The 71350-nt window shown below is 45.3% G+C and overlaps 2 protein-coding genes and 1 pseudogene across 5 annotated transcripts; 1 reads left to right on the top strand and 2 right to left on the bottom strand.

Moving 5' to 3' along the window:
• Positions 1 to 3063: 3063 nt before the first annotated feature.
• LOC120605763 (N-acetyllactosaminide alpha-1,3-galactosyltransferase-like) lies at positions 3064 to 6434 on the bottom strand. Of its 2 annotated transcripts, none has more exons than XM_039866720.1 (2): positions 6291 to 6434; positions 3064 to 4009 (listed from the first exon to the last, which is right to left on the bottom strand). In XM_039866720.1, exons 1-2 carry the CDS (start codon positions 6413 to 6415, stop codon positions 3295 to 3297), a joined length of 840 nt encoding a protein of 279 aa, XP_039722654.1. In that variant the 5' UTR covers positions 6416 to 6434; the 3' UTR covers positions 3064 to 3294. The 2 variants fall into 2 exon arrangements, 1 of the variants encoding a protein (XP_039722654.1); XR_005653697.1 differs by having other exon boundaries at positions 3925 to 4009; positions 6287 to 6317.
• Positions 6435 to 20999: 14565 nt separating this feature from the next.
• Positions 21000 to 66666, bottom strand: GGTA1 (glycoprotein alpha-galactosyltransferase 1 (inactive)). 3 transcript variants are annotated; one of them, XM_039866716.1, is made up of 8 exons: positions 66471 to 66663; positions 43458 to 43571; positions 35468 to 35556; positions 32591 to 32626; positions 30729 to 30794; positions 30094 to 30195; positions 23795 to 23932; positions 21000 to 22020 (listed from the first exon to the last, which is right to left on the bottom strand). In XM_039866716.1, exons 3-8 carry the CDS (start codon positions 35545 to 35547, stop codon positions 21327 to 21329), a joined length of 1116 nt encoding a protein of 371 aa, XP_039722650.1. In that variant the 5' UTR covers positions 35548 to 35556; positions 43458 to 43571; positions 66471 to 66663; the 3' UTR covers positions 21000 to 21326. The 3 variants fall into 3 exon arrangements, with proteins under 3 accessions (XP_039722650.1, XP_039722651.1, XP_039722652.1); XM_039866717.1 differs by lacking the exon at positions 66471 to 66663 and adding an exon at positions 65421 to 66449; XM_039866718.1 differs by lacking the exon at positions 43458 to 43571 and having other exon boundaries at positions 66471 to 66666.
• LOC120605841 (uncharacterized) lies at positions 31277 to 31395 on the top strand (annotated as a pseudogene).
• Positions 66667 to 71350: the final 4684 nt, after the last annotated feature.

The raw sequence follows: 71350 nt of genomic DNA, 5'->3' as shown, positions 1-71350 counted from the left end.
CTGTGTTCCAGGGAGGAGGGAAAAGGAGGGGCTAGGAGGACATTTTCTTTCACTAAGTCATTGAGAAATAAATCAGGGGAGATACTGACACAGACGCAATGTCACTGAAAATTATGGAGTTTACGTTACTGGAAAAAACTCTAGGCCTGGGGAGCAAAAAATTGACTTGAGCTATCCCAATAAGTTACATTGTCTCACCATATTCCCACACCTAAGCCAGTTAGTCCCTTGATTGAAGGGGCATCTATGTCACCTTGAGGCAGGATGTGTGATCATTTACTAGGATAACTATGTCCGTGGGGACAAATGCAGAAAGAACACTAACTCTGAGTTGACAGTAATTTCTAGAGGCTAGAAATGGCATTGTGATCTACTGAACAGAGTGAAGGCTTATGGAGACTAGGGGATAAATTAAATTCTACCCTGAGTTTATCTCACAGTGGTTCCAGCATATAAAAGAGCCACTCTGCAGCTTTTGAAGTCCTGAATTCATGGTCGAACTATTTATATTTAGCAATATTTACATCAGAATATTTACATCAATCTCTAACCCATCGCATAAGGGCTCATGGGAAAGAAGGGCTAAATGGAAGCCAATGGAAAAGACTTTCCTACTAAAACAGTAAATCAAAAGTAATAACACCTCCCTGTGGAGATTGTGAAGATTAGTGCTACCATCAAGGACTTGAACATTGGAGGCTGTTGATTCCTATCACTTCCTTGTTTAACTTGCTTGTTTGGCCAGTATAAATGCTAAATGAATTTAGAGAATGCCTGTGAATTATTTTATGTTAAGAGATGATTCCAATTACAGCTACTTTTCCAGATGTTGTATCTTTACTGGAGCAAATGAATATAGTCCTGGTATTGCATCTGTAGCTAACAGATGTTTTACCTCATATCGCTTAGTATGGATGATCAAAAGCAGTTTGCGCTCACCTGGCAAAGATAAGAGTAAACCTCAGAGCTACGTGAACTCTCCTGCACTGTCATAATATAATCCACAGAGTCCTTCATCATCTGGACATCTCACAGGCTACCACCGTTAGCATAATTTTGAGCAGAAAATAACAAGAATCCCAGACATCATGCTAATACAAATGCATACCAGGAAGTGGAGGAAAACCCCCATAAAATTCGGAGGCCTGACACATCAGTGACATTTCTGAGGAACATGCAGGGTTATCTGCCCTAGACAAGTTCCTAAACCTTGTACCACTTGCCACCAAATCAGAGGCATAAAGCTCAGTGGAACTCTTTGGATGTCGGAGACAATATCCAATATCCAATATTATATTTGAGTGTGCCACTCTGACTTATTTATTGGGAAACTGGTAACCCTGCCTATTTTGAGTGGGGCCCAGGGCAAGAGGAGGTTCTGTATAAGGTACAGTCTACAGAACAAGGTTCTGTGCCCCTTAGCAGGTCCAAGTGGCAAACATAGATACCGAATGGAGCATTTTGCATAGCTCAGATAGAGAATGAATGCTGTACGCATGGAATTCTAAATTTGTTAGAGCTGTGGCCTCTCCTACCCACCAATAACTTAATGTTACCTGATCCATCAAACCGTAGGCTTGGATACATGCGGCTGCGATCCATTATCAGATGGAAGTCATTCTATGAGATTGGACTTGGGAAGATTGGAAAATTGGTGACAAGAAAGTCTGAGGTCCTTTATGGGCTTCTGAAATAGGCACAGAGGACTGCAGCAGGCATGCATATTTTTATTATAAATATAAACATAAATGTAAATCTATATTATTACATATAGGTATCTATCTTTATATGTAAAACAGTGATTTTTCCTTTTTCCTTCCCCTGCTATTTTTTAATGAGGAGTGTTAGTTTTTTTCTTTTCAAATTAGATCAGAGTTCACCAAACTGAAGAGCCGTATATAGTCCTGAGGGAGAGGACCTCATATCATCTGGGTCTTGGACATGGTGACAGAACCTTTGTGTTTCACTTTCTCGAATAAAGCGATTATGTGTACGAAAGTTAGCTGAATTCTGTAAGGTGGACACATGAAGTCATTTTATGAGTTAGGTATGGGTAGAAGTGTGAGAATGGGAGCTTCGTGACAAACGGGTGGACTGTGGCAGCCATTTGTTGACTCTCTATTCTCTCTCATTTTTCCCACTCTCTGCTTAGTGTGGCAGAGACCCACATTTCCCAGACTCCCTTGCATCTGACTGTTGTATAGCACCAGACAGTGAAAAGCACAGCAGAAGAGAGGACAGAAGAAGAAAAGCACCTCCCCCCTTCTCCCTTCCTCCCGAGTGGCATCTCTAGCAGTGACTAAAACTTCCCTCTGTTGTCCCAGCTCATGTCAGGCAACTCATGCCAGGTCGTAGCTCTTTTTGGACACCTTACAATTTATCCGTCAGGAGTGCTATTGCCTTCACTTTAAAAAAAAGCATATAATATAAAGTTGTACAAAATTCTGTGTTGCTTCACTCTCCCCTGTGTGTCCCTCAGCTCTTTTATCACTTATATGTCCTATTCCCTATGTTAAATTTCCACTGTTTGAAATACATAGAATAGTAGTTTCTGTTTTCCTAACTGGACACTGACTACTGATAAATGTGTATGCATGCATGTATGTGTGCATGTGTGTGATAAATCAGTTTGTAGAAAATATTATATAAGCACACACATGTGCCTATGTGTATGTGTGTAGGCATGTGGTAGGCATATAAATGCATATAAAAGGAATATTGAGGGAAAGGTTTTCAAAGGGAGAATAAAGGAAGGCTTTCGATTTTCTCTGTGTATTATTTTATTTTTTTATTAGTTTTTACAACAAGCAATTTTGCAGTTTTAAAACATAGTTCTTTTTGAATGCCACCATTTGCCAATCTGGCGGCAGCTTTAATGTTCTCAAAGTTTTACACAGAGAGTATATTAGTATAGTTGCAGTGACTGTCCCTTATCCACACCCTAGACAATCACTTTCCTTAAGCAATATGAGAAAAGTATATCTACTCGGATCAATGAACATATTTTAGGTTTCATTTTCTTGTGACAGATCCTATTTTGTTCGATGCGATCCAACGAATAATATATCTTCAACATTCACAGAGGATATGAAGTCACTACATCATCATATTGTTAATATATCCATTCTGCCACTGCTACATCTCATGTTAGATGATTCGAAATGAATGTGAGGAAAAGTGTGAGTATGCCATGATGGTGGGCTTGTCATTTTGTTAGTGAGTTTTTTAGTGCTAAAATTTGTCACGTGCTAATTATCTACGATATAAGATGAAATGATGCTCTTCAATTCAGAACTATTGCAAAAGGGCTAAAATATTATCTGTTCTTCTAAGAACTTTATAGTACTTAAAAGCCCAATAGAGTTTGATAGCTTTGATATCACTATTATATCCTCTATGATGATCCCAGCAGTATTCAGGAGATAAAAGTTTAGCAGGTTTATGAAGAAAGAAATACTTGTTTAAGTGACTTTCATCATGCCACACTGCTTCAATGTTATTTTTCTTATCGTTCATGATTCCTTTAAAGCACTCTCGAGCAAGGTTGAGAACCTGAATGGGAGTGCCACCAAATACAGCAGCATGGTAATAGAAGTCTCCCTTACCGATAGGTATATATGCTTCTGATAACTGATTTCTCTCATAAGGTACATCTATAGGGTTTGCCTTATACCAATAAGAATGTAACTGAGCTACTGTCTCCCCCAGGGTCTCCAATCCATATTCCTGAAAGAAGACTTGATCCACGTCCATGCAGAAGAGGAAGTCAACTTCATATTGGATGTGATCTACAACATGTTCACTGATCGTCTTCATGCGCATCATACTAATATCTTGCCATCTCTTCTCTCGCTTAATTTTAAAAACTTTGATTGTACGGAGGGGACTCAGCTCTATCCAAGGCATCTTGGAGAAATCATCTATCAGGACATAAATTATGACTTTCTGGCCAACCATAAAATAGCTATCAGCAGATACTATAAAGTTGTACAAGTAGTACTCAATATATCTGTGAAGTAAAAAAGAAATAAGTTCATTTTCTTCTGTTTTAGTGGAACACATACTATTTAAATTATACTGACTGTAGTTTATCCAAAAATACTTAGTACTAAGCAATCAAATATTAGATATGCTTTTAGAGTTGTATTTAAGCAGTGTGAAAGAACATGAAGTTATCGGCCTTTCCTTTCCCTGATGAGGTTCTATCAATCATAGGAGAGGAGTTCCATCAGGGAACTTTGAAAAATCAAGGCTCACAAGTCCTGACAGGTGTATGGTATGCCCGGGACTCGAGGGGTTGGGGGCAGAGGGGAGGAGGTGAGGAGAGACAGAGACAGAGAGAGTCAAGGAGAGAGGGAAGGAGGGAGGGAGGGAAGGACAGAGAGACTGAATGCGTGTGCGTGTGAGTTCGTACCTGGGGTTCTGCCTTTATTGAGGTCAAGGGCGGGGTGCTCAGGGTTTCACAAACGTACTCTTTATTGGCAAATTTAAAATATAAGAGTGAGAATTAAAGTGTGAGAAGGGAAAAGCAGGGTCACTCAAACAGTCAATTATCTAGGTGGCCCAGGGCTTTCTAAAAGGGGAATTTCATGGTAGGGCAGCTGGCTCTTTATCTTGTTGGTTAGCTAGTAATCACATAGCTGACAATGTGTTTATTTGAGATGGGTGTCTGAAACAGATGCCTTGGCAATATACAGTTGTCTGGCATATACAGTTGATCAAAAGAGCTTATACTCAGGTGCTTACACTACAATGGAAAACTTAAAGTTTTTCAACTTAAAGAACCCCTCTATTTTGGAATATTAGAGTTACAGAAAAATTGCAAATCTTTAGAAAGAGTTCCCATATACACTTTACCCACCTCCCCCTAATGTTAAGATTTTATATAACAATGGTACATTTGTCAAATCTAGAAATTATCAGTGGCAAAATACTATTAACTAAACCACAGATTTAGTTGGATTTCACCAGTTTTTCCTCTAATAGCCTTGGTGTCCTTCCGGGATCCACTCCAGGACACACGTGGCATTGAGTCTCCTCTAATCTGGGTTGGTTTCTCACCTTGTTGTTCATGATCCTGACCATTTTGAAGAGTCCTGATCAGGTATTTTGTAGAATGGTCCTCAATTTGGGTTTTTCTGATGATTTCTTAGGTAAAGTTAATTTAAATAGTCCCATTTATTAACCTTCTCCTTTATGATTAGCATTTTCTGTGTCTTAATTAAGAAATTATTTTCTTTCCTGAGTTTATAAAGATAAACTGTAGTTTTTCCTTTAACTTTTGGTCTTTAAACTACCTGAGACTTGATTTTTGTATATAGTGTGCTACAGAGGTACAATTTTAATTTTTCCATGTTGACATCGGCTTTCTGCAACATCGTTTATGGAAGTTTTTCCCTATAGATCTACAGTGTCATTGCCAGTAAATATTTTCCCTCCCTGCCTTCCTTCCTTTCTTCCTTCCTTCTTTCCTTCCTTTCTTCCTTCCTTCTTTCCTTCTTCCCTCCTTCTTTCTGTTTTTTTTCTTTTTAAAGAATAAATTACTATCTGTATTTAATAACAAGTTACTCTGAAGTTGATAAACTTTATATTTTAGTGAGTACTATGTACATTGTTCAACTTCGCTTAATTCTTTCTTGTACTTTTGGGTGATTTTGCTATCAGGGCAGCACTTGCTTCATAAAATAAATTGAGATGCGTCTCCTGTTTTTTGTAAGAGATTGTTTAGAATTGATATTAATATTTTTAAAAATATATGAATTCTCCAATGAAATTATCTGGGCCTGGAAACCTTGGAAGTTTTAAAAATTATAATTTCTATTTCCTCAATAACTATAGGTGCTGTTCAAATGACCTGTTTCGTGTTGGGTGAGTTATGGTAGTTTGTGCTTTTCATCTAATTTGTCAAATGTATGTGTATAGAGTGTTTTGTAGAATTCCCTCCCTGATTATCTTTTTAATATGCAAAGATCTGAGGTAAGATACTCTGTTTCTTTCCTGATGTTTGTAATTTGTGTGTGTTTTTTTTTTCTTTGCCAGACTTCCTGGTTGATTGTGAATTTTATTTTATTTTTTTTCAAAGAACGAGCTTTTTGTTTCATTGATTTTTTTCTATTCCTTTTCTGTTTTCAATTTCATGGATTTCTGTTCTCATCTTTACTATTTCCTTACTACCGTTGCTTTGGCTTTATTTTGCTCTACTTTTTCTAGATTCTTGGGGTGGGATTATTGATAACCTGTCATTTTCAGCAATAAGAACCTGAATGGAAAGGACTTTTGGCATTACCTACTTTCCCACAGCAAACACAGTCAACCCCACGGTAATTTTATGATTTGCGTAATAATTTTCCAATACTTCTTCTTTGTAAGTGCCGAGCCACACAATTGGAGCTGACCAGTTGGTAGTTGCATTCATGGATGCTCTGTAAGAAAGACATAAAAATTATGAACACCTTTTAATACGACTGCTATAGATAATACTTATGTAAAAGAAACTATCTGATTGTAGCATATCCTTACTCCTAACTCTAAGCCTTGATGGTTATGATAAACTGGAGAAAACAGTTTATCAGAAATGGTCAAATCATTACAAAAGTACACTTACAATTAGTTATACTGTGATTCCAAGATCTTTGAGGACACGTAGTTGAGAAATGTCCAAAGTCTAAGGTAACAAATTCTCCTTGAATTACGAAGATATGCCTTACTTGTCTTAGTGGGGCTCTGTGTTAAGTTATTAAGCTATTATCTTTCATAACTAAACCCACCACACCATACTCTGCTTTATTATGTACGGGTGAACCACATTCCTCCTTTGCCAGCAGGCACCCTGTTAGGCTCTGCTAATAGAGGACACTGGAGGACAATGGCAAGGCTGGAGGAGGAAGGAACTCGCTCTTTCCTGTTTCCTGTGGGCTTCTGGTCTGCGTCTGCATGCTGTTCCTGCGCGTCCCATTCCAGCAACGCGTCTTCACCACAGCAATAGCAGTTCCCTTCCAGAGCAGCCATTGAATCCAGCTTTTAGTTTTTCCAACACTTGCAAAACCAGTCTCTCTGTGCTCCTTAGAGGTCTGGTTCCCCACCCCAAAAGGCCTCCCTAGAGCTCAGAGACACCAGTACTAGGTGAGTGGCTTCAGACCTTAAGCTCCCAGGGCTGCTTTAAGTTTCTAAGGTTTAATAATTTCAGCCTCTTCCTCTTGTTTCTTCAGCCCTAGGAGAAATGGTTACTTCTTGTAGTTGTTCCCTCCATAACACCTAGAGTTCCCTTTTCAGTCTTTCAAGTTACCTAGTTAACAACTTTATACTAGGTAACAATTCTTTATATTAAATTCTCTGTTTAAATGATTGGTGTGCTTTCTGTGTCCTGATTAGATCTAATAAATGTTATGGTATTATGGGAGGATATTATTATTCAATAACAATCTTAAATGCCTGTCTCCTTTCAAATATTAATAAGGAGAAGCCCTTAAATCCTATAGCATCAGGGTGAACAATAGATGGGCAGAATAAGAAGATGGAGGCAGAGAGGCCAGAGGAAAGCTGTTGTATTAAAACATGAATTGCCCAGATAGTCCATCCATATCTGATTTGGGCTTTGGTTCTTCTCATTGGTGAAATGAGGATCAAATGGTCTCAAATACACCCTTACACTTACGCCTGCCATCATTCTAGGACCTTTGAGTTTCTGTTATCTACACACTCATTCATGGAGGTTATGTGAGTCCTAATGTTCATTCCCAATAGGTCTCAGCCACTGCTTATTTCTTAAAACAGAATCAAAGATCCATCTGCTCTCCAGCATTTGGAAGGCCATTCGTGGTATTGCTGCCATCTGGTCATTTCTGCTTAGCAATCTGTGGATTAGTTTCGCATGTTAGATTTGGAATTCTTACTCGGGGAAAAACCAGTCTGCTAGCTTTAATTCTTCTGGTTGACTATTCACAGACCTGTCAAGAAAAATCATGCAAAGAGTCACACTATATCTTATCAGAGACTGAGATAACTGAGTGTCTATAAATCAGGGGCTCTATGATAATGAGATATAGAATGCCAAATGAGCAGGAAGCAGTAAGAAAAACGACGAACTTTGGTGGTAGTGGCGTGGAAAAATCATGATTTCCAGCCTCATTTTAACTCGGTATGCTGCCCAGAAATCTTCATTTGCTAATTCTCATTCTCATTCCTCTAATTCACGGAAAATAGCAGCCGCCAGATGAACGCTCCCTCAGCTTTCTGCCGTCTCCCCTCTAAATCTGCCTGTAGTACTGAATATCTTTCCCTTCTAGTACAATGGAAACATATCTCTACTTTCTGTCTAGTATTGGCCTTAAATATCCTATCTGCTCAGGAGCCTTGATTTGATGATGATTCTCAGAAGGGTTTCTCCTAGGTCCTCCGTTTGATCAACTGACACTTCTGAACATTTTTCTGGGGCTTCAAACTTTTTATGTACAACTAGACTTCAACCAGGAATGTAAGACTCATATATCTGTGTTCTGAAGTCTTCTACCTGAAGTTTGCACAGGCACCAGAAAATGAAGATGTTTAATGTTAAAGTTATCATCTCCTCCCCTAAGTACGTCCTCTTCACATGTCGCGTTCTCTCCCTTGGATCCACTTGGATTGGCAGAAATACGAAAGTCGCTCTACACTCAGAGCACTCCCTAAATCCCAGCGTCAAGTCCCATCATTAAACCCTGCTGGTTTTACCTCAAAACATCTCTCAGACCCATCCCCTATCTCCATTTCCTGCCACCACGTGACTTCGAGTCACCATCGTCCCTTGTCTGGGCTACTGCGATAGCCTCCTAATTGGTCTCACTGTACACTTTTTAAAAAGAATTTTTAGTATGAAAAATTTCAAAAGTCACAAATGTAAAGAGACTAATATAATGGGCCTCCACATTCCCATGCCCCTGTCCTTGCATTGCCCCGTCCAGCCTGGTTTCCATGTCTCCACTGTGTTTCCCGTATCACGCTTCTGAAGCTCCAGTGTTTCCATATCACTATCCTGTTCAGTAGTGTTCAGTGACTTCTCATTGTCTTAGAATCATATCCATATTCCTTATATGGCCATAATCTTCTGTGTGATCTGACCTTTCACTTTGTTCCAGCCACATCTCCTACCTGGCCCCTCACTTGTAATTTTTTCCAGGCTCGCTGACCTTTTTTTATTTCCTCAGACACGCCACAACTTCAGCCTGCTAATTGGCACACAGCCTTCAGGTCTCATTTTAAATATTCCTTCCTAAGGGAAGTATTTCCTAATCTGCTAAATGAAGTTCGATGCCTTTCGTTAGTAGCTAACATGCCACTGTAATTTAAGAAAAAAATTTTTGAAAAAGAAACTACCCAACCAAAAAAAAAAAAAAAAAAGAAGTTAATATATATCAATACTTCAGTAAGTAATATGTACTTTAATCTGCCCCTACGAGATAGGTATTATGACTATCATCCCCATGTTACTAGATAAGGAAACCAAGGCACAGAGTTTTGATTATCTTGTCCATAATCACAGAATAGGTGGAAAGACAAGCAGTTGTGTCTGAGGACTTACTTTTCCTCCTTACTATATACTCTGGATGGCACCTTGGCTGGGACATCTTCGGAGAGCCCACCCTGGGCTGAGGTAGCAAGGGGACCAGGCAGCTATGGGACTGAGTCATATATCATAAGACTGTCTTTGTTCTTATGTCCGCAGATAAGAGTAGCTGCAACATCAGGGGTGTGACTCGGGGCATTCTACCCAGCACCCACTTCCATTGACAGTGGTGCCATTGAATGATGAGTATTAGTATGATAAGGCTATTAGACATCTGATGCTAAGGATATAATATTAATAAGGGAAGGCTTGTTCGATTGCATTGCATTGAATACATTTTGCCAGGAAATATTTTAATCTGTTTTCTCCCCCAGCCTCTACTTCAGCAGACTTTCTTGAACGTACCTGCCTTTGCTTAGGGATTTCCCTGTTATCTTCAGGTGGTTCAAACTTCCTGCCTCCTGTTAGCCATGGCAATATATGGAGGAAACATACTCTGCCCAGCACATGAAAACCTTCTTACTATATTATTTTCATGCATAGCACAGCTCACCCAAGTATGGAGTGACGGTCTTAGTGCGCATGTTGTAAATCATAAAACCATCAGATAGACAAGGCCCCTGGATACAACAAGCGTCAGAAAGGAAAATTGCTTTCACTTCACTATGCGGGTTCCCATAACTATAGGAAAAATTGAAGAACATATTATGATATTGGATCTTGCACAGCCTTTGGGGCAGTTTTCCTCTGGGCACACATTCTGATGGCATGATTTTGTAGGTGGCCTGTGGCTAATACAATCTCCTGAGAGTCTTTTAGCCAAGACTTTCCTTCTGTGTGTTTGCCCAGAGCTTTAAAAGACCCATAGTTCCTGAAAGCTGGGTTCTGGCTTCTGTCACACGTTTCCCTAACCAGTTCTCACTCCTTCCTCTCTGCTACTCTGCTCTTCTTTGACACATGTTTGCAAATTTGCTTTGGTTTACCCTGCCTGTAGGAACCAAGGACTTGCAGATACTCCATTACCCTCCAACTGGTTTTGTCCTCAAAGACGAGGTCATAGCATATTTGTAAACAAAGACTTACCAGCACTGATATACCCTCTGTAGTTTCTGTGTGCTTAAGAAAAATAAAAAGCATTATGTTACTTTTGAACTTATATGAGGGGCTTCAACATTTAAGCTGACTAGAGTTATACTCCATCAATCCATATTCATTTTATTACCTAATTTTATTACCTAATATTACCAAATGCTTAATGAACACATAACTGTGTCCCCCTCAAATTCATATGTTGAAATCCTAACTCCCAATGTGGTGGTATTAGGAGGTGGGAACTTTGGGAAGTGATTAGGTCATAAGGATGGAGCCCTCATGAATAAAATTAGTGCCCCTAGAAAAGAGATCTCTGAGGGCTCCCTTATCCCTTCCACCATGTGAGGACACAGTGAGAGGATGGCTATCTATGGACAGGAAGAGGCCTTTGCCAGACACCAAATCTGCCAGTGCCTTGACCTTGGACTTTCCAGCCTCCAGAATTGTGAGAAATAAGTTTCTGTTGTTCATAACCCATCCCATCACGGTATTTTATTATAGCAACCCAAACGGACCAATACACATACATTATTGGATGTAAAGATACAATAATGAACATGATAACAATTACTGAGGTGATTTGATTGATAAATATCACTCATATGCTATGTCATATCAAACAATTGATAAAAATTACTCATATGCTACATCTCTTAAAATAACATTCTTTGAGATACAAAGGAGAGACGTTTACTTAATAGCATTAAAATAATGAAATTTGCTAATTGCCAATGAAGTCTTTCTGCTTGTCTCAAATATGTGGAGGGGAAATGCCATACATAGTGCTTGAAGTCACTAATATTAGGGATGTTTCTTAAGATGACACCTATTTAAATATGCTAGTTTCTCTATAATATTTACTAACATTACATTGCTGCCATTGCATAGTAACTGTGGCGGCAGCTTAACTTTGCTGCTTTTCCCACATATGGGCTGCTTCTCACACATATGGGCCTACAAAAATTACTTTTAGCTTTGATCCCATTGAAAACAAAGAGTTTTTAAGCCAAAGGCTATATTTATGCTCATATGTTCGGCTACCATTTGGATATGTTTGGGTGTATTTGGATTGATACAGTTGGATGCTGATTTTTTCAGGGGGTGAGCCTTTCTGACATAACTATATCCTTAAAACACCAGAAAAAAATATTCATTGAATTTTTTAATTTACCTGAATTGATACTCTCTTTGCAAGGCCCATAGACACAATAAAAGCAATAATAATAGAATTGTTTTTCTTTTATATCTCATCCTTTACTGGGAGGAAAAAAAGAGAGAGAGAGACAAAAGTAAATTAAATAAAGTGCAATGTATACAGAGTGAGCTGTGTTGAATCCTGTCTCTCCATGACTTACACTAGATGATTTAATGGATTTTAGCTAGGATTTAAGGCACCTCTGGTCTTTGGATGTTGCTTTACATGAAAATAGAGTTGAGTCACTGGAGAGACACCATTTATTTGAGCTAACTGCCCAAAGTCTTAGGACGTTAGCTGGTCTAAGCTGGCCTCGATACAAAAGATATTATAAACTTCATTCATCTTTTTTAAAGTACAAAAAATAAAAATAAAAAATAAAAATAAAGTACAAAGGGCTTTTTCCTACAGGTAAGTTATGCCACTTCCTCTCCTAAGTCTTTCAGTGTGGGATATCAGAAAAAATACTTAAACTCTGAAGAGTTGTATAATTATAAAGGAATGTATGTTATTTGTAATTAAATAATATTATGAAGTTGATCATTCCAAGATACATGATAGAACTGTGAACAGTATAAAATATATGCCCCTTCTCAAAAGTATTTGAATGTAAAATTGATTCAGAGCACTAATAGGCTAAACTATACTTTTTAGATTATTTGTGCATTGACCTTAAAATTATAGCCATCAAGTTTACAAAACTGCTTTGTAATATTTAATCTATGTGATATGAATATGTGTGCAGAAAAGAAGTTGGATGTGGCTTAGTTTGGTTGAAATTACGGACAAACTCTTACCTTTTGTTTTCCTAGGGCCACATACGAATTTTATACAGTTTCTTCCTTAAAGACTTAACATTTTTGGTACAGTGGTTTGGGAAGATGTGGAGAATCTTAAGAGGGCAGAGTTTTCAAACAGGAAGTTTTGAGACCTTTGAAAGATCATAAATCAGGTAATCCACTATTGGTTCTGTGGCACTCTCCATTTTTGTGTTTATTATTTCAGTCTTCTGTGAATGATGATGTCATCAGATTCTCTTTTGACGATGACAGAACTAACATGCCTGTAACTTCTCTTTGTCATCACCTGGGGACTCGATTTTGTCTCATTGTTTTAAAAAAATAGTATCGTTAAGTTTCTTTCTTTTCTTGTGGATTTTTCAAAGCTTTATAATACATTTTTAATTAAAGTATAATTTACATAAAGTAAATGCAGTTTATTTGTACACTTTATTGAGTGTGTTACACATGCACGTGCATGTGTAAAAATCACTTTAAGATATAGAACATATTCACAACCCCGGTAACTTCTTGTGCCCCTTTGAGTCACTACCCTCCCCCACCTAGGAAACCAGTGTTCTGATTTCTATTACCATGGCTGAGTTATTCTTGCTGTAAAACTTCATATAAATAGAGCAGTACGGCATGCACTCTTTTGGCTTTTTTCACTCCAGGCTTTTACAACTCACCTATGTTTTTGGGCATATCTCATGCCATGCAAAAAGTTAATTCAAAATAAATGCTAGATCTATGTATAAAAGCAAAATCCACAAGCTTTTAGAGAAAAACATGGGAAAAATATCTCTGTAACTTGCAGGCAAAAGTCTGACACAGGTGAGATGAAACCTCTACAAAAAAAGTGACAAATTAAACTTCATCAAGATAAGAAAACTCTGCTCATCAAAAGACACCATGAAGAAAGTGAATTGAGTAAGTCATTACTATTCGCCAATGGTTTACAGTTACCTGAAGTAACCTGCACCATACATGATCCATATAGGAAATAAAATCCATATCAATATTAGAAATTTTTCTATTGATTTCCATTCTTTTTAGAAGAAAAAAAGGTTAGTAAAGAATAATTAAATTAAATTAATACAGAGCTAGAATCTCTTTTGGGTCACAGCAGAATAGGTTATACTAGACTTATGTTCCCATGGATGACAGCCATAACCTCTGGATGAAGTTAAAAGAAAAAAACGTTAAAAATACTTGAAGGCAAAGGAGTGGGCTAAAAACAGGCAGATTCTTGAAATGAGGAGAGTGTATTGGGTAAAATTCACATTTATACAGCTTTTCATTTGAGGTTATCTCCTAATTTACACAAATGTAGGTGGCAAGAACTCGCATAGAAAGACCGAAGGAATCAGAGAATGGAGATGGTAGATGCAGAGGAGGCTGAAAGTAATAGGGAAAATCTCAGAAAGAGGGAGACACAGAATGAGGTTCTCCAAAACCTGCATAGAACCTCTGACCAAAACGTTGGATGACAACTGATCTGTCTGTGCATAGGAAAGACTGCAGTTTCCCCAGAAAATAGAAACATCTGAAAGGCCATAAACAAATGAGAAATTTCAGCTAATGCCCCATGTAGAAGAAATGGGGTTTGGAATTTGCGTCCAGCCCAGTTAACTATCTGTTCAAACTAAAGTCAGCACCCTTCAGAGGAAAATAACAGAATCCAGTTTCTACAACATGTCATTCATAATGTCAAGTATAAATTTTTAGAGAGTTACTCGACATGCAAAGGAACAGGAACATGGGACCCATATTGAAAAGAAATGGACCTCGATGTAACTCAGATGTCATAAGTGGTAAACAAGTACTTTAAAGCAGCCAGTATAAAAATGTTTGACAATATAATGGAAAACTTGGTCAAAATGAATTAACAAGATAGGAATTCTCAGCAAAGAAATGGAAGCTATGAAGAAATGGACATTCCAGAACTCTAAAAGTACTATATTCGAAATGAAAATGTTAATGGATGGGCTTATAAACAGATTGAATACTATAGAAGAAAAGTTCGATGAAATAAAAGACAAATCATTCTGTGTGAAAAAGAGAGGAAATAAAAGTCCATTTACATTTAAACTAATCAGGAGCCACCTTAGCTACCCACGAGCAGAAGATTGTAAGAGTCTCTCTAGGCGAGGGTGCTTTTGGAGTGAGGGAAAGAGGAAGAAGGGGGGAATGCAGCGTCCCTCGGTTGAACAAATAAGGTTGTGAAGCATGAACAGACATAATAATATTAAGAAACCTGTTTTAAAGCCCCACTACTTTTAGGAAGTGTTTGAGACCTCTTACAATTAAAAAGGCATGGTTACAATAAACAGGGAATCAACACAGGGAAAGAAAAGCAAACAAAAGGAAACAGAAAGAAACATTTAGTCACTCATGTAGGTATTTTCACATGACCTTGGTCATTCCAGCCACTCCGTGAGAATAGAAGTTTTACCTTCATTTTCATTTACATATAAAGCAATTACTGATAAGGAGGAACTTAATTCTCCCATTGTGTTATTTGTTTTCTATATGTTTTTTAGCTTCTTTTGTCCATTATTTCCTGCATTACTGTCTTTTTGTTGACTTTGTGTATGTAGTGAAATATTTTAAAATCTCTCATTTCCTTTTGTATATATTCTATAGCTATTTTCTTAGTGGTCATCAAGAGGATTGTATCTAACATCCCAAACTGTAACACTCAAATTAGAATTTGTACCAGCTTAACTTCAATAACAAACCAAAACTTTATTCCTTTACAGCTCTGACTCCTACCTTTTACGGTTGTTGATGTCATGAAATTACATCTTTATACATTGTGTGCCCCAAAACATAAACTAATAATTCTTTTAAATGCATTAGCCTCTTAAGTATGTAGAAAACAAATTATGGAGTTATAAACCAAAGTTATAATAATGCTAGCTTTTAGACTAGAAAACAATTTTTTAAATGTATTAGTCTCAATGCTAAACACTCAGCTAGCATAACCACCTTTTATTCTGAAGTTACAGTCAATTCACTGACAGTGTATCCTAACTTCGGCTGATTTTTCAGTCCCATACTTTAAATATTTATAGCTATTTTTATTTATGTGTGAACTTCATATGTATTTCTACAAATGGGCAGTCTTCACCAGGTCCAGAAAAGAATATTTTTTGGTTTTTATCCCTGCAGTTACTTAGTGTTGTCTTTGGCAATTCTTGCCCTCTGGTGTCCAGTATAGGGAACTGCTCTATGCTTTTGTTTCGCTGTGAATGTTGTAGGAGTAAGAAGTGATGAGTTCCAAGCTTTGAAGCTCATCAGAGACTATGATATAGACAAGTGGATATTATGCTCGTTTCCTTCTTATTGAAGTCCTAGGGAATTTTATTTTATTTTTCTAAAATTTTATTTTATTTTATTTTATTTATTTTCCCCTCTTTAATCCTCTCCCACCCCCTTCCACCCCTGACCTATGGGTGTTGCCATTTCCCCTTAAGAACTGGATCTCTGAAGGTGCAGGGTCTCCTCCTACATGCTCGCGGTGTGCACCTGGGGCCTGGCGCACCCAGAGTATGGTCCATGGCTCCACCTGGGGCGCGAACCGAGGACCTTCTGCATGTATAGCAGATGTACTAACCACTACACTTTGGCGCAACACCCCCTAGGGAACTTTACATCAGGGGGTCTCGACCTCATCACTATTGACATTTTGAGCCAGATAATTCTTTGTCATGGGGACCCTCCTGTGCATTTGAGGATGTTTCGCTGCATACCTCTACCCGCTAGATGTATTAGCCCCACTCCACCACCAAGTGGTGACAGCCAACAATCTTTTCAGACATTGGCCAAGTATCCTTGGGGCCAGGGTCGGGGCTGAGAAACAGAGGCGGTAATGGTGGTGGTGCAAAATCATCCTGGTTGAGAACCATTGCTCTACGCTGAAGCAAATCCGTCTTATACATCACTGACCTTGAGCAGCACTGAACTCAGTAGGTTACGCGCCAGGCTCGGGCTGCCCCTCCCGGGTTACTGCGTACCACGGCAGGGAGAGTCCAGTTGCCAGATATAAACGCATCTGCTTTGAAGTCGGACCCACAGTCCACAATCAAAGTTAATTTTTTTATGATAAAAAGCCCTTCTTGTGAGGCATGATGGGAATGGTGTGATAATGAATTCACTCATTCATCTTGTAGATACTGGTTAAGCAGTGCCTCTGAGATAAGGGATGTAATAGGTGCTGAAGCTGATGCAAAGACAGACTGCAGTGAGCCTGTAAGGAACTAACCATGCCTGAAGGGTTCAGTGGGGGATATTTTCAGCTCTAAGAGAAGGCCACTTCCAACTGGCTTAAACAATACTGGTACTTTATTGGCTCACACATTCAAAAAGCCCACCGGCAGTGTAGGCTTCAGGTAAGGCTGGAGCCAGTAGCTCCGGGTTGTCAAGGACTGGGTTTCCTTCCGGTGCCCTGCTCTTCCAGTCCTATTGTCAGTTTCATTGTAACGCCGCTCTCCCTTGTAGTTACCAGAGATGTTAGCAGCTCCCAATGTTACAGGCGTCCTCATTTCCTGAACACCTGAGATTCACTTTGATAGGACTAGTTTAGGACACCTGCCTGCCTCTGGGTCAATCATTGTCCCCAAAGGAATAGGAGGGGCTGATTGACTTAGCCTGGATCACTTGTTCCATCCAAGGCACCAGCTTCCAGAGAAATCACATGGATTCCATAAAGGAGAACGAACTTTGCTGGGAGGGGAGAAAGCAAGCCACAGACGCAGGGCCAATGTGAGGTCCTCAGCAGCCCCAGCCCTCCCATGGTCTTTGCTGCTGTTCACACAGGCTCTGCCGGGTGATCTCACTCAGTCCCAAGGCCTCAGCACCACTCGTGTGGGTCTCTGTGAAAGTCTAATTGCAGTCCTCTGTGCTTTACATCTGCTTTTCCCTCTGAAATCTCACTCCACCTCCACTCGCCACAGTGACCCTGTTCTCTCTTTTGAAGCTCAGTTCTGAGTCAGCTCCTCCAAGGCTATTTCCACCCACCCACACCTTTCCCTCCTCCACAGACCCTTAGCCTCTAACTTCTCCAGTGTGGCTATGTGATGAGTGTAGACCTACATTCTGCTTCTGAAGAATTTCTGGTCTCAGTTCTTACTCTTTAATGCCTAGTATAGGAATTGAGAGCTTTTTATGGTGATTCCTTGGCGTCCTCGAATTTCAAAAACAAGATGGTTAGTGTGTGCGTGTGTGCACACGTGCATGCACACACACACACAGACACGTGAAAGACAGAGGGAAGCAGACTGGGGGCTGTGGAAAGAACAGTGGATTTAGAATCAGACAGTCCTGGGTTTGAATCCTAGGTCTGCATCCTTTCAGATCTGAGGCTTTGACCAATGGATCCCCACTTAACCCTTCTTTCTCTCCTTAAAAATTATGCATTATAACCAATGTACTGTATACTTGAAACTAATTTAAATAAATTTATTTTTAAAAATTATGCATTGTTATGCATTCATGCTTCCTATGTTTCACACTTGAGAGTATGCTACCATGCCTGTTATTAATTTACGTAAGGTGTATTTAACAAATAGTATGTTTAATAAATACTTGTATCTATAAGTATTGCCATAGCTGTAGCTCCCTCATTAGTAAGTCACATGGTGACTCAGGCTGGGAGGGATCAAAGATGAGTATTCTAAGAAGGAAGAGAAGTTAGACCCTTCTAGCCTTAAAGAAACTTCTGCCCTTCCAGGTGCATGTGACCACCAGATGAGAGGTGCAGTGGGAGGAGATGTGGCTGTCTCCTCCACCTGCCCCCAATTATGCCCTCCAAGGCACTGCCTTGACAGAACAGCTCATGTGCCCCAGAGGGCTTAGGTCAGCCCTGCATGCATTATGTAAAGAAAGAATGATCACATAGTCTTTTATTTTTATTTTTTACATGATTCATTTTAACTAATGAATGCATTTGTGGCAGTTTTAGTGCATGAAAAGTGGGAAATGGTACAGACTGGAAACATATCTAGTTTAAAAAATATTCTTATGGCAAAAACGCCCCTTTACACATGCTTCTGTAAAGTTGCATTTTCCCCGATATGAAACATGGCCCTCCAGATGTGCGCTGTCAACACATTTACCCTTCTCAGCTTCTCTGGTTTAGGCTTCAGCTCAGCACTTTCCAGCTGGGTGGCTGAACCTTAGTGAACCTTACTTTGCTCATCTACAAAAGGGAATTCATTCTCTACTATGAGGGCATCGTGCCCTATTGTATATCCACTACACCACACTCCACCAGCCTGGTCACCTTTCGTTTTTATATTATTACACATACATGTTCCCAGACTTGCTGGAAACCCAGTCTTTTCCCGGGACTCCCTTGGCCAGACATATTCCCCAGAGGTCAGGACTAATAACCCCCAGACATGGTTAAGGCACTGTCTCCTCCCTTTGCCCTGGTGCCCCACACCAAGCTTCAGAGTCGAGCCTTTTCCTACTGGGTCTTCCCCTGGCAGTTAATTACTTTAGCGCATCACTTCGGAAACCTCTATATGAACGCTTGTTGTTTTAAAAGTTTGCAAATCTCAACCACGTTCTTTCTATCTTCGTAATAGTGGACACATTTTTAGAAAGGCATAAGGACTTTTTGGAGTCTGAGAATTTAAAATTCTCTAATTGACAATTGTGAACATCTCTGGGAGAAAATGCACAATCTATGACCGGACCAGAATATACTGAGAAAATAATTTATTCAGTTGTACATAAAGAAAATTATTTAAAAAAAAAAAAACATTTAAGAATAACTATTAATGAGTTTTTTAGTTTGTCCACGTGGGATTTAAATTTAAATGAATTAAAAACAAAATCAAGATTTCCTCAAAAATTTAAATGAATTAAAAACAAAATCAAGATTTCCTCAAAAGTAAACTTAAGCCCTTTTTCTTTCAGGATAGATCATTTCTTTGGTTCGGGTCTTAAATCGTTAATTTTCCCTACTCCAGAATGAATCCTAGAAAATTTGAGTTACAGAGAAGCGGGAGCTTAACTGACATGTGATCTCCTTTTTCTTTTACAAAGTCCACTTCTCCAGGATTTTCGTTGGTTTCGTTTTGTCGGTTTGTGGTATTTTTTGGCAAGAAGTGAAGAGCAGGAGGAGGCACAAAGCAACGGTAGAGAAAATGTAGGTTTCATTCATCGGAGAAGCCCACTGTGCTGAACACCAAGCCGGTGTCGTGGTTCTTCAGATAAATCCCTTAGAAATGGAAACAAATGACCTAACTGGAACACGAGCAAAATATAAATATACCTGCATATGTAAATGTTGCCTCTTAGCTTCCTTTACACTGAATTGTTTGACTTTAAATAATATGTAGACTTTCATAACTTCTCTTAGAGAAGGGAATTGAATGTTAAGCTGCTCAGTCGTGAGGACTGGGTCTCCCATTGCCATCCCCTCTGCTCTTGATAGAAAATCAATTAACCACTTTATTAAATGTGTCTGGTTGTTACACCTCAGTAGTGCAGATGGCGTAGGGGAAATGACAGGTTACTTGATGAGAAGGCTCTTCCTCCGATCCATTCCTTGATGCCAGCCCTCCAAGTGGGGCAAGATGTAGGCAGAGGGACCCTGAGGGTTAGAGCGGGTGGCAGAGGGACTTGCTGATGACTGATTATCATGAAGCCCACATCAGCGATAACTGACTGCCAAGAAGCCCAGGTCTGTGAAATGCAACTCCTCGCCACCCTCTTCAATCTACTTTAGTCTTTTGTCTTTTCTGACACCATTCACCTCCTCTGCCAAAGATCTGAAGACACAAGTTGCAGAATCTAGCAGACTGAACGCAACTTGGGCAAAACAAGAAGCATCTTCCATTCAGGCCTCCTCCACTCTGGTTATTGTGGGATCGAGGAGGTTGGAGACCATCCACATTGTCCCCTTCCCATTCTGGGCCCAGAAACATGCTGCATTTAAGCGCCAACCCCATGTCCTGTGCTCCTCTGTGGTGGCATTCTCCACGGTGACCAGCCCCCTTTCTTTCCACTCTCTCTCTTTGCTATTTCAGGGCAAACTCACTTTGAGGCTTCGTTTTCACTTCCTGAGCACACATTGGCTCCTTCAGATTCTCTGTGACTCCAAACATTCACCACCGTGCTATCCGCTGAGAATCTCGACCAGTGTTTCTCACAGAAGCCAAATAACATCCTGAGAGAAAAGGACATGGACTTACAAATGGCCCGAAGCGATGCGATATCGAAGCCATTCGAGGAGTGCCAAGGGAGACCGAATCCCCAGAGTTCTCCTGCTGCAAAGCAACTATATGTTCCTTTAGATCCAGCAAAAACAGGAAGACACTGGAATACGGGGAGCACGCCTGACAATTGTATCTCGTTGCCAAACACTTCCCTTAGCACCCTTTTCTATAGTACATTATCTGGCACATGTAGAGTATTTCTGGCTTTTTCTTTGTCTGTGATTTTTTTTTTTTCTTTTAGTTCAGCTGATAGTATTTTCCCCAAACCCAGAATAGATAGGAAATCACTGGGAATTTACATCCGATTACCATAAGTTCATTCTCCCACATTATAAGGCTCAAAGTTACAAGGAAGAATAGCATGTACTTGCTGGGTTGGTGTTTTGTTAGTATTTTTTTTTTTAAGTTAAAATTAAATGTTACTTTTCTGAGAAAGTAGCCAGAATGATACTCTCTGAAATTCATAAAATTACAGGCACAATTTAAAGTCAGACATTATTTCTAACCAAATTATATTCTTTTGTCTGCCAAGATATCTTGACGGTCTTAATATCTGAAGGCAAGCCTATATGATAATCCCAGCAATATTCTGGGGATAAAATTTTAGTGGGTTTGTTGAGAAGGAAATACTTGTTTAAGTGGCTTTCATCATGCCACTCGGCTTCTATGTCATTTTTCTTGTCCTGGAGGATTCCCTGGAAGCACTCCTGGGTGATGTTTAAGACCTGAATGGGTGTTCCTCCAAAAATGGCCGCGTGGTAATAAAAATCCCCTTGGCCGAAGGGAATGTATGCTGCCGACTCCTTCCGCCTCTCGTAGGTAAATTCGTCAGGATCTGCCTTATACCACCAGGCCTGGAGCTGAGCCACCGACTGGCCCAGTGTCTCCACCCCGAAGTTGTCTTGGAAGACCTGGTCCACGTCCATGCAAAAGAGGAAGTCGACCTCGTGCTGGATGTGGCTTACAATGTGCTCCCCGATGATCTTCATACGCATCATGCTGATGTCCTGCCACCTCTTCTCAGCCTTGATCTCAAACACCTTGAAGGAACGCAGAGGGTCCAGCTCTATCAAAGGCAACCTGGAGACATCGTCCACCATGATGTAAAATATGACTCTGTGGCCAACCATGAAGTACCTATTAGCAGATGTTAAAAACTCCTCCAAGTAATGCTCAATGTATCTGAAACAAAGGAGAACAGGATAAATGAAACCTCTGACTCTGCGGTGGCCACGTGCTCTTCTAATGATTTCGTTTGCATTTGGAAGTTTAAGAGACAAATGTTTTTTCCCATCCCAGATGTATATTTTCACATGGAGAGACGTCTGTCCTAGCTGCTCTCCACCGTTCAGTCACTCAGCCAGGTGAGGTGGAGTGACTTCTCTGACTGCCCTGCCCTCCTCCTTTCTGTGGCTCCTGGAAGCCGACCAGTTGGAGAGAGCATGTGTGGTCCGGGCCTTGCAGTAAGCTCAGTGGCACAGGCCCTACTGCCATGTCCGGAGCCCTGCAGTTTCTAGTGCTATAGGTGCCTGGGAGCCTAAGTCTTTCAGATTCTGTGGTTCGATGTTAGAAGGCCCAAGCCTGCAGAGATAAGGCACATTCTCCGATATTAGCTTCAGCTGTAATAGAGATGATATTTACGTAGCCCTTTGTCTTGGTTCAGATCTTGGGCAGGCAAAGGGGGTGCAAATTCTTTTTTCTTTCAGCTTTATTGGTATTTAATTAACACATAACATTGTATAAGTTTAAGGTATACGGTGTTACTTTGATACACTTATACATGCAAAACGATTACCACCTTAATACTAGCTAACACCTCCATCATGTCACATAATTACCATTTCTTTTCTTGTGGTGAGAACATTTAAGATATACTCTCTTAGCAACTTTCTCCTCTGGGACCCAGAGAATGGGTTAAGAGACATAGATATCCTTCTATATTACATATTCACCCTGTGAACCTCCCACTGGTCACCCCAAACCCCAATCCTTTGTCCAGACACCATCATTATAAGATCTGTCCAAATATGCAAACGGACAACTATGAATAAGTCTTATTTTAACGATTTTTTCCTTTTTTTTAATGGGCTTTATTTTTTTTAGAACATTTTTAGGTTCACAGCAAAACTGAGCCAAAAGCACAGACAGTGCCCATATATCCCTCTGCTCCCCGCTCCCTCCCACATCTTCCTCCACCACCAATATCCAACGCCAGGATGGTACAATTGAACTTCTGATTTTATTTTCTGGGGGAAGAAAATTCTCCAAAAGAGCAAAATGGGTTGTATTTTAAAACCAATATTACAAGCTACTAATCAAGTACAAAACGGTTGCAGTTTTGGGAGAAACGTTCTAAAGAAGGAAATGGACGCTGAAAGAGGAACTTATCTAACCTCTGGAAGAGGAAGTTCTGACCAGCCAGATCTCCAGGGATCTAAAACCTCCAGCGGGGCTAGGGCAGAAGGGACCCAGAGACCCTACGAGAGTGGTCAGCCATGCTCCGACACGAAGACCACCACGCTTCAGTCACCCTCGACCGAGAACTTGGCATAAATCCTCTGTCCTTGGTCTTGGGTCTTGAGGGCTTAGGAGAAAGAATGATGCAAATTGATGCAAACCATTGGCACTTCTGGAATTTCCAAAGGAAGGCCATGAAGGTCAGGGTGGAAGTGGTTGTGGGTAGACTGTAGACTCCAGGCTCACTGGGTGTAACAGACATTTTTACCTGCAACCTGAGACCCACCCTCACTTTGAGGTGGGAGAAGTCAGCTCACCTTTGTTCTCATCTTTTTGGGGCCACAGCAGAAATGAGATTGAAATGGTCCCATTGTAACATTCTCCTATCTAATACTTCAGACAAGTCGTGAATAGCCTTTGTATGCCCAAGGGGCCCCTCACAAACATTTTTACAGTTGCAACAGAAAAAGTCAAGATCAATTTTAATAGTGACACCTACCTTCCGATAGCAAAAACTGTCAAACCCACAGTAATTTTCTGTTTGCCATAGTAATTTTCTAAGATGCCTCTGTTGTAAGTGCCTTCCCACACAACTGGTGCATTCCATCTGGTCACTGTCACAACCCCTGGGCGTTTCCTGGTGACAAAACGTAAGAGTTCTGTGAGTTGGGGACAGCTTTGCTAAGGTGGGGAAGAGGCTGTCTTCGGGAAACCTGGGGTCTGCTATGATTTGTGGTGATTGTCTCTGAATCCTGACTGGAGTAACGCCAAGCCGTCAGCTGGGCCGTGTGACATTTCAGGGGCAGCATCTTCTGGGTGCTTCTGGGACAGGAGGCTCGGGCCCAGGTGCCTCTGAGGGCTGCCTCAGGGGCCCTTACGGAGATCTTACCTGTATCTCTCATTCCCTTTCCCCCTTTTTCTTTTTTCTCCTCTTCCTTCTAATTATCTTTCCCTATATGCCTAGCCCCTTCCTAAGCTGCCAGTGGCATCTCTACGTGTTATTTACCCCCGTGGGTACCATCTGAACCCAAGGCCTGATCCTTGACACAGGGGGATGAGAGAGCGACATTGAGCTAAAAGAGAAAAAACTGTTTCGATTTGCCTTTTGCCAGAAAAGGACTTCTGGGTAAGAACCTGGTTCTAGGCCAAAAAAGGGCCGCAGGCTCAGGGGGTTCTGGTGTTCACCCTTCATTTTACGAAAACAAGGAGACAGAGTCCCCCAGAAAAGAAGAGACCCGACAGAGGCCCCCGCAGCCGAGGCCGAAACACAGGGCTCAGGCACAGACCTCCTCAGAGCACAGACTCTCCCACCAGCAGCGGGGAGGCGGGGGTGGGGTGTGTTTTCCGCACTCAGAGCGCTTGAAAGGAACTTGGCAAAGCCAACACAAACAAAAGAAGCGACGTAAGAGCTACAGCGGACAAACTGTAAAGGGCAAACGCAGAAAGGCTCAGCAGCAGCTGGGGCCCAGCACAGGGTGGAACTCAGCCTGGAGGGGGTGGTGAGACTCAGCTCTGATCCCCTTTTGCTCAGGAAGTATCTGCATTTCCCCTGCTGGGAAGCAGAGTCGGAGACACAGTCATTTAGATTCAGACCCCAGCATGCGCAGGCCTGGCCCCTGCTATGCCTTTGCTTGTACTTCATCTACCATGGGGGGAAGGTCAGTGTTTAGGACAAAGTCCTAGTGGTCCCTTAGTTGTGTCCCAGCTGGCTGCCTGCATGTGGCCCCAGGGAGGCTATCAGGCGAGATGGCCAATGAGAATGTCCCTTTCCCTCACACATGGTGGAGGGTGGGTTTTCACAAAACTGTCTCTCTCTCACCAGCAAAGCCAGGTTTTCCCTCGGTGAGGCTGGGCAAGGCTGGGTCGACACCCCCCTCGCCCCAGCCCTAGCCCCAGAGTGGAAAAGAGACTCAGTAGACTGGTCCTCAGGCCCCCTGTCCCTCTGTCACCTCACTCTGCACTTTAATTCGTGAGCTGACTGTGCTCTCCCACCCCTGCCCTGTGTCCCGCACCCTGCTTCTGGCCGGCTCCCCGCTGCACAGCTGGAGTCGCCTCCAGCAGTAGGGTTGGGTGGGGGTGGGGAAGGTCACTCTCAGGCTGCTCTCCCCACCTTCCCCATCTTGTCCGGAGTCTCAACCTGAGACTCAGCTCGGCCCTCACACCCGGATGTGCCGGTTCCATGGACAGCTGCTCTTGGTTTCCTTTGGTCATGAAAAGCTATTTTGGACTCTGTGCCAACCTGTGCCAGGCACTCCGACATACACTTTCTCTTTTACTCCTTGCAACAGGCCTGCCTCATATTATATCTGTTGCGTGGGTAAGAAAACCAAGGCTCAGAAAGACTTGTTCGCTTGTCCAAGGCCGCACAGCCGGACGCTGATGATGGTCCCACTGAGCACTTCCTGTGGGACCAGGCACTGTGCTAAAGGCTTCGCTCTTCAGAGGTGGGTGCTATTTTGATTCTCATTTTACCAGTGAGGAAACCGCAGCACAGAGAGGTTCAATAACTTGCCAGATGTCACACAGCTAGTCAAGGGCCACACTGGGATTTGAACCCAGACAGGCTGACTTTGGAGCTTGTGCTCTGAACCACCCCGTATCGCTTCTTATGTGAACATTAACTTGCTACACTGATGAAACCGGAGTTAAAACCCAGCCCGTCATTATTTCCACTCAAATTAGCTCCTGCAGAATGAGAAATGATGAGCTTTTTTTTTCCTTTGTTTTTAGAAGCTTCCGTGATGCTTTTGGTCACATAAAACCAGCTTCGTTGAATGACAGGGTTTCGAACCAAAAAGAAAAAAAAAATCACACACACACACACACACACACACGCACACGCACGCAAACAAATACACACGGCTTATACTTCCATAACCAGCGTTTCTGAACTTAAACTCTCCCATGTATTGTCACCCCATTCATTGCAGTTCTCCGTTTTGGCCCGTCAGAGATCTTAGTGGTTCTGACCCAGGCTGCTAGCTAAGTCATGCAGCCGAGTATGAGCTGGACATCTGGTAAGCAGGTAATAGTTCTTTTTTAAAGGAAGAAAAAGAGGAGGAAAAGAAAATGGAGCAGGTATACTTAATACTTACAGTGCACAGGGGCTAAGTACTTGACTTTCGTTCTCTCCTTTAATCTTCACGACCGTGCTATCATCACCCCCATTTTACAAATACAGGAGAGGGGAGGAGAGGGGAGGTGTCTTTAGCCATTTGGTTTCTAGGAAGGGCCAGACCCAGGCACTCAGTCCCTCGACGCGGATTTTCTGAGTCCCTGTTCCTCACCAGGCCCTCTGCTGAGCTTGAGATTAGAGACCTGAGCCCCGCATCCTGCCCTTTGAGAATCTCAAGGTCCTGACAGGTGGTCAGCCTACCACACACTTTTCAACTGCACGAGTACTCAGTCCACCACTTCTAAAAAGATCAAGTCAGAAAACCAGTGTCCAGTTTGGTTGCTTGGCTGGGAAGACTCCTTCAAGCAGGGGGGAAAAAAAAAAGTAGCGATATTAAAAATTTAATATTTAATGAAAAATTAAAGTGTTCTATTTCCCAGCTGTTAATTATTAAATTCCACTGGCAATTCCAACACGTCAGTGCCCCCCGCCAAGAAGCCGGATGACAGGCTGAAAACGTAGGCAGGGGGAGAGGAGAGATAGTGGATGAGATCAGCTTCCGGGATGAAATGGTTTATCAAGAACCCCTGAAACCTCCAAACACCCCCAAAAAAGAAGTGACAGAGGGCAGGCCACACATATGTAAGAGCTAGCCTTTGCCACTGCCAACTGCCAGAGATGTCCAAGGTCACAAAGATGGAGCTCCAGAAGTTGAAAAAGGAACCAAGAAAGACTTGGAGCTGCCCCAAACCCTCCCTTCTGAGTGTGTCACCTATCATGTTACTTCAGCTGGTGTGTTTCCACCGGGACAGGCCAAAGCCTTCCCACAAAATCACAAGGCCTCCAGAACCACATACCTGCCTGGGTTATTGGCAGTTTGGGTTTATTTTTCTTTTTTCTTTTTCTATTTCATGTGCTTAATTATGGGAACATTGTGGTTGAGAAGAGGAAGTGTTAAAATTCTAGGAATCGTGAAGGTCAACAAAGACGTGGAATGTATATCACGGGTCATTTACTGAGCTCCTGAGCAGCTCCATGCTGGAGGGTGATCGGGCAGAGAGCCGATGGCGACGTGAACAAAGGTGGCTGTGGAATGCAGAGGAGATGATGCAGGAAGAATTTGGGAAGAAGAATGAACGGAACGCGGTAATGAATTAGACTGTGGGGTGGGTGGAGGAGAAGGCTGAATTGGAGGTGTCCCGGACTCTGGCTTGAGATGGGAAATGAGAACACGGGTTGGGTGGGATCCTGTGAGATAGGCAGAGACGTCAAGCAGGCAGTTAGACGCCAGTCAGGTGGAAGATGCCGTATGAAGATAAAGGATGAGGATACTGGATGAAACCTCTGGAAACTCTAATGGTTGAAGGCTGGGGAGAGAGAGAGGCCCAGGTCTGAGGAGCCGGAGAAGGGAGAACGGAGCAGTCAGAGGAGAATGAGAAGGGTCCGGGGTCGTAGAGGCTGAGGGATCTTGATGTGGCAATGTGTACACAATGTACTGCCATGCGTTTTAGGTCATTTACAGAAAAGGATACGTTTATATAAATATGTTTATTTGTTCCTGCAGTTGTTCATCTAATCATTCGTTGGGTGCCCTGAGAAGACTTCAGTTTGGTGCCACTTCAAACCAATACTCTTCAAATACCTGCTTGCCATTCGTTTAGAGAGACGCTGGCTCGTGCACAGGGGAGAACGGAAAAAGCGACAGCTGGTGGCCGTGATCTGACTCTCCTCTCTGCCCCCCGCAATTCAGCCCTGAACCTGCCACCCACGTCCTGCTCGGCAAAGCACAAATGCCACAGTGAAAGTGTGCCATCCTCCTCACGAGGGAGCTCGGTGACCGACCACCTCTGGCTCATCTAGCCTGCTCCTTGGGAAGTCTTAACCCACTGCCACACACACACACTGAAGGGGCTTTTCAAAGCCACAGTGTGTCCATATTCTTACATTTCCAGTAATGAGATAGCATATCGTAGATGGGTACTCTGTTTTTCGGCTCATCTATTGACAGACAGGGCACCCCAAATTCCCATTCTTCTACGCTATCCCAAAACAATAAGAGAACTTGCCAGAACATATTCGGTCTTTCCAGAGCCCAAGATCACTCACACTGGAACAGATGCTACTCTCTCCCAATCCTCCAACCTCTATAGCTGTTCCTCAGACTTCTCTTCCTCCACCAGCCTTTTAAGTGCTGATGTCAGACAAGATTCAGGTCTATTCCTCTGCTCAGGGGTCTCATCCAGGCTTGCAGATCTCACTGTCACCTGTGTTCGGATGGCTCCTCATCCTACATCGCCACCATACATCTTCTGCCGAGCTCGGGCACTGCTGCAGACAGACGATTTGTGTGCCACCACACCCAAATTCATATGCTGAAACCTAATCCCCATCGGGGGGGTATTGGGAGGTGGGGGCTTTGGGTGATGAGTTCATGAGGGTGGAGCCCTAATGGATGGGATTAGTGCCCTTATAGAAAAGATCCCAGAGGGCTCCCTCGACCCGTCCATATGTGAACTAGGAAGTGGGTCCTCATCAGTCGGCAAATCTGCTGTTGCCTCGATCTCGGACTTCCAGCCTCCTGAACTGTGAGAAACAAATTTCTGTTGTTTATAAACGATCCAGTCTATGGTTTCTTGTTATAGAAGCAGGAACAGACCAAGACGGGTGCTCTGTGAATCTCCGTCCCGATGCCCCGCGAGTGCCTGAATCCACATACATCCCTATTTGAGCTCATCACCTCCCCCCACTCCTCGACCTGTGTCCCCTCCTCCAGGCCCTTTCCCGGTCAATGACACCACGCTCCAGCAGTCTCTCAGGCCTCACAGTGATCCTGGACAGCTCTCCCCACCTTACTCCTCAAACTACATCCTTCTGAGCCAGGTTGATCCTACCTCCTTACCGACCTTGGCAAATACTAGTTTTACATCTAGGGCCCGATAACACTGTGAACTCCTTGAATATACCCACATGGATTGATTTCTCCCATCTCCTGTGCCTAACATAATGTCTAGAACTGAATTTTTGGCCATGACTTACAGTGAGAAATACATTTTACATCACAAGCAAGCACACACACATACACATGTATACAGAAAAAATTCCATCAAACAATACTTATCCTTACTTCATGTGAAACCCTCTATTCGATTTTACTTTAAAAAAAAAAAAAAAAGCTGGTTTTGAACCGTTAAGCTAGTTTCTGAACATATTAATGGATAGTGACCAGTAGTGTGAAAAACACCAGCTAGCATATCATAGGCGTTTGATAGACATGTGTTGTATGTTTGCTTAATGAATGCACGCACAGCCCCATGAGATTTTGTATCATTGTTGCCATTTTACAGACGAGCTAACTGAATCTCAGAGAGACTTTTCTTACTGACTCTAGGTCCTGTGGCTTTCTACACCATGCTGTGACATGTACGACCCCTTTTGATTCCCATATTTTGTGATTCATCTGGTGCCATTGGCCAATTATTGTCAGAATCGTTGTGTCTGCTCAAGCATCTGAATCGAAACATCCAGATTCTCAGTTTCTCATCTAGTCTGTTGTTAAAGATCTGCTAGATGCCAAGACTCTGTCTCCCCACTAAGGAATGATCTCAGTGACATCGTTATCTACACAGCCCCCCACCTCTTCCTGAGCTACGAATTTATTGCACGTGGGCGATGCCTTCTCTTACTGTGGATTAAACCAGTCCGATAGCTGAAGCTCTTCTTCGCTGTCTTCCCTTCTTTGTTCCTTTTCTCTGTCTATGTCTTCTTCCCCTTGGTAATTGTGGGTCCTATGTACAAAGGGAAAGCAAGCTGAGTAAGGCAGGGAGAATGACCTACAGTGTTGGGACAGTCAGTCAAAACACGTTTAGAGGAAAGAAACATGTTTGGCAAGTGAATGGCTGGAGAAGTTTCTTGGTACTAAACAGTTATTCATAAACATGTACTTTTGATGCAAAGGTGCAGTACCCGTCTTTCTTAATATCCTTCCAAGTTGGCATAGTTAGTAATGTAGTGACCCAAGAAGGCTCAGGTTTTTTCAGGGAGCAAGAAAATCTTGATTAAACCGTCCTCCTCAGAACATTTTATCTTACGATAGTCTTCTTTCTATCTGAACTTCGACCCAATGCTCACTCACCCCCAATTTAAATACAAAAAACAAAGACAAAAAAACTTTAACGTTCTAGTCCTAACCACAGAATAGATTCTTTATATGATTCAGTAGGCCGGAAAGATGCGTGACGAAGGACAGCAAAACCGTTTTATTTGGACTCTATAACGTATAACAGGTCGAAAAACACAGATCTTCCTCCCATCTCCTTACCTATCATTAAACCAGCTTGGAAACCACCAGTCCTTCTGACTACCGTTGTCACCAAGTTCTGGGTTTCTAAGAAATGAAAAAGATGACAAATATTTTTAGAAAATGAGGCAGTCTCAAACTGGGGTTTTCTGAACTCTTTTTATGACAGACAAGTCTTTAAAAAAAAATTTTTTTTTAAACTGCCATTTGGTAAAATAGAAGTGAAGCTGCTCTAGCTGAATGAGAGAGGATGGACTCAATTGCCCAAATCTTTTATCCCTCCGGCAGCCCCCGGCACTTGCCTATTCATCCAAGAAGCCCTAGCAAGAGAGAAGGAGAGAAAAGAATGACAGGGGTTGGGATGAGGGACATTAATACATAAATCTGGGACCTGGATCTGCCACTTATTAGTTGTATGGCTACAAGAGAACATTTTCCCTCTCTGAATCTCTCTTTTTCTCCTCTGAAAGGTCAGATAATAATACTAATATAATAATTAATAACAGCAATAATAATAATAATAATAATAATAATAAAACTGCCCTGAAGGTAGCTTTAAGACTAAATGAGTCTACGGCCATGCTACCCTGAACAAGCCTGATCCTGTCTGATCTCGGAAGCTAAGCAGGGCTCGGCCTGGTTAGTACTTGGATGGGAGACCACCTAGGAAGACCAAGTGCTGTAGGCGTGAAAAATAAAATAAATAAATAAAAGATTGTAAGCTGACAAGGTCCCTGCAATCTATGAGATCAACCAAGGGTTGCCTTGCCAAAAAAAAAAAAAGACTAAATGAAACAGCATACATAAAAGAGCTTTATAAGTCGAAAATTACTTTAACAAACTGTGATCTTAATAAAGAAACCAGTGAACCTTTCCAAAAATGATTTGCTAAACTAGGAGAATTCAGATGGCTACAAAGTCAGCAGTGACAGCCTCAAGAAATCCGAGGGTCTCTGAACCACATGCAGAAGTTTCTACACTCATTGTGAGAGTCTCCCCAAGTAGGGGAGCCTTCTGGAGGAGGGGGAAGAAGGTAAGCCAGGAGGCGGAATGCCCTCCGGTGGGACAAATACAGTAGTGAGGCATGAGCAAACATAATCAGATTAAGAAGCCTGTTTGAGAGCTTATCTACTTTCAGGAAATGTTTGACATGGTTACAATTAACAAGGCATGGTTACGATAAGCAGGGAAACCACACAAGAATAAAATGGAACAGAAACAGTAAGTCATTCAGGTAGGCATTTTCACATGACCTTGGTCATCCCAGCCACGTATGAGAAGAAAGGTTTTACCTTTACTTTCATTTGTGGCTGAGTGGGTTTGGGAAAATTGCCAAGGTTCCATGCATTTGGTAAGCACAAAAGCCCGGATTTAATGCCAGGGCATAAATTGTATCAGATATGCAGGCTGAAGAAAGTACAAGCAGTTAAGCACAATGCTTTGCTCTGAACTTCCTGGCAATCAAGTCAAAGATAGAAAAATGAAGGTTTACATGGTTCTCACTGGCAATAATAATCAAATTAATAATAACAATACACACTAGTTCATCAGGAGACACAAACGTTTTTCATGATCCTTTGTCTCAAATTTCTTGCAAGGATCTTTATACGACATACACTGGGCAGCGTAAGGGACAATATCTACCCCAATTGTTTTTATTGGCAAGGCAGGGGCAATAAGCAGGGGCAAAACACAGCCATGGTTCTATTAAGGCACATCCAGGGGGCTTGAGGACCACAGTCCAGGTTCCTGGGGACCCATCCCTGGCTCCCCACCTTTGACCAGAGCTCCCTCACCAGCTGCCATGTTAAGAATGGGCTGGAGGAGGTACGAGAGTGGTCATGGGAGGCATCCCAGAGACACCTAGAATTCAAAGCACTTACTTTGAGTGATATATCCACAGGAAAGAGCCTTCGGGGCTAAAAGCAAGTGAGAAATAAAAACATATCATGTTACTTTTAATTCTGAGAAAGGCCATTTTGCACCATTATCACTGAAGCCCTTGGCTGAGTTGAGAGCCTGAGCTTTAGCTACTCAAAGGCTTCCACCTCCCTTTGAGATCTACACAATGATCTTAAGAGATCGAGAAGTTCCACTGCAGTCACTTCAGTATTACCCAGAACAGGGAGGTCTCTGGAGACTCTCAAATCTTAGTAAAACAAAACAAAACAAAACAAAACAAAACAAAACAAAACAAAACAAAATGAAACAACAATAAAACAAAACAGCAGCAACAACAAAACACAAATGAGAGCCCTCTCATCGTCCAGGGTGGCTTCAATGAGAGAGAGAGGCTCCACAGATAGGTCCTTTCCTGCCACCTCCTCAGGAACACCACAGCCCAGCCAGCCCTCAAGCAAGATTAATCTTCCCCCAGAACACTGAATGACAACTGCAGAGCCTAATGCTACATCCGGCTCAGAGCTTCAGAGATGGCAGCGTTCCTCATCCAGAAACTCTGACTAATACTTACCTTGCAGGGTTCCTATGAAAAGAGGGAACACAGAGCCCAGTTCCCGGTATGTGCAAACACTTAATCACTAGAAGCTACTACCATCATCATCATCATCATCATCATCATCACCATCATCATCATCACCATCACCACCATTATTTTATTATAACTTTTATGAAGTTTCTTCCAGTTCTAAAATTCTAAGATTTTTTTTTTTCATCCAGCTGCAAACCAAACACTGTCCTGGATGGCAGTCTCTCAGGATGCTCTGCCGACAACAGTTCTATTTACCAACCAGTTGATGTGTTCGATTTAGTTATTTTAAAATCCTTTTTAGCTCAGCGCCACCCACCTGTCTAAGGTTAGTGCCCTCAGTTCACCTCAAACCATCACATGGCCAATTCGCAAGGGTGCAAAGGATCTGCTGCCTTTTAAACCTCTTGCAGATATTCAAGTAGATTCCTCACATTGAAGAATAATGTGGCCACAATCTGGGTGCCAAACTATAGCCCTGAAGAGCAGCCAGAACCTGCTCTGGCTACCGGGCAAAGAGAGTGTGCCCAGCACCACAAAATGACCCACTTTATGGGAGGCCAGTGCCAAGGCGCACATTTGGACCTTTAGCTCCCAATTATTTTAATTTTGTGAACCACCTGAAATATGGAGGCACAACTCTGACTGCAATGCGAAACACCGAATTTATCCAATCAAGCATTCAGAGCTCTAAGTTATCCACACAAGCATCTTAACTCAGGGCAGGACCCCCAAAGGGCGCTTGTTCTTCTGTTGGGTTCTTCTGACTGCTAGAGCTCTTCCTTCTATCTGCCGAAATACCCTGTCCTAGCCTGCCTGTCCCCTGGAGCAGACGGTGATGGTGAGGTGATGATCATGATGGCAGGAACATTTATTGAGTGCTTATCAAGTCCCAGACATTGCCCCAACTACTTTATACACAATCACTCATTGAATCCTGCCAACAATCCTATGAAGCAGGTACTACCACTACCACCAATTTTAAAGATAGGGAAATGAGGAGCAGAGTGATTGGGTAAGTTGCCCAAGGTCACAGAGGAGGTAAGGGGTGGCATAGGACCAGCCCCAGGCAGCCTGGCTCGAGACTCCAGTGAGGGTATTTCCTCAGCCTTCAAATATCTAGGAGAGGCGTGGGGTCCCTGCACCCAACTCAGAGTCACCTTTTCTTCAGACTAGGTAACCCTAGTTTTGTTCAATTTGAAAGACCTGGTCTGTAGACCCTTTTAACTTGGTCATACTTGTCTTGTTTTTCTTCAAATGAGTTGTTGGAATGAAACAGACTAACACTCCAGAAGCAGTTAGATCTATGCAGCACCCTGGGGAAAAAAATAGCTCCCAAATTCTGGAGCAATTCTCCCTCTATTGAGGGACCTTGAGGTGCGGTTCCTTTTCTTAGTGGCCAAGATGGTCCTCTTGGCTCATCAAATCTTAGAATTTAAGATCTGAAGGAAACATTCAAATGTCAATGCAAGTCATCATCATGAACTTGGGGGCCACTAAAACACTTCACCAAGACAATATTAATGGTGCTGAGACAGCTCTCGCTGCCTGGACAAAAGGCTGAGCTGTACCAGTGCCTCTTAAGTCGAAGGCATCCTGTGTTTTTGTAGCTGCTCCTGGAGACTTCTTTCTGTCAGAAGCCTCTCCAGCTGGACTCTCCGAGGCATTGTGGTTTCCAAAAGCACAGAAGCAGCTCATATGTTTGGGGTGAATCCACTGATGAATTTGAAAACTCAGAAATGTTTAATTCACTTTGCTGTCCAGAGTTAAAAGCAAAAAACAAAAAACAAAAAGTCTCAGCCAGGCACAAATGAATCACCAGCGACTCAAGTGTATTTTGCAGCAAAATTCAGCAACTTGAGTTGCTCCTTTAAACTCTGCAAATATCTTAGGATTGCAAAAATCAGGGTGGATTTCTCATGGAATGTGTGTCTGACATTTCTTAAGGTCATTGCCATATCTGGCCATATAAATAATTTAAAATTACATTTTGGGCTTCATCTGACCTTACTGTTTCTGAATCTAGCCCGCCCAGAACTGGAAAGGTCAAAAAATTCAGACATTGGGAACATGGCAAGAAGAAAGATAATTAATTAGTACTTGGCGCGCTAATGCTTCTAAAGATAGCTCAGGAGTCAGGGACGCAGGACGGGTGGAATCTCTTCCTCATGGTTTCAGTGAATCCCACTTTCCATTCAACCTGGTGACTTGGCTAATAGCAGAAGGTTAGAGTAACTTTCATCAACATCATGTCGTCATGTTTCATAATTACCTGTTGATATATTCCCAAAACACAACAATCACAGTTGAGACAACCAGCATTGACAGAATCACTTTTCCTTTGACATTCATTATTTTCTCCTGGAAAAAAAAAAACAAAGAAGAGAGAGGGGTAAAAAAAAAAAAAAAAAGACTCGATAAATCCAGAGTGAGATATGGTTTTTAAGAAATGCTTCTACCTATATCCTGTCTAAAAGGAAAAGTTTATGAATATTTCACTAGTGCTAAGGAGTATCCTCTCCCTTAAATTGCATAGGACCACAATGGCAAATTAGGCCAATCTGATGAATGGACAGGGTTGTCTGTGTTGGGAGGGATGCTACGGCCACTTTGGGGCTTTGAGGGAAAGTGTCTGGACAATCACAAGGTCTGCCATGGATGTGGGAGGGTGAGGGGGGAATGCGAGTGGTTCCTGTGGCCACCAGCTGCCAGCACGCAGCTCACCCACCTCTCAGCCCTGACTTCAGGGAACCACCCGTTCTCCAGCTTTGCTTCTCTTGAAGGTACACTGACGATATGCCCCACGCTCGGAGCGGGGGACCACTCAGCCCTTTACAATCTAGGCTCACCTGCTTCCCACTCCCACCCAGCTTTCCCCCTCCACACCCACGGCAAACAAACAATCGGTGCCTAGTAGGTACACAGATATTTCTCAACTGCTGCATGAAATTGTGGTTGAGGGGGAAGGGGTGCTGGGTGCAGAATAGCAGCTTGGGAGAAGCACTTTAATTTGGGGGGTCGCGGGGGGAGGCCTCCTGGGGAGGCGACTAACGCTTCCCAAGGTGCGAAGACAGGACGGAAATGGGGTGAAAAGCTCTGCGAGAAGGGATGAGAGTATTTCCGAACAGCAGCTATGACAGGCCAATGGGGGAAAAAGCTTCCTGTGGTTTGGAAGGGGAAAAAATGCAAAAGACCTAACCGAGAAGAAAATAGTGAAGTTCCCTCACCTGAGTGGCTGGAATAAGGGTGTTCAGAGGGTGGGCGGGGCAGACAGAGCCTGGAAAGACCTGGAAAGGGAATGGCGGCACAAAAGCATCTCCAGTAGAGATATCACCTGGTCCGACTTCATTCAGAGACCCCACTGGGTGCTGGAGGGTGCTGGGTAGTGGGGAATGGATGTGAGGACAAGGGCAGACATTTGAGGTGAGGCAGCAGGCTGTTCTAACGACCAAAAAGAGGGGCTGGCCTGTGATGAAAAGGTGGCCGAGGAGACGAAGCGAAGTCAATGAATTCCTACACTTTGGAGAGAGAACTGGTAAGATGTGGCTGGTAACTCAGACATGAGGGATTGGGGAGAAGGAAGATGCAGAGTTTCTGCCTAAGCAGGTAGGTTGTAGCATTTCCTCAGATGGGCTGCAGGAGGAACAGGCGTGGGGGCGAGAATCACGAATGCCCTTTCAGATGAGTTCATTTCAAGGCGTGTGTGAACACCACCTGCAGGGAGATGACGAGTAGGTAAGTGGACACTCAAGTCTGACGTTCATCAGAGAGATGGAGGGACGCGCAAGTGGAGGCGGCATCCACGAGGACAGTATTTAAGGTGAAGGAAATGCGTTCCGTTACCTGGGGAGGGGATGGACAGAGAGAAAAAGGGAGGAAGAGAACCCTGGGCTGACGCCGACATAGAGAGGGACAGAGGAGGCCATGAGGAGAGGCCCGGGAAGCAGGAAGAAAACCAAGTGCGCGGACGCCTGGAGGCCAAGAAGAGACAGTGGCCAGCTGTGCCCCTCATCAAATGTCACTGCCTTAGTGAAGTCACTTCCCACCCCGGCCCTGACCGCCAGCCAGCGAAGCCACCTTTCTCCCCTCTGGCTCCTCGACCACTCTATTCTCTTCGCCGTGCATTTTCCTTGGGAGGCGGCTCACACTAACCTGCTGAAATGCAGAATTATTCATGAGAACATCCACACGTGTATCTACAGGTTAGTCTGAGTTTCCTGAGAATGTCCTATTCAACCCTGAATCACCAGCGCCACTTAGAGTAGATGAGGCCCTTCATAAATGTTTGGCGCTGAATGATAAAAATTGAGAGTGACACCATTAGGGGACAGGTTATTTTCTAAGTCTTTTCAAAGAGGGTCTTAGACGATTCCAGTCTTGGCTCTCCTGTGCTATCCCACTTGTTATAAATTCGGTTAAAGAAGAGAAAGAACAGGATTATCAGCCATGACAGCCAAGTCCCCCTAGCTTAGAAAGTGCTCTGTTTGTTTGGAAACAGAAACACCAGGGCTAGACTCAAGGTCAAAATTCGACCTCCAGCTTTCAGATTCAGATGTAACTGATAGGCGGTATTCCATAGACCCGGAGAAGATGGGCCCCTTCAAAGTGTCTGGCACATATAGCCCAGGGCTCATGGCAAAGTCACAAAATGCAACTGCATGCAACTCAGCCCCACTGTTGGGAAAAGCTACTTGAAGTTTACATCAGGAACACTGGCATTAAGTGCTAGAAAAAGCCTGTGTTTGGGAGCAAATACAAACACAAGATCTGGATCGAGAGTGTGGCCACCTCTCCATGCTGACGTCTTTACTCCCAGAGGCGTGTGGACGGTGATGAAACACATAGGCTCCGGGGTGAGGTGGGGATTTGAGTCCAGCCCTGACACACACACGAAACTGGGTAACCCTGAACATGTGGCAGTCCCTCAGGGCATCAGCCAACATCTCCAAAAAGCTCTGAAAACCAAAAGCCTTTTTGTAATTCGATTGGTATCATGGCCCTAACTGACATAAGGCTATTTATAATCTTTATCCTACTTAGCGAGACTGTTTAAACATTTCCTTGTATAAATATTGATGCATTTTATTATTCAGAGCTGAGGCACTGAGGGTATTACATAATATATGATATATAATCCACACCCAAATAATTCTGCATTTCAGCGTTATCTGGCTCTGGGGTTTCAGAAAAGGGTTTGTGGGCCTGTAATGAATCATATTAAATTGGTTTCCTTGTCTTTAAAATGGGGATAAAGATGGCCATGATTGCAAGAGATAATGTCTGTAAAATACTTAGCGTGATGCCCAGCGCCATGTAAACACACAAAAAATGCTCGTGCTTATTCCTGGAATCCATAAAACGGCTGTTGGGAGGACCCAGTGAGATAGCGCAGTGCCTGGTACTTAGTAAGAGCCCAAAACATATTTGAGGAGAAGGAATGAGGGTTGTGGAATAAGAACATGTTAAGCAATACAGCGCCGAGAGATGCAAATTAGGGACTCTAAAGGTTTATCCATCTGTTCCACGCTACAGCCTGAGAAAGAGCTCCTCGGAAGTGGGAAGAGACTTTGATTTCCTTTGATCAAAGGGGGGGGGCCCAGCTACAACACCTTGCCTTTGCTGAGAAGGTGACAGCACTGCCAGATGTGCCTCCCAGGCTTTATCAACCCCACCTGCTGAGGATCAAACGCAAAGTGTAAATAACGCGAAACGGTGAAACACGCAAACTCTCACGGTCAAGAACACTGAGGCGGACATCAGGGAGAACCAGAATGAGACACAGCCCCTAGCGCCCTCTCTATGCAAGTGTTGGTGACTTTTAAATTCGGAAATTAGCATCAGAGGCAACGCACGAAGCCCACTTCTTTCTAGACTTCACAGATCACTTGAATCGGCTGACTTTTTGCTGTGGCGAGCCGTCACTCTTGTTGGAGACTTAAAATTGGAAGCTGCTCAGATAAGCCAATATCACATCCTTCAGCAAAGCACTAGGAAGGGTTGTAGACATGCTTCCTGGAACTGGGAATGCATGTCTCCAGGGAAGGAAGGGTTGGCAGGGTGGCCAATGCGTCTTTTAAAACATTTTAATTTTTTTTTTCCTCTGGACAAAAATGAGGCGTTAGGCAACCAGTGTCGCCTAAAAGTCCTTCTCTTACATGTTTGTCTCTCAAGCTTTTCAACATTGTATAATTCTGAAACTTGGTGGTTGACGAGCTTAGCCATCGACTAGGAAACATGGGGTTGCTTCTAGATGCCCCATTTAAGGGGTAGAGCAAAGAATTAGGACCCTCGAATATTAGGGCTGCCTCACGTAGGAGTCACCTGGGTCCCACCCCTCCGAGGACTGTTTGCACTCAGCCACACCCAGTTACACCAGAGCCCTCCCGTCACAGGACTTCAGATTTCTCTCTGAATCCATCCCACCTCCCACTCCCAGAACTCGGCCCCTGCATCAGTTCCCAGATGAAACCCGTTCAGATTGTACTCAAAACCTGGAAGCATTTCGGAGGGCAGGGTCCCGTGGTCAGCCTATCATTTCTCCGCCTTCCCTCCTCCTTCTCCACTTCTATGTCCCCGGAGTGTCAGACGGACTTTTCCATGTGGCTCATAAATTAATTCTTCCTTACCTACCCCCAACCTGTCCCACACAGAACAACACATGCACGCGTGCGTGCGCGCGCGCACACACACACACACGCGCGCACACACGCACGCACCCCTTCAGACTGGGCTAAATGTAGGTTTGCCTTCCAAACAGAAATTCTCTCTGAAAGGAATTCCAGTGGACCTTATTTTCCCCATCTTATGTCAGGGGAAAGGTGACCATCTTGGCTGAATAACAGAGCACTCAGGAGCCCTGGAAAAGCCATTATCTCCAAGAGCTGGAATCTACAGGGGAAAAGCAGTGGCAGAGGAAACCAGACCTTCCGGCAGCTAAAGAATCCTCCTCTGCCCGTGGCTCCTCCCTGGGCCCCTGGAACCCACTCCCTGGCCCCTAGAGCTGCCCCTGCCCACTCAAGCCTCAGTGGCTGCTGGACGAATGGGATGGGCATTAAAGACCTTGGACAAAGCTAGCTTTGGTCCTCCATGCCCTCCCCTGTAATGTCTATGTCTAGATCCAGCATTCCAGGCAGAACCTGGAGGCCAGTGCTGACTCTTAAATCACCAGTCCTAGATGTAGGCCTCAGGCCACTTCTCAGTCTCTCTGAGCCTCCACTGACATACACAAAATGGAGCTTCAGGCACCCTCCTCCAGGGGTCTTGAAAGGACAAAAGGAGACTGTGTGTCTGAAGCACATTGTGCTCGTGGTCAGGAAATACTCCACAAGTGGCAGCCACAATGATGATAATGCATTTTAATGTGTGGCACTGAAGGCAGAGCTGTGGCTTCATCTGAGAGGTGTCTCAATTCCCCCGAGGCAGCACCACACGGAAGCTCAAGTGCCAGCCCTCCCCCACCCCTACTGTGACTACGGTGACAGTCAGCTCCCTGCCCATTCCCCCAGCTCAGGGCCCCACTGCTCGTGTTGGGCATGGAAGGAAGGTGTGGCTGATACTTGCAGTAGATGGGGCCCTGCACAGGGCCCTGCTCCCACACAGGGTCCCGGCTCAGACATTGTAGACCAGGATCCTGAGTTTGTCTGGCCTTAATCTCCCCCATTGTCCCTGAAACAAGTCCTTTGGGCTTAACTTTCCACTACAGGTTCTCCTGATTTGACCCAGAACGAGAAATCCCCTAAAAGGCTGGAAGTCTCATTCTATGAGGGCAGCTCACTTAGCCACCGGGAGCTCAACTTGCCAACTTGCGGCAGTGGCTGAGGGATTCCTTGAAGTGATGATTAAATGAGATTACTAACCAACAACCAACACGAGTGGAGCGAGAGGCCAACTCACCTAGAAGCTAATGAAGCCCAGTGTCAGACTGGCGTAGGGAGCGTTTCCTCTCCTGGGGTAGTCACTCCAGCCTCTGTGCCTGGCTGCAGGTAGGACTAAGGGACTGATCCTATTATCTGCACACTCACCTGGGCCACAGTAATAACCTGTCCCAGGTGGACCTTGTATCTCTCACTCTGATTGTAAGAAGGGGCTGACTTAGATATTGCTCTCTGATTCCGGGTCATAGGTCATGTTCACAGCCACCTTGTGCCCACATACCCTACCCCACCCCACCCCACCCAGGATCAAAGAGCTGAGTTCTCCTATACTTTGGCCAAAGCCACCTGAGCAAGAAACTGCAAAAAGATTTATAGATGCGATGTCACCAATAAGTTGTGAAGCTGAAGGAAACTTTTCTAAACTCTCAGTAATAAAAAGCAATCATTGCTAGAGGCAAAACAGACTTTTCTTTCTTTTGTATCTATTAAAAATGACCCTACAAAAATCATTGTCAGATAAAGAGGCAGTCCAAAAGTATGCAGCCAAAATATGACAGGTGCATTAGACACCTAAGTATTACTAATCACTTTTATGCTATTTTCACATCATTCGATTATGATATTGTTTTCGGAGTTTTGACCTATTTTGAAGTATTTGTCAGTTTGTGTTATTTGTTGTGATATCTCTTCTCATATTCTAAATACAGCTGACCCTTGAACAATGCAGAGGTTAGGAGTGCTGATCCCATGCAGTTGAAAATCTGCATATAACTTTTGACTCCCCCAAATCTTCACTACTCATAGCCTACTATTCATGGGAATCTCACAGATAACAGAAATAGCCAATTAACACATATTTGCATTATGTATTCTATACTGAATCCTTACAATAAAGTAAGCAAGAGAAAAGAAAATGTTACTGAGAAAATCATAAGGAAAATACATCTACAGTAGTTATTGGAAAAAATCCACGTATAAGAGGACCTGCACAATTCAAACCCATGCTGTTCGAGGTCAACTGTGTTTCCTTCCATGCCTGATGTTGTCTTCACAACTTTGCATTCTTTTTCTAAAGAGGGCCCTGAAAATTGAATAAGCTTCAGGGCCTGCAACACTTGGATGCTCCCCAACTGAACCAGGCCAGACCCTGGGTTGAACACTTTACCAGCAGTTTCTCAGGTTAAGCCCTGTGAAGTCACTCTAGAATTATCCCTATTGTACAGATATGAAAACGGAGGCTCAGAGAGGTTAAGTAACTTGCCCAATGTCACACAGCATAAAGCGGCAGAGAGCCGGGATTCGGGTCCAGGGTGTTGGCTGTGCTCACCGTTTTCATCACTCTGTTCTCAGGAAACACAAGGGCGCGCCCATGGACTGACCACCCAGGTCTTTGGCTCCTCTGCCATTCCCGGGCACCTCCTGTGTGCCTGGGGCCCAGTCTCCCTCCCTCACTGCTCCTCACCATGGTCAGTGCGACAGCCTGTGGAAACTTCGCTTTAGCGGAGGCTGAGATCACAGGGCTCACTGGGAAGCGGGTGCTGGGGGCGCCTCCCAGGCCCCACCCATGGCACGGGGCTGGTGCTGGGGGTGAAGAGGAAGAAGGCTGCTTGAGCCTAAACCCTCACTACATTGGTGGGCATTGCAGGGAAAAGCTCCCCATTGGAAAAAACGTGGTACAATTCATGGGAAAAAAAAAAAAAAGTGGCGCAGGGAAGGCTGGTTTCAGTGACGTTTTTCACTATAAAGGGTCAGGGTAAACACAGACAGAGGGAACTGAGAGGCAAGTCTCAGACTTAGCACAGGGCTACCTGCCACTCCAGCCATCACAAACCGATGTTCTCTGCGGTGCACCCCACTATGCCTTTTCTTGGACCCCCTTTAGGAGACCTGAAACCTTAATCCAGCCAGCTTGGCCTTACTGCCTGGCCCTGACATAATAGTGCAAGGGTTTTTCCAAAAGGAACAAGGTAAGGTAAACGAAGGGTCGACACCGGCCCAAGAAGGCTCTGAATCCACCCACAAGGGAGCTGCCCTGGGCACCGAGACTCAACACCCTGGCCCTGCACTCTCACTCTGAATCCTTCAGAGAAAAGCCCAGGCCGCAGCCACACACGCCAGAGCCCGGTGAGGTCCTGCCAGGGGGAGCAAAATTGAGCAGAACTTATAGCGAGGTCTCTGAGCCAGCATCCCACCAGCTCCCACTTCTAGATCCCATGCCAGGGAGAGAAGAACTTGGTCTTCTTCCAGAAGTACTAAGAGGGACCAACAAGAGGTTGTGGGGGCGGGGGGAAGTGAGGTTCCTCCCCCAGGTGGATCCACGCTGCAGCGGGTCGCAATTCCCCATGACCCCAACAAGGCAGAAACAAATAATTTCAACATTTCACATACCTCATCCTCTGCTTCTCTCTCCCCAGAGTAAAAGGCAAAACAAAGTTCTACTGAGCTCCGTTCGGGCAGGAGGAGGCAGGGCTGGGAGGAAGGGAAGATGCTGCCGTCCAACCCCTGTCAAAAGAATAAACAGCTGTTTCAGGAAGGAGGGGGGTAGACAAATCCCGCAGCTGCTAGAGGCTTTGTTCCTTGCTGGCCCGGGGAAATGGGCTGTTTATCAGGCCTGTTGACTCAGACCTACATGCCAAGGTAGCATACTTCTCTTTATGTGACCATGACCGGCCGGCCTCCCTCGCGGAGTGAAACTACAGGTCCAAACCGGGCCCGTTGCTGGAGGAGGGAAGGCCAGCAACGGGCCCATGAGAGGCTGCCCATGTCACTCACTCCTTGGCAAAAACGGGAACTGATCTGAACCTAAACCACCCCAGGAACAGCCGATGGAGAAATACAAAAAAAAATAATAAAAATAAAAATTTAAATGCAGAGGGGTGGTTGAAGGAGGGAGTCCTCAAGACCCTCGTGGAAATGCTATCTAAACGTTCCCCTGAGTGAAGCCTGTCCCCTACACCCCTCAGGCTCTGTGAGTTGTTGTGTGGGAACACTATTTTTAGGAAATGTTATAAAATCTCCCGCAATGCAAACCGAGCTGTAAGAACTGCTGAATAACGCTTAACCCTTCCCACACCCACTTCCTGCTCCTAAAATAGAATTTTCAAGTTGGAAGGACATTTTCAAGCATCAAAAACAGCTAAAGCTTTTTCAAAAAACACATGATGTCATTCTCAGAGCTTCAGAACGTGGAACGGAGGACACCCAAAGCTTTGGCTGAAGCAAAGAAACGAAACTCGAAGCCCCCTCACTCGAGCCCTCCCAAATGGCCCCCAGACGCCTCCCAGAAATAGCACCCAGAAACCCCAGACAAAGGAGAGGGGACCAAAATCTGACAGAGAAGCCAAGGATTGCCCCCCACCCCCAAAGGCTGCCGAATCCAGCCCCTTCCTCCTGTTCGCCAAAGAGAATTCCACAGGCCCCTCTTCTGGGGGCATGAGCTAGCTGACTACAATCTTTAGGGTCTGGAAGTTCTTCCTAACACCTTCCTTACATCCTTCCCGCTGGGATCTACCGAAGCTGATCAAATGCACACCCCACTCCCGTCATCTCACTCCAGGTCTCGATCCCCCAAATACACACGTAAGTTCATCAAAAGACGTAGCACCTCACAGCATACCCCAAACTGCAAACGACCCCAGGTCCCTCATCAGAGCAGATCCGTAGTGATCTAGCATGGGAGGGATTCTACACACAGCGGTGAGAATGCACCAGCCACAGCTACTAACATTGACAGGATGAGTTTCACACACCTGTACAGTACTGAGTGAAAGGAGATTTGAACGATTCCATTTATTCAAGTTCAAAACCAGGCAACCCCCATCTGTGGTGCTAGAAGCCAGGCTGGGGGTGGTAGAGAAAAGGAGGGGGCCCAGGGGCCCTGAGGGGCTGGTCACGTTGTTCCCTGAGCCGAGCGAGTAGTGTGTGTCTACTTGGTGAAAACCCATCACGAAATGTGCCTTTTCTGTGTGTATGTTAAGAACGAAAACAACCAGGACCCTTCCAGCTGGAAGCTGCCTTCTCTTGGCCGCTCTGTCTTCCCCTGACACTGGCTTGAGGGCCTCAGGACCGTGGACAGTCATGTCTGTTCCTCCTCTTGAAGTTCCCTGCCCCAATACCAAGCACCACCAAGCACCTCACTAAGGGTTCAGAGAAGATCTGTTGCAATAAATACCCCAGGAGTCTGGACCCATGGTCAATGGGGAGAGGGCAGATAACAATTTGAAAGCTAAGGAGCTGGGCTGAGATAAACTGGTCCTTTTGACAAGCAAGCACCAATCAGGGGTAACATGGGCTCCCCACTTTACAGTTCATGAAGCAGCCTCTCCTTTATGTTAGCAATCTTCACTCACAGGTGGTCATGGAAAAGAGGAGGCTCCAGAAGCCTCAGTGACTTGCTCAAGGTTGCCCGCTGGTAGGTCCAGTGCTGCTCTTCTGGCTGGGTTTGAGTCCCGGCTCTGCCCCTTATGCCTTGCAATCCGGGGCAACCTACCTACCTTTTCTGTGCCTTCGTTTCCACATCTGCAGCCAGGTGCCAGGTTGCCATAGGTGGAGGAATGAACCTCAGGTGAGGAAGTGATGTCAGTAAATGTAAGGACCTCTTTCTTTCTTTCTTTCTAGCATGGGAAGGGTTGGAGAGAGGGTATCAGCTGGAGAAGCCCTGGAGAAAAACGGACATGCTCCGGGGTACACCACTGACAGTGAGAACCCCTTGACGAGACAGAGCCGAAGAGAGAAAAGCTTTGGAGATTCAGGGGAGACGACAGGTGCTGGAGAGCAGCCCTGCTGGGGAGGTTGGAAGGGTCCCCCTAAGAGACGCAGAAGGTGCTTCTCCTTAGGCAAAAGGGAAGAAAAGCGGATGGGAGGGTTGGTGTTAAGTTTGGGAGACAAAGTGAGAAATTGATAAGTTCCCATTCAGAGCAGCTGAAGTGTGGAGAACAAGGTGGGCGGGGTGTGCACAGGCAACAGAGAAACTGTGGAATCGCCAGCCACGCGGATCATCTTGTCACCAGGAGCCTTGAATCCCCATTGTGCTGAAGAGTCTGCTTTTCATCCTGAAGGTGCTGGAGAATCCCGCAGTGAAGTTAGGCCAAGGGCATTACATGATTCGCTCTTTAGAAGAATTATATGGCTGCAGGGCGAGGGTAAAGAAAAATCTCCCAACAGGGAGACCGGCTGGGAGGCTGGGAGGCTGCTGGCCGAGGTCCAGGCGAGAGAGTGAAGACGTAAACCAATGGACCAAGCTGGAGGACAAAGCAGCGGCCATTTGAAACCCACAAAGGAAGGGCATCTTGAGACCGCCAGTCACAGGAAATCGATCCTCTTTCAAAGTGGGCAAAGGTGTCACCTTCTTGGTGAGTCCTTCCTGGATGTAAAACGACTTTGTTTTTATACTTCCCTTCTTTTAAATGTCTTTCTCCTTCTACCAGAATGTCAATGCTATGGGCAGATACTTTTGTATGTTTTGTACCATGTGAAAGTGCCTCTTATAGCACTCGGCACTCATACATCTTTCTAGGCTAAATGCACAGCTAGTACAGCGCTTGGCACCTAAGCGTTCAATAAATGTTAACTATTTCTGAAATGGATGGTAACAATAATATCAACAAGAAGAGTGAGCAATGGATGAAGGGAGTGAGTCAGACGCAAGTCAGGCCCAGTGCTACTCAGAGTGTGGACCATGAATGACCAGCAGCATCAGCATCATCTGGAAGCAAGTTAGAAATGCGGATCAAGCCCACCCGGCCCCGACCAACTGGGACACCCAGGGTGGGCTCCGGAATCTGTCTCTCATGGTCTCCAGGTGATCCTGACCCTTCCTAAGGTTTTCCACGCTCTGCTCCGAGCTGGTCCCCAGGTTTCTGGTTCGAGTCGGAGACTAGATGCTGTTGCCACTGACTGGAAAATGGATTGGAAGAGGTCAGGAGGGAGGGGGCAGCTGAGCTTCCTTCTGGATGTGTTGAGTTTGAAGAAACTGCGGGAGCCGGCTCAGCAACTGTGTCTTTGACGAAAAGCCTGGGTGGAGGCTGGTTTGGGAGTTGCCAGCAACTGAGGTGTTGCAGGCAAGAGAGGGCAGGTCTGAGGTGTGCTGACAGAGGGCAAGGTGGAGCATCCTTAATGGGCACCGCCCTAAAACCTGAGGGAGGGCCATCGCCAAGAGCCCGGAGAACCAGGAACAAAAGAGAAAATGGCAAACTCTGCTGACTCGGACGTGGGGGCTGCGAGGCAGAGTCGGGAAGGCTGCACTTGAAGTGCAGACTAGAGTCTCAGCTCGCCTACCAGCCCTTGGCGCTCTCATCTGACCACCTTTGGCCTCGTTTGCCTCTGGAAAACAGGAGGCCTGGACGAGAGTGCAGCTGTCTGGGAACCCCAAGGCATGCCAGGCAAACAGAGGTGTGGTCACACACAGAGGTTCTGTTTCCACCCTGCCGCTGACTCCAGGCAGCACCCTGCGACACCTGGTTGACTCCCACCTCGCCCACCTCTGTCAAGCGGGCAGGTCGGGCTTGCGTCTCTTACTCTACATTGTATCCTAGTTCTGGGGGGTCACGGTAGCCCTCATGTCCAGCCACAGACTCCAGGCGAAGACACCTCTTCCTAGGAGCAGTTGGCGCTTTCAAAGCCGCCAGCCAAAAGGTGTGCCTAATCCCAAGCTTATCTGAATAGTGTCAGAACCTCTGACAGTTTCGAAGAAGCCTTCTCTTCCCTCGGCCACAGTGGGAGGCCCTGGAACCAGCCAGGGGCACTTCCCGGGGGGAGAAGTAGAAGTTTTCAGACTGTTTCCTGCCCCGCTATCCCAGAGGCAGATACCGGCTCCCAGGGGGCTAGCTCCCCCAGGCCCAGCCTTGTTGCTCCTATGTGCTCCTCTGGCTGGCTGATGGCACAGTCTTCTAGGTGACATGGAGGAAAACGAGTCCCCCACCTCCGCAGGAGTTCAAGTCCCTTGGGCTTTTACAGCAGTGGTAACCTGTCAACGCTCCTTCTGTCCCACTAGCCCAGCCTCCCTCCCAAGCGTGGTCATCGTCCCACTCACAGCATCCATGCCAGACACTCTGCTTAAAGCCTTCTGAGTGATGAGTGACTCACCACCGCCTGGGCCTCCTGTTTCATCTCGGGACGATTCTGATTGTAAAACATCCTTTTCAGCGTGGAGCTGAGCTCGGCTTCCCAGAATGTCACTCGTAGTGAAGGCTACCATTCATTTGCATACGTCATCTCATCCGACCCTTATCAGAGGGTAAATAACAGAGACAAGATCACAGGGTGCCCAGCAGCACTGCAGCCCTGCTGGGATTATAGTGGAGCCAGCTACATAGTCCCAACCCGCCAGCCCAGGGACAGTGGCCGAGGTGGCAACTCACTGGATCCATCCACAGTTAGGGGACTGACTGGTGAGTGCGGTGGGCCAGAAAGTCAGGGCCGGGGGGGATGTAGTTAAACGCAATGAGAGACACATGATTTAACTGGCTGATGGGAGGGAGGGAGGCAGAGCTCACAGTATCCCTGTAAACGTGGGTTCTACTATTATCTGCATTTTACAGCGAAAGAAACCGAGGCTCAGAGAAGTGATCTCTCTTGCCCACGCTCAGACAGCTAAGGTCAGAGCCAGAACTAATCCAAGTCCGGCTGGCACAAAACCTTAACCACTTCTCGCTTTTAGCCAGAAGCCGTTTCATTCTCTCTGACCCTTTATCAGGCTTCTCTTCTGCACTTTTTATTACTACCACATAAATAAATCTTACCTCCCATTCCAGATTACAAACTCCTGAAGAGCAGAAATCTGTAGCTTATATAATAATAATAGTAATAGTGGTCACAGCAGTAGCAAATGCTATTGTTCACTGAATGCTTACAACACGCGAGGCTGTGTTCTAGGCAGTTTACATTCGTTATTCGATTCTCGCTAAACTTCGTAAGGTAGATGCTCAAATCATCCCCATTTTACAGATGAGAAAGCGTCTCAGTTTGAGCTGAAATTCAGCTCCTAATATTAACATTTTAATAACTGTAGTTCGATATGACTCATTTCCTCTCTAATCCTATTTATTTTATTTTTTTCATTTTGAAACATTCTCAGAAGAGGTCTGTCTGTAGGCTTCCTCAGATGCCAAAGGAGTCTGCAGCATGATAAAGGTTAGGAACCTCTGTGGAGGCAGGTGGCAGGGTTCCAGAGGCAGAACTGTCGTCTGTCTGTGCCACAGAACCAAGAGTTCCTGGCTGGTACCGGTTGAGGGACCCTGTCTCCTTTTTGCAAGGGTGGGGAGTGATTACTTGCTACTTTAGCCCACCCACACATTATAAATACATAAATATCGTAAATACTTTGACTTTAGCGGTGTGAGCCCATGTATAACATTCACCAAAATACATAAATCACTTGTTTCCCCAATTAAAACATAATTTTTAACCTCCAGTGTGCTAATTAGAAAAGCATCAGTCGTTGATCACAAATTGGAATAACAGGAGGGCTTGTGGCAGCTGCCTCTGGCTATGATGCTGGCTGGCCCCCACCCCAGATTCTGCATTCTCGAGAGCAGATTGGCTGACTACCTCCCCCCGAGACTGGCTTTCTTAGCATCTGCGCACTGGCTCAGTCCAGGCAGTGCTCACGCAGTAGCCCTTACCATATATACTGAAGTTTTATAAGGTAAATTCCAGGCAACCAAACAGATACACAGAATCACAAACCAGGCAGAGCCCTCTGGATTTCAGACAACCTGGCCTATGGTAGGACTTGGTGATAAGGGAGCCAAGGCCAATGCTCCCTGCCCAGACCAGATAGCTGCCCTCCTTGCCAGCTGGCCAGTGCCAAAAGCGAGGCCTCAGGACACCCGGGTACCAGTCCTGGCACTGCCTTGTTGGGCCGTATGACCTTCCGTAAGTTGTTGACTATCTGAGCCTCGCCTTTCTTATCTTTCAATATGGGGCTGTACTAGATCCCAGTCTTGTTGGTAAACGATCACAAAGCACCCACTATGTGCCCGGCACCACGGGGAATGTAGAAGCTACACAAGCTCTCTAAAGAGCTAACGTCCCAGTCAGGGAGGCTGGCCTGGAAGCAATGAACTCTTACACACAACAGAAAGAAGTGGATGAGAATGGAGATTCACGGAAGCCCCATGTCATGTCCTAGGGCCACAAAGGAGGGAGTCAGCCATCCTGCATGGCGCTGTGCAACCAGGCTTCAAAGAGGAACAGGCTAAGTTTGAACTGGGCCTCAAAGGGAGAGTAGGAGTCCTGTGGGTGGGGAAGGGCGTTCCAGGATGGAAGGGCGAGCACCTGCAATGCAGGGAGCTGGAATGGAGAGCAAGCCACAGAGCCCAGTGTGGACTGTGGGGCTGAGAGCTCCAGTCCTGGCCGTTCCCCACATTCACTGCTTGGGAGCCCATCAGGAAGAGTCCTGGGAACCTGTATTTTTAACAAGCTCCCTAAGTGATTCTGACCCACAGGCAGTAGGTGCTTTGTGTTGAGGAAATAAGTGAATGAGTAAATACAAAAATGAACTTGACCTCAGGCAAGTCCCTCCCTCGCAAGATGTCCACCCTTCTTTAGAGGTGCTGGATCAGCCCGATGGTTTTCAGACCATGTTCTGGAGGACCCCAGAATCTCCCCAAATCTCCCCCAAGGTCCCTCAGAGAGGAGAGGGGGAGGTTGAGAACGCGTTTCTGAGCCCCCGACCCACCCTGTGATAGATTCTCCTTTTATCTACTTGCTATTATGTACTGTGCTTCCATCTGCTATTTAGCTTGTAGTAAATTTTCCTTGGCTACAAAGAACTTTAAAACTACCGACCTGGATGACCCCTCAAGAATCCCTAAGGAGAAATTTTTAAATTCCTTGAAGGCAGGAAGCTATTTTTGTTGAACAGCGCATGAAGCTGTTTACCAGAAGCCAGTTATTTATTTTACCATCACGATTTAAAATATTTTGCTGTGGTCCAGAAAGCAAAGAGTGGAGAAAGAAACGCGGCACAGCAATACAACGGAATATCATGCAACCTTTAAAAAACAATGTTTTTAAAGAACAGTTAATAAAATGGAAAATTAAGTGAGAACATCACACATAAAATTGTACACAGACTATGATCTCGACAATGGGTGTTCTACATCAGAATTACTGGACAAGTATGATGGTTCCTCAAAAAATCAAACATGCAATTACCATATGATCCAGCAGTCCTAATTCTGGGTATATTTCCAAAAGAATCAAAAGGAGAAACTGGAAAAGGTATTTGTATGCCAAGGTCCAAGAAGCATTATTTGCAATAGCCAAAAAGGTGGAAATAATTCAAATGTCCATTGATGAATCAATGGATAAACAAAATGTCATATATACAGTCAATGGACTATTATTCAGCCTTAAAAAGGAAATTCTGACACATGCTACAATGTGGAAGAATCGCGAAGACATTATGTTAAGTGAAATAAGCCAGGCACAAAAGGACAAATATTATACGACTCGACTGAGAGGAGTCACCAAGAGTAGTCAAATTCATAGAGACTGAAAAGTGTTGAAATGGTAAAGTTTATATTTTTTATACATATTTTACCACACACACATACACACACACACACACACACACACACTGTCCAGAACTGGTCACGTGGTAATGGCGGTGGATTCTGGACAATGAGATCGTGGCAGTGATCATTTTCTCCTTTCTCCTCCTCTGCATTTTCCAAATGTTCTACAATGAAAATATATTAATTTTAAAACCAGACGAAAAGCTATTTAGTTAAATAAATCTGATGGCTCTCAGGCACTTTCCAGAAATGTTGCCTTTTATGTAAACATAAGCAATACTTTCTATACTTAATTAATAAAAGGAGCCAAGTTCAAGGATGCCAACTAAAGTATACACCAAACAGCTCAGTCAAAATAAATGACGGGCAGAGTGGTCCTCCTAAGACCAGTTGTTCTTGTCTGTATTTAAATATATTTCAGATAAAAATGAAACAAAAATAAATTCTCTAATGAGCCTCCCAAGAAGCTGTGTGGCTTGGAAAAGCTCAAACGCAATCTAAAGAGAGAAAGAACTACAGAAAAGTGGGGAGCAGCCAAAGTCTTTTTAGGGCATTAACTTACTGAAGCTGGGAAAGTCACTTTGTCAGTGAATTCCTATCCTTTGGTTTCTGGAAAATCTTCTTGTGTAGAATGAATTCCGAATCCAGAAGGGGCCCACCATTTGTATTTACTGCAAATCCATTTCTTCCTAACCCCACCCCACCCCAGATAAACGTGGAACAAATAAAAGATATTGGTTTAAAAGGCAGCCAGTGTATCTGCCTGCCAGGGTGCCCTCTGTCCTAAGCCACATGGAGCCACCTTTCCTGGCTCCTGGGCCCTCAGCTCAGTGCTGGCTCAAGTGCAGACAGACTGGAAGGTAGCTTCCCATACTGAACAAATGGGAAGAAGGTCACACACCTCGCAGGGTTGTCGTGAGGGTTAAATGGTGCTGCCCGGGGAAAGTGTCTACTGAGATGTTGGACGCATAGTAGGTGCTCGTAGCCTTCCTTCTTTATTTCCTAGAAGTTCACTATTCCAGAGTCATGTGTCTTTTCTGTCTTTTCTTTTTTCTTTTTTTTTAATTTAGGTGTATTAGTTGGCATAAAATCTTATATTAGTCATATTAGGTTATAATATAGTGATTCCCCATTTTTACACCTTACAATGTGATCACTCCACTAATTCTAGTGACCAATATAATTCTGTCACCATGCAAACTTATCCCAATATTATTGACTATACTCCCCTCCCTTTTCACCCACCCTCCCACTCCCTCCCTTCTGGTAATTATCCCTTTGGTCTCTGTTTCTATGAGTCTGTTTTGTTTTGTTTTGTTTTGTTTTGTTTTGTTTTTAGATTCCACCATAAGGTGTTTGTCTTTTTCTGTCTGACTTACCTCACTTAGCATAATACCCTCTAGATCTACCCATGTTGTCACAAATGGCAAGATTTCATTCTTTTTTATTATTGCATACTATTCCATTGTATATGTATTCCACATTTTCTTTATCCAATCATCTATCGATAGGCACTTAGGTTCCTGCCATATCTTGATTATTGTAAATAATGCTGCAATGAACATAGGGGTGCATCTTCCTTTTTAAATTAGTATTTTTGTTTTCTTTGGATAAATAACCCAGAAGTTGAATTGCTGGCTTGTATGGTATATCCATTTTTAGTTTTTTTCAGGAATCTCCATACTGTTTACCACTGGGGCTATACCAGTTTGTAAGATTCAAGTGTGTCTTGGGAGGCACTGGAGGGTTTTGGAGAGTCCCAAGTATAGTTAAAGCTGAGTGTCAGATTATAGGAATACGGTAAAACAGTGGGGCAGAGAGAGAACCTTTCAGACCTGGGGCTCTGGGACGGCCCGAGGGAGGCATGGGAGCGAGGCCCAGCAGCCCCACTGCCCAGGCTCCGGCTCGCACAGTGATTGGCAGGCACCGGGCCCTCTCGCAGGAAGTCTGAATGACATCCAAGACCAGAAATGTGGGCTCCATTTCACAGAGGAAGAAACAGGTGCTCGAAGAGGCTAGCTCGCACTCGGAGTCACACAGTTAGGAAACAGCCAGGTTTAGGGTTTTCTAAAACTCTCTAGGCCAGGGGTGGGGAGATGTCTCAGTAATTCCAGCTCCGACACTGACTCCCTTGTTTAGTTACTTGTTTACCTACTGCCTTCTCTTAAAAAAAAAAAAAAAAAAACCACTTTAAAGAAAGGGGGCGGGGAGAAGAAAGACTCTTTGAGGCACTGAATTAGATAGGTTTCCAATCTCTTTGGTTTTCTCATCTATAATATGAGGCATTTCCTGCCTCAAGACCCTTGCACATGCTCTTCCCTCTGCCTGGGCCGGCTTTCCGGACCCTCCCACATCCACTGACCCTCCTCCTAGTCCCTCGGGTTTCAGGCACGGTGTCACTTCCTAAGGGAATCTTCCCCATACTACCCTGATTCTCCTCGGTGGCAGCCTCTTACTTTCCTTCCGGGCAGGGGGCACACTGACTGCTATCTGGAGACATACACTCTATGGATATAACCCATGGTGTTTGTTGTAGGTTGATTCAGTATGAGTTCTCAGGGCTCTGCCCGAGGCCAGCTCTATGGTCTTAAGGAACTACCTTCCCACCCCGTTAACCTCCACCCTGTTCTCGAGTTCTCATCTACGCAACATGGGGAGAAAGGCTGGGGCACCTATTACATTTCTGCCAGCTTACACATTCTATGATTTTGTCATCTCAATAACAACAACGACAAAACACAAAAACCAAGAGAACAGAAAACAAACCAAACCCAAACCACTGTGATTCCAGCGTGCTCCGTGAGCTAGAACACATTCTTACATTCTCAGGGCCTCAATTTCCCTACTTATAAAACAAGCCTTGGGCACAATCTTCTAGGCCCTTTCTACCTCCACCAACTATAATTCCTGTAAGGAGGGCTCCACCTTCCCTTTGCCCTTCACCATGAACTCTACCTCAGCTCAGGCACACAAACAGGAAATGTGACATCCAGGAACAGAGTAGCAGCTAATTTCTCTGCAGCACTGGCAGGCTGATGGAAAACAAAGAGCTAAAGCCAGGACTCCATGCCCAAGACTTTTCTAAATAGCATGGGAGGACACTGTTGGTGTCTGGCTGGGCCTCCCATGCCACCCCATCCCAGAGTCTTCACAGGGTGCCCCACAGCACAGAATCAGCATATTGGCAGTCTCAGGGATGTCATCGAGTGACTGTTACTCTGATGCTTGAAAATGGTAAAACCCCAAGATTGAGCCAAAGGTCGGGGGCAGGATTCCTGAGCTCCAGCCAAGCCCACGTGATCGGATGGAAGGCTCCACCCCTCCCTGGGCCTGCGTTTCCCCATCTGTTGAGTGAGGGGACTAAATTCGGGGCTGTGCCAGCTCCCCGCTCACTCTGTTGTTTTCCTTCTGAGAACGGTCCGGTGCCACGATGAAGGGCACTGTCTCCTTGCCTGTGCCTAAGTCCCACATCTCTCCTTTACCGATTAGCCCTGGGAAATTTCTTCATATTTCTGTGCCTCAGTTTTTCTCCTTTGTAAACAGTAGGGTTTCTGGATAATGAACAGGCAGGGCTCCTGTCAAGCTCCCAGAATGCGTCTTGAGTGAGTGAACGCCCAGTAAGCGTGAGCTTTTACTGTTTTATAATAACCCTGCTCCCCGCATCGTGTTCCTTTCTCAGTTTGCCCACCCATAGAAGGGCAAGCAGAGTTCACAGAGCCCAGCCGGCCCTGTAGGCCATCCCTCAGAGAAATCGAATCTGAACCTCTGAACCTCAATTTGAGACAAGCATGGCAGGAAACAAACTGTAGGGAAAAAGGCAGAAAAATCCTATGATACTGCCTCAAAGCAGATGGGTCCAGGGGTCAGCTACTGCTCCAGGTTTTTGGGCATCAGAAGGCCTCTGGCTGCACCCGGATTCACTACTGGAGGGAGGGTCCCAGTTCACCCCACCTGGCCCTGGAGAGGACAATCTTTTGGAGAGGAGAACAATGAGACACAGACGATGCCGGGCCCGGGTGTATCTCTGTTCCTACGTCTGCTCTGAACCTCATGGGTAAAAAAGGAAGCTGGATTCAGCCATCTCAGCCCCCAACAGATGGTTCTGACAGGACTGTTGGCCTCTCACTGCCGGGTGCACAGAGGTCTGGGCGGCAGTGCCTCCCTCTGAATCTCACAGGGAGGGTCCCAGTTCCTGCCCTGATTGCAAACAGAGGGCACGGAGGGCACGCAAATACCTGCTTCCGCGGGGCCGACTGCTGTGAGCATGAACGCCACACTGACGATGTTCCCCAGGCAGGTGCCTCTCAACACACGTGCCTACAGACAGGTGTCTGCTCCGCCATCGGGAGGCACAGACATTGATAGTAACTCCTTTTTGCTGTATTTTACCAAGATACCAGTCCACAGAGAATTAGAAGTAAAGGAAGAACTGTTCGGCCACACTGGACTAGGCCAAACTGTTCGGCCCTCTGGTGCCACCCTCATTTGGCTCCAGTGGGCTCTGCGCTTCAGATGGAATTGTGGACCCCTACCTTGCTGAAACGACTCCCCCAGGCAGACCTCCCTTCTTGACGCTAGAGCATATCATTCAGCAGCAAATACATCGGGTCTCGTATTATCTGCGGCCACCGAATAGGCAGGGAGGGCCTGGCTTTCTCTCTCGGCACAGCCCAGAAGGCTGGCCAGGGACTGTGCAGGGACCAGGCATGGACGCTCAGGGAAGCCATTCTGCACTCCGTGTTAAAATGCTGTCCACAAAGGACAACACCCAAGAACTGGTGCACTAGCTCTGGTCCCAGAAGATGCTCGGGTGAGAATCTGGCCACATGGTACGGAAAGGTATAGAGCCTTTTTATAGCTGAAGGGAAGCTTGGTGGGTTTCTGCTCAACCCTTTTTTTTTTTTTTTTACAAATGGAGAAAGAGGCTCAAAAAAAAAAAAAATACACATTATAGCAGAAGCAGGATTTGAACCCTTGAAGGCTCCTTGCTCTACCTCCATTCATTCAATCGATCCATGGTTCCTGAGGGCCTACTATGTGCATGCAATGTTCTAAGCACTGGGGATTCAGTGGCGAATTGAACAGGGGAGTGCTCTCACAGAGCTCGAATTCTAGTTGATAAATAAATAAAAGAGATCATTATAATTAAATAATTAATTAAGGAAATAATTGTAGGTGGTGAAAAGGGTTATAAAGCAAATAAAAGACACTGATGGGTTAGAGTAGACTGGGGTGGGGTGGGGGGCTGTTTTTGGGGGGTGGCCTATTTGTACTGGTGTCTGTCTGGGGTCCCCAAGGACCTCCCAAGCCAGTAGCATGCTGCAGTTGGCTCTTGATGACTTGCAAGAGCCCATCGTCTAATTTTCAGGAATTTGGCAAGCAAGTTGTTAAACACGGCCACTATTAAAAATTACATAAGCTTACACAGCCATTATTAAAAATTAAATTATATAAACTTACAACTAAATGAATTCTTTTCAGAACGGAGGTAATCATCAAAACTCAGCACTTCCGAACTGTTTTACTACATGGTATGTACTCTCGAGGTTCCTGAAATCTATTGTGTCTAGACGGAGTGGAAAATAACTAACATCACACTGCCAGTTCAAGTGACAGCTTGAAACCGGGTATGGTAGACATATTTATATGACGGAAAGAGGCAACCGCCCCCCTATCAGGGCTTTTATTTTTCAAAGAGCTGGTTGCAAAACCTTTACCAGCACGCTGCAGCCTCCAGCTCTAATCCAGGCCTTCTGTGTTCATAGGAGTCCCTGGGGGTTTGTTCGGGGCTGGCCCGTGCCCCCAGTCACGTGGGCGTGACCTCTCCTTTCCCTTTTTCAGTGTTTCTACTGTGAGGAAGCAAAGCTGAGGTCTCTAAACAGATTTGTCTATTCCTGCAAAAGAACTGCTCTCTTCAACACTATTTATCGAGGGTCTGCAAAAAGGTGATTCATTCATTTATTTGTTTGTTTCTTTTTGAGAAATTCAACCCCACCGTAAGTATCCCGAGGAGGGAAAAATCGAAAGGAATCCCGCAGAAAATCTCTTTATAAATGTGTACGGTCACTTCTGCGTTCTTCTACATTTTCGCATGCTGGGTTTTCCTTCCTTCGAGGACATAGCTGGTCTGATAGCCACTGAACGAAGTCACAGTCATGTCTGCTACTAATAGTAAAAACAGTCGCGGCCATTTAATAGTACCACATATCAAGCACTACACACAGTGATGTTATCTCTAAAATCCACACGAACCCGTTTTACACATGAGAATGTTGAGGTTCAGAGGTTCAAGAACTTGACTAAGGCCAGGCTGCCCCTCTAAGAGATCCCCAGAAGACTTTTCCTTCCTGTAGCTGTGATCCTGTGACTCTCTTTAGACCCGAAAGAGTCTGTGGCACTATAGGGTCCCCCATCTCTGGTGGCTTCCGTGGATTTTGAGACTGCTGAGCTTAAAGGCAGCAGCCACCTCCCACCACCAGAGCAGAGCAAACCAGACGCCCCTGGAATGCAGGGGTGTGACCCAGACCTGGCCAGGTAGCAGTTTTGCACCATAAAGTGACACGCAAGTCTGGATGCAGGTGAAATGTTACAGCAGCTTCAGTGGCAGAAAGATGTAGAATTAGCTCCTATGCGGGCCCCTGACTGTGTAGCCCGTTGCTCGATTTCTACTAGTTCTGGCCAGCCTGGTTTTCTAGCCATCTTGGGGATACCGTGAGCAATAAAAAAATCCTTTCAATGCAGGCTTTTTTGGCCTCAGTCAGCTAGAATCTTTGTCTGTTGCTTGCAACTATAATTTCTGAACGGGACAGCTTCTCATGTGCTACTCAGAACATCAACCCCAAATGTTTACTAAGCGTTTTCACTCCAGGGAATGACCTGCTAAGCACTCAGTTAAATTTGAACACAGGAAGATTAATTCTCGTTCCCCTTGCACAGCCCTGGCCAACATGCAAACATAGCATTTGCTATACAAAATACCAGTCACACACAACCACAGGATGAGTCAACCAAGAGTGAATCCGGCCCCGGCCCCTGCTCTCAAGGAGCTTGTCCCCCTACAAGCAAACCTTGCCCTTGATTTTGAGAAGTGTCTTGGCCTTGCTCACAGATATGTCAGGCAAGTTCCTCTCAGGAACATCTGGCCGATCGCTTGAGAAGTCCCTGAGGGAGGGGCAAAGAGGGCAGGGGCACAGCTGCACGTGGATGTTGCCAACACCAGTGCCTCCCGCTGGCCCATGGCCTCAGGTTTGCTCCCTCCTCCATGCTCCCTCTGCAGCTCCCCCATCACTAGGGCCATCTGATTCTGGAACAGCCAGGAGGATGTCAGAATGACAGGTTTTCACAGCCTCTTCTTTCTGCCTGATATTTCTCTCTCTTCGTCCTCTAACTCTTCCAGGGCTCAGTTTAAAGGTCATTTCCTTAAGGAAGCCCTCCCAGACCACCTCAGGCCCCTGTGACACCCACCCTGCACTTGTCCTTCGTGGCTTTTGCTGTGCAAGTGGTTGTCTAATGACTGTCTCCCAAGCTAAATCCCAGCCTCCCCTGGGCAGGGATTGTGTCTCTGTTCACTGCTACATGTCAGGTGTCTAGCACAGCACATAGTAGGTGCTCAATAAACTCTGGATGTATTAATAAGTGAGAGTGAATTTATGGTGGCTCAGGGAACGTTGAATGAATACCTGATTCATACATGAGCCTCCGGAACAGGTATATCTTCTAGAATCACAGTTTCTGGTGCCCAAACTGGCAAGTGGGGGCCAAAAACTTGGGGTCCCTCTGGGCCGCTTCTTCCTTGTAAGTTTTTAGTTCAACTGTTCTTTTCTCATAGGATTGGACTTGTTTAACAGCAGGTGTTGCTCAGAGAGAAGTTTGCTAGATCACGACCTCGTGCCATTTTACTGATGGGAAAACTGAGACTCCGACAGCTCCCACCACTGGCAGCACCAGCATCAGGTGGCAAAAGACCAGCTCACTTTCAGCCCAGAGTTCTTTTCAGTGTCCTATCCCTAGTCAATGCCATGTCCAGTGCCTTTAAAGCAAGGCTCCTAAACATGAGGGCACTCGGACCAGGATGGAATTTAAAACTTTTATTAAGAACTAATCACAAGACCTGGCCTCTCTCTCTCTCTGCAGCTTCTTTCCAATAGCTGCTTTTCGCTCCCTCTGGCTGACTTCTGTCTATGCAGGGCCAGGCGGGGGCTGTCTCCTGGGCTGGGCATGGATCTGTGCCCCCACAGAGTCTCTGCAGCCACCCCCAGCGACCCTCCACCTTCACTCCGCATCCCACCCAGGTCTCCAAGCCACACTGTGTTTGGAGTCAGAACAGGGCTCTGATGCCTCAATCATGCCACTCCAATCTGAGACTTTGGCCAAAACTTTAATATGCGAAGGCTCAGTTTTCCCATGTGTAAAACGGGGGAATAATTACTCATTTGCAGACCTCACAGGGCTTTTGTGAGGCTCAAGCGAGATCAATCTATGACCTCACGCTTCAACCCTTTTCCCGTTTAGGAAAAAAAAGTGCAGCTCGCTGCCAGCGTTCATTTAACATCACACATAGGAATGCTACTTTTTCTAGAACTCGACATTTTCAACGATCGAACTACTAAAAACAGAATGCTATGAATAAAATGATGTCATTTGTTTCCAAAGACTATTGATATACTAGAGAGATGCAAAAGTAATTTAAAAAAGCGAGATATTCAATAGCAAACTTTGGGGGCAAGGTTAGGACTGTAATCCACGAGTTACCTCGGGGTAAATGCCACCGCCACAAGCGCCGCTGGCGAACATTCTCGGGGCAAACGGGAAAAGGGTCGCGCTGTCGACTATGTAGAGAACTAGAATGATAATAATTCTATATTTATTTTTCTGTCTCCCCCAGGGTCTTGCTGTTAACCCATAGCCAGCCAGGGCCCATTCTCCCTACCCAGCCTCTCCACACCACTCAACCCTCCTGGACCACGTTTTCGGGTGTGTTCTCTCCGGGCTGTCCTCCTCCATGTCAGATCACTCTGTGTCCCAGTTAGGACCTGGCCCAAATGGCGGCCCCATGCTTTACCCTGCCATTCACATCTGCCAAAGACACACAGTGAAAACAATGTCCATAATATCTTTCTACCTATGTGCGTTTATCCCATCTTTCACAATTCCTTATGCTACCTGACACCAGTGACAGAAGTCTTTGCTCATGTAAATGGACATAATTTTTCTGTTTTCAATGCAGGGACCACTTTCCCTGGGTTATCTCATCTCCGACCAAGGCCTTAAATACCATCCATGTGAAAACGCCTCTCAAAGCGGTACCTTCAGGCTAGACCTTTGTCCTGAGTGTTACAGAGATATGCTCAACTGTCTGCTAGATAGCTACATTTGTTTTACTGGAGATTTAGATGACATATTTTTACTTTCTCTTTTTAGAACCGAAGGACTTTTAGAAATAATTCTGGATTTCGTATACTAAATGATGACCCCTTCGCTTTCAGTCCAGGGACCAAATCTGCATCATTCTTTGACTTTCCAGACTAACCCACCTGGCCACCCTCCCTCAGGAGGAAAGGCAGAGCAGAGCTCCTGTCAGCAGCCCTCAGCCTACTATGCCGGAGATGCGGTGCCTCGCCCCAGGTCTGATAGCCATTAAGGATGCAAACTCAGGCAGCGGGCCTCTAGAGGCCACACCTACCCACCAGAGGGGGTCAAATAAAGAGAGCGGTGGTCTTGAGCAGTGTGTCCTCACTCCAGCAGCTCACAGCCAAGGAGAGGAGAAGTGATGACATGCAACAGAATGTACCTGGGGCCAGGTACTGCGGGATGCCCAGGGAGCTGGGGTGGGGGTTGGGGGAGAGCACGCGACTTATGGGAAGTGGGATGAAGAGTTTGGCTTCATAGAGAGGATGATGATGAAACTGGGTCTCGAAGGCTGAGTAGGAGTCTGCAGGAGGGGTTTGGGGAGGTGGTGGTGAGGGCGTTCCAAGCAGAGGGAGCTGCCTGGGGAAAAGCCCAGAGGCATCAAACCAGTAGAGGGTTTCATGAATTGCAGTAGTTCCCTGAGGTTGGAGCAGAAATTCTAAGGAGTAAGATGACAAGAGTGATGAGGAAGTCAGAGAGCAGCTCATGCAAGACCTTGGATGCCACCTAAAGAATATGCGCTTTATCCCGCAGTCAGAGGAGAGCCTTGGAAAACACAATCGGTTTGGTGTCTGGAAGGAAGACTTAGGCTGCGGTGACAAGATGTACCAGAGGACACAAGACTGAAGTGGAGAATAGGGAAGGCATAGAGCAGGGGTCCGGGCTGGAGAAGGGTTCATCTCGACCAAGCAAGGGCAGTGGGGATGAACTGGGTCATACATTTGATGAGGTTGAGGAGAGGGGAAGGGAGGTGACTCCCAGACAGAGGGACCATATGTGCAAAGATAAGAGAGATCTGAAAGGTCATTGCCATGGTTGATGAAGGGAGAGCAACTGTGCCAAAGAGTAGGCTGTGTGATGGGGATTAGCTTGCAGATATAAGTGGGGACCTGCATCAGGGAGTTATTAACAAATATATGTGGTCAATTGGATCATTATTCTCGAGTATCATTCCCTGCCAATCAGCGGAATATATATTTCTGCCCCACTGCTTTTGGATTTGGTCAAATGACTGGCTTTGTTTTGACCAGTGGAATGTGGGTAAAGTGACTGTGCCAGTTCAGAGTTGGGGCTTGAAGAGGAATCATGTCACCTCTTTCTCCAGCTCTCACCACAAAAATAACACGTACCGGATAAAAGCAGCTTCTTCAACCCGGGTACTAGAATGAGAAGACACATGGAACAGATCTTCAGGAGGGTTGGCACCTGGAGCAGAGCTACAGAAACCATGCAGCTGCAACTGCCCAACAGCTGTCATGTAATGTGTCTAATGAATAAACCTTTGTGGTCATAAGTTAAGACTTGGGGTTGTTTGTTATATAGCATAGCCGTAGCAAAAGCTGACTGATACACACTATATATATGACTTGAGAAGGGAGCAGATGATGAAGAACCTTATACATCATGATTAGGAGTTGTGCCTAGGAAGAGTCAACAGAGAATTTTTGTAGCTGAAAGATGAGCTTGATGACGAGCTTTCTCATCTTCGTTCATTCACGTCCGGTCTCACAGGTGAAGACATCCATCTTTCTTGCAAAGCCAGCCCTCCCCATTCCCTCCTGCTCCTCCAGCACCTTGCTCTATAGGCCACCCCCTCTCTCTCCTGCACTGAATATCTCTCACTTGTCTTTTCCATTCTAAAACTCGTTCCAGCAACCCGTCTTTCTACAATTATTGCTCATTCTTTCCCCTGCTCTTCTCAAACAAACTTTTTGCAAGACTTGATTATTCTCACCATCGCTCCTTTCTATCACCTATCAACAATCTAGCTTGCCTGCCTTCTATTCCACCAAAAGTGCTTTTGGTGTATTTCAGTAATCTTTTAATTGCACAGTGCATTTTCCAGACCTTATCTTCCTAGACTGCTCCACACCATATAGCATGGAACTAAATTCATTATCTCCTCTGCCCCGAACATTCCTCTTTACATATTCTCTCAGCCAGTGGTACCATCATCTATCCAGTGACCCATGACAGAGAGCCAACATGAGGTAAAGAATTCCGTTCCGGACTTGAGTTTGTACTGTCTTTGAGATATACGAGAAGAGATGTCCTATGGGCAGTTAAACATGTGACTTGGGGACCCAAAACCGATCCGCACTAGAGATGAAGATGATTGCTATGGAAGTAGCATGAGCTATGAGCCTGGATGAACTTGCCTAGTTTACAGAGTACAGGTACCAGGTCTTTCAATCTCAGGTAATACGGAGAACTCTCCTGAGCCAGAAATTCCTATCCCTAAGGTCACAATTTCAACCACTAGTTGGTTCCTTCCCTCCCTGGTCACGGTTCTCAGTGGCCTCCACAGCACCATCTTATTTCATATTCTGGCCCCTTCTCCAACAACTCTTAAAATTCCATCGTAAAACAGAAGGGGTAAGATACCTCCACTCGGTCACTAAAATGGCAAAAACCAAAGACTGATGATACTCAGTCTTGTCGAGGATATGGAACAATCGATTACAAGCCTCTTATACTGAGGTGGGAATGGAAAACGGTATATACCCTGTGACCCAACAATTTCACTTCTAAGGGAAACAAAGGTCCACAAAAGAATTCTATAAGAAATAACAGCCCAAACTGAGAATAACCCAAATGTCCAAGAACAGAATAAGTAGGCAAATTGTGGTACATCCATACAATGGAATACTACTTATCAATAAAAGGAACAAACTACTCACAGATGAAACGACACAGATAAATTTAAAAAACACTGTGTCCAGTGAAATGAACCAGATGTCACAGAGACATACGTGTAATTCCAGTTACATGACATCCAAGAGTAGGTGAAATTAATCAATCGTGATAAAATCAGAAAGTGGTTACCTGGACCGGCAAAAGGAAAATTAATTGGAAATGGGAACTTCCTAGGATAATGCAAATATTTTATGTCTTGTTTTGGGAGGTGGTTACACAGGTATAAACAACTGACAAAACTTATTGAACCAAGAAAAAACCCACAACAACTTATTGATCCAAACACTTAACATTTGTAGATTTTATTGTACATAAATTATACTTTAACAATTAGAAAAAGCATTTTTAAAGTATCTGTAAAATAAACGCTAAAAAGAAAATACCAAGCAGAAAACATATTCGTTTTAAGTAAAATTATATTTATACCATGAATGTGCTATGAGCGTCGAGCCCCCCACTCAATGCGGCCTCCCCTTTCGGCCATTCTCCCTTCGTCTCCATCTTGATGACATCTGTCCATTGGCCATTTTCTAGCCATCACGAGAGATGGTATAATGGGGAGAGTACACACCTTAGAGCCAGACAGAGCTGCATTCACACTCAGCCATGATTTAAGGCCTCTCTGAATCTTCATATCCTCAACTGTGAAACGAGTTCATGATACCTACCCTACCCTACCCTACCCTACCCTGGTGGGCTGGGCTAAGGAAGGGGCAGTGTGCTGACTAGCTCCTGGGGAACCTAATTCTTTCTGACCTTAGCCTGTGAAACCAACTCACATGTGAACATACATCCCTTACAGTCCTGGAATAGCTCAGAGAAAGAGATCCACAAGCTTCTCTCCCAGAAGGGTAAAGAGGCCACTTTGGGGCTCTGGAGTCAGGTTCTCAGTGAGCTGTAGAAATGACCGCTTAGAGCCACAACAGCCAGGGACCTGCGGCTGGTCTCTGACTTAGAGGACAGCTTCCCTGATAAGGTTTGGCTATGAGAAGATCCTACCCACATCGCTTTGCATACCTCTTGACTCAGTTTCTCCAGGTTGGATCTGAAGCATCTGAGATCAAAAACAGCCTCTGGGGTTTCCCAGGATATAAAAGAGATAAGGGCAGAACCCAACTAGTTCTGCCTGAAAGTGCGGGAGGAGTCAGAGCCCAGCCCCCCCCTCCAGGCTCCCCTCCCCCACCATGTTGGCCCTTGAGCCAGGATCCTTGGGGCACAGTTTGAAATCCCCTGACCCAGGTAAACCTTAGAGCTTCTTTCACTGTTCCTGCTCTGCCTTATTCAGTCATTGAGCACCTGTAACTTGTAACAGTAACTGGGATCCGCACCTGCCCCCCATCTGGTAAGGGAGGCAAAGGACACCAAGAGATTAACTCCAAACAAGGTAGAACTTGCTTAGTAAGGCCAAAGCAGCACCGAAGTGCGACGGAATAACCATATTCCATTACCCTACACCCGCCCCCAACCCGAACGCTCGCGAGCCCCTCCGCGCTTGGCATTTCCTTACTCAGAGCAGTATCTTCTTTTATCCGTGGTTGTCTGGGAAAGTGTCTCCCAGCTGGGAGGCGCCAAGGCCAGGGCTACCCGCTGCACCTCCTGCCTCCTGAGACACCCCTATTTCCACGTGAATGAAAGAGGCAACGAGGCCTGCTCAGGAGCCAGAAGGGAGGTAAAAGCCAAGCGAAACCACAAAAGCAGCCGCCCGGGCCTGGGTTCCTTCCTGGGGGGAGGAGCGGCGCCGACGACCTCGGAGCCGGCCTCAGTCCCCGCGGCCAGCGGCGAGACTGGGGAATCTCGAGCCGCTCCACTCTCCCTGCGCGCTGACGTTTTTTTCCACTTCACTGTTTCTTGGACGCCTTTCAAGAGTTTGTGCAATCATTCTGTTTAGCTGTTTTCCTGCCAGTTTCAAACGTGGGGTGATGTCCCTTTCGGGTGGGAACGGAGTGGTTTGAGGAGTTGAGGGGACCCGTTCACCTCCCATCACATCAATGCAGCAGGCCCTTTTGCTGACAAAGTTACAAAGTCTGAAACTTTCCGCATGCCAGGTTTTTGGCTTGGTCCTCAGATCCGAGAGCTCTCTGACCTCCCCCTGCGCTCAAGGGTTCATGCGCCCCTCATTCTACCCACCCGAGCTCCCTCTCCCCGGAGGCATCCTCTTCCCATCTTGTCCTGGGTGACGGCAAAGCTTGCTCCCTGCCCCACAGTCGGGGACACGCTTCCCAGTGCTTTCCACACTTCCTCGGGGTTCCTCCCCGTGCCCGCTAAGCCTCCCCTCTCCAGCCCCCATCCCGAGGACCCGAGGCGTAGACCTCAGCCCGCAGCCCCTCGGGCCCGAGTCTAGAAGGCTGGGCAGAGGCAGCAACAGGGACAGGATGACGACAGGGATGGGGTCCAATTCGGGAGGGAGCGACGAGAACAAAAGCAGGGTCACGGGCAGGGCAGAAATCGGGCAGGGCGGGAGCGGTGGCCCGCTCCTCTCTCTCTGTTGCCCCTCAGCCCCTGGGCTGGGCCCGGCTTGAGGATTCGGGGGGCTCGGGCGGCGCCCCGCAGGACCCACCTGATCCGCAGAAGCTGGACGCGCTCGGGTCTGGACCGCGCCTCGGCTCCCGGCCTCGGCGGCGCCCTCGGCTGTCGGAACAGCGGCCGCGCCGCCTCAGCCCGAGCCTGACGTGCTGTGTCGCCTGCGCCCGGGCCAGCTGCCGGGCGCTCCTACCGGGCAGCGGGCAGCGGGCAGCGGGCAGCGCGCAGCGGGCAGGGGAGCGAGCGAGCGGCGCGCTCCCGGCTCCGCACTGCTCCGGGCTGTTTATGCAAAGCGGGTCCCGCCCCGGACACAGACAGTTGGGAGGCTGGCCGCGCCTGGGCGCGGGTGCTGGCGTGTGGGTGTCTAGTGGCCCGGAGGCTCGGAGGCCGAGGGGGTGTTTGTTTCATTTCACTCAGGCAGAAAAAAGCCTGAAACCAGCAAAAAAGAAAAAAAATCCCTGGTGACGTTGGCTGGGCCTTTTTGCCATCTCGGGCCTGCACGTGGTGAGGGTGGGGGTTGGAGGACCCGGAGTCAGAGGGGTGGGGTGAGGTCTGTCACCCTACAGTGCAGGGAGGGGCGTCTGTCCCCTGGCGCACCGCCACACGTGGTGAAGCAGAGCTCCTGGGAGGTCCGGGCCACCATTTGTTTCCTGAGGAAGGAAGAGCGCAGATGTAGATAGCGACTGGCCGGCGCGCTCAAGCCACTGAGCACTGAGCTCCCCAAGTCCCGTGCTCCGGAAGTGAGGGGCTGGCCCCTGGGCACCCACTGCGGGTCCTGCCCGCCCTTCTTCACCGACTTAGCGATTTTGAGACCAGAGTTTCTCAAACGGGGCTCTCCACACTCCCTGTTCAAAGGGGAACCAAAAAAAAAAAACCTATTTCAGAGTTTGTTCTCCTGCGCCCAGTATGATAGTGATTCACTTGTGCTGAGTTGATGTAGGCACGTCCAACTGCTTCACTTATTTGTAATGACAACAATCGACTCACTCCCAGACTTGGGCTCAGGACCATCTATTTAACTGGTGGAAATTCAAAACTTGCTTTTGCCAGGATCATTTGCCATTGAACATCAATTTCAGAGACTAGGAGATTAGTTTCTTAAATATTTTAGTACATCGGAACTGTAACAAATTACAGTAGCACAGAGTATGGGCCCGATATATAATTTTAATTATTTCATGCTAAGGTCTGATTGAATACTTGAAGGATGCACAGAGGCTGCATCTTTGTGCTTGGGAGACTGAAGTTTCCTGATGAGTCCAGTGGGGTAAAGTGGTGGGAGAATTGAATTATCATCCCTACATTGCACCTCAGGAATGAGGAGCTTGATAGCAATCAGCACAACGGGTCCTTTGCTAGAGCATAAATTGTGCGGTTATTGTATTTGGTGAACACACTTGTAATAGTGGATTAGTAGTGAGTATCACAGTAAATGTACAATGAGCGATGTCATACTAAGTGCAGTATTTCCCATTTCTAATTACTGCATTTGGGAATGCATCGTTTAGATTTTTCCATACATCAAACCGGATGATAAATGAGGTTTTTTGGTTTTTGTTTTTTGTTTTTTTAAGGAAACAATGACAGTAACTCTGATGGTGACTCAAGTGATGGTTCATCATTTTCTACATCAAATATGATGACTGTGGACAAAAAAGAGGCCACATACTAAACCTGACAAGCTCAGGAGAGGCCTGCATGGCGGGCCTTACAAACTCAGAGGCCAAAGATAATCACGTAGGATGATTTGAACATAAGAATTCCTGACTAGAAGCTAGTCACTGTGAGTGGTCATATCTTAGGTTCCTAGCTTGCTTAGCAAAGGTCAATCTCTACCTTAAGTGAGCCTGTCTATTGTTGTGTGTGTGTGTGTGTGTGTGTGTGTTTTGTTTTCATTTTTGTATCTAAGATAACATACCTTTGAAATATCAGAGCAATCTTTTCCAGACCCCTCAGGGCACAACCCACAGGCACCAGAGCAGAGACCACAGAACCGCTGGTGGTTGTCTCGTCCCCCACATACCACCTGTATGTGCCGTAAGTGTTCATTATTCACTGTCCTGTACCCACCAATGTAAAAGAAGTATGTGTCTCTCCATTTTACTTTTTATCCAGCCCCAGAGATTTCCCTCCACCGCTGCTTTGCTTTCTTCCTCCCAGTTAATTTACCACCAATGGATTTCATGGAACCCTCTTTATGTCTCCTCCTTTTATTCTAATATATAAAATAAACTAAAAAATTACCATGCTCCAGAGCATCTTCTCAATCCCTTGAGATCTTCCTTCCCGGCAATTGTCATCAGTTTGGCTCAAGTAAACTCATAAAAATTCTCTACAGGTTTAGACGTTTCTTACGTAGACATGATGGAGGAAACAAAACATGTAAAAACATTTCTCTGCTCCCGTTAAACCCGATGTCAGAGACTCAATCTCAACAACACATGACCAGTCACAGTAATTTGATGTTGTGAATTTGGACTTTATTGGTTTTGTGGTTGTATTTGCATTAGGAGATTCGTTTTGGTTTTAAGGTTAGTTTTATGTAGTTATGAGTATGAAGACTTCATGCTTAATTTTAGGCTTATACCTATTTCAGTAACAATAAGAATAATTTAAGTCAACGCTGTGGGTCTAGAAGTTCTTTTGTTTTGTTTTGTTTTGACAGGAGCCATAGAGTTCTCAAAATCTAATTAGCTGTTCTACTGACTGAAATGTCTAAGCCGGAAAGCACCTTAAAGATTACATACATTGAGTCTGGTGTCAGGACTTAAGGGTTTAAGGCCTTAGATGAGTCATTTCTTCTCTGGGACTCATTTGCCTCATATGCAAACTAGGGATAAGGTTGACTATCTTCTGGTAGAAGTAAAATCAGAACAAGATAACTTTGGAGCCCACAGTCACGGGAGTCTGAATATTCATGGAGAGGACAGGTAGGTCAGTTAATACAAGGAGCTCTGGCCACTGGACAGGCTTTGCTCCAAGCACGGTCACACAGAACCGAGCTCACTTAATTAATCCTCAGCACAACCTAATCGCATCCCTACTTTCCAGGAAAGAAGGCTGAGGCACAGGCAAGTTAAATAGCTTTGTTTACCTCTCTCGAGGTATGGCCAAAGTGCTCAGGGCCAGAAGACTTTCCTCCCTGTGGCTTCTTCACTCTTTTTACAAATATTTATTGGAATCCTGCCCTGTTCTTCAAGCTAAGGACACAAGGGCAAACAAAAGAGACAGCCTCATACATAGCCCTGGAGGAGTCCGCAGCCCAGAGGTTAAAGCAAGAGCAACCTAATGAATGATTTCAGGACAATGGATCGGGGCTCTGAGGGAGAAATACGGGGTCCAGAGGACCCTGCAATGGGAAGAAGGAGGAATTCACTGGTGAAAAGTTGGGAGAGAGTGACTCAAGCAGAGCCCTGTAGAAAAGCCTTGAGGTGGAGGGGAAAGAGCCATGTGTGTGTACATGTGTGTTTGCACGCACACTGGAAAGCTTCAATGTCATAAAGATAGCAATTCTTCTCCAGTCAACCTATAAATTCAAAACAAAACCCAACAGTTTTTGTGGAACTTAATGAGCATCTCCTAAAATCCATATGGAAGAGCAAAGGGTCAGATTTAATGAAGCCGGTTTTGACAAAGCAGGCAGGAGAGAGTTGGACACTTGCTCAGCCAGCTATCAAGATGTACCATGAAGCTCTAACAATGAACTCTGCAGTGTAGTGTTGGTGCTGGCATAGATTATTAGGCCAGTGGAACAGAATAAGGAGCCTAGAAAGAGACTCACACATATGTGGAAAGTCAAGGTCGGACAGAGGTGGAACTGCAGACCAGAACAGCCTGTTCAGAAAGTGTTGCTGGACGCCGAAGGATTGGAAACAGGTGTGCAAACAGAAACTTGTACAGCAATGTTTATAGAATCAAGAGCCAAAAAAGTGGTACCAACCCCGATGTTCACGAACTGATGAATAGATAAGCAGATGTGATACATCCACGCAGTAGAATATTATTTGGCATAAAAAGGAATGAAATACCGACCCTTGAAAACAGTGTAAGTGAAAATAGCCAGACACAAAAGGCCATGTATTGTATGATTCGATTTATGTGGAGTATCCAAAATCGGCACATTCATAGAGACAAAAAGCAAAGCAGTTGCCAGGGGTGAGGGGAAGGCGAGTGGGGGTGACTGCTTAAAGGTACACGCTTTTCTTTCAGGGTGATAGAAGATGCCCTGGAACTAATAGGGGTGATGGTCCAGCAACACTGTGAATGTACTAATTGTACACTTCAAAGTGGCTTAACTATTTTAAATGTAAATTTTGTTATGTGAAGTTTACCAGAATTTAAAAAAAAAAAAAAAAAAAGTGTTTCTGGGCAATTGGCTGTCCATACAAAAAGTAAAATGAAATTCGATTCCTGGCACACACACCACCACATACAAACATACGCACCCCCACATACAAACATACGCACACCCCACATAATAGATAGGTAAATGACCTAAAGGAAAAGAGAAACTTTTTTATTCAGATGGGGGCGTGATTTTCTTAAAATCACAAATTAGGAATTTTCAGAGCAAGAGTTTCATTCATTCCCAGCTCTCTCTCACTTACTCCTCAGCCCCAGACAGATGGGGAAACTCCCAGGTCCAGAGCGGGAAGGTGTTTTACAGTAGCTACCAGAAGTGGTAGAGTAAGTCGGGGAAAGCAGAAGTCAAATGTAAGAGCTGAGTCTCAGAGGAAGTGGGGATGAGCAGAAAGCACCTGGGAGGAGGCAGCAGGCAGGGAGAGCTGCCTGTGCCAACGCACAGAGGACGGGACAGACAAGGGCCACGAAGGAGGGCACAGGGCCACCAGCCCTGGGGCTCAAGGAGCCAAGGCAGAGTCAGAGCAGAGAGGCTTTGATGGAGACGACCAGGGATGG

This window comes from Pteropus medius, unplaced genomic scaffold, assembly GCF_902729225.1.
Source record: "Pteropus medius unplaced genomic scaffold, Ma_sr-lr_union100, whole genome shotgun sequence".
In the NCBI taxonomy this organism is placed as follows: Eukaryota; Metazoa; Chordata; class Mammalia; order Chiroptera; family Pteropodidae; genus Pteropus; species Pteropus medius.
Note: the sequence above shows the minus strand (reverse complement) of the source record. Positions and strands in the feature narration are given on the sequence as shown.

Coding starts and splice junctions, on each gene's coding strand:
- LOC120605763 (XM_039866720.1), bottom strand. CDS start 6,415: ATGAATGCAACTACCAACTGGTCAGCTCCAATTGTGTGGCTCGGCACT. Junction 4,010..6,290: donor ACTGTGTTTGCTGTGGGAAA/GTAGGTAATGCC, acceptor TTTACTTCACAG/ATATATTGAGTACTACTTGT.
- GGTA1 (XM_039866718.1), bottom strand. CDS start 35,547: ATGAATGTCAAAGGAAAAGTGATTCTGTCAATGCTGGTTGTCTCAACT. Junction 30,795..32,590: donor CTGTGGATATATCACTCAAA/GTAAGTGCTTTG, acceptor TTCATTTCTTAG/AAACCCAGAACTTGGTGACA. Junction 30,196..30,728: donor CCAAGCTGGTTTAATGATAG/GTAAGGAGATGG, acceptor CTTTGTACATAG/GACCCACAATTACCAAGGGG.